At 37.0% G+C, this 53,896-nt stretch overlaps 1 protein-coding gene and 2 long non-coding RNA genes across 11 annotated transcripts; 2 read left to right on the plus strand and 1 right to left on the minus strand.

Annotated features, from left to right (window-relative positions):
* The first annotated feature begins 6,754 nt into the window (after positions 1 to 6,754).
* On the plus strand, positions 6,755 to 29,397 carry ZNF567 (zinc finger protein 567). Of its 8 annotated transcripts, XM_042968950.1 has the most exons (9): positions 6,755 to 7,238; positions 7,740 to 7,801; positions 8,784 to 8,884; positions 9,042 to 9,115; positions 10,916 to 10,989; positions 11,249 to 11,360; positions 20,634 to 20,760; positions 21,026 to 21,112; positions 24,984 to 29,397. In XM_042968950.1, the coding sequence occupies exons 6-9, from the start codon at positions 11,334 to 11,336 to the stop codon at positions 26,705 to 26,707; spliced, it is 1,965 nt and encodes a 654-aa protein (XP_042824884.1). In that variant the 5' UTR covers positions 6,755 to 7,238; positions 7,740 to 7,801; positions 8,784 to 8,884; positions 9,042 to 9,115; positions 10,916 to 10,989; positions 11,249 to 11,333; the 3' UTR covers positions 26,708 to 29,397. The 8 variants fall into 8 exon arrangements, with proteins under 8 accessions (XP_042824884.1, XP_042824885.1, XP_042824888.1 ...); XM_042968951.1 differs by lacking the exon at positions 9,042 to 9,115; XM_042968954.1 differs by lacking the exon at positions 11,249 to 11,360 and having other exon boundaries at positions 8,784 to 9,115.
* Positions 29,398 to 41,382: 11,985 nt separating this feature from the next.
* On the plus strand, positions 41,383 to 47,473 carry LOC122234077. Of its 2 annotated transcripts, XR_006211803.1 has the most exons (5): positions 41,383 to 41,417; positions 42,023 to 42,150; positions 46,027 to 46,078; positions 46,456 to 46,539; positions 47,118 to 47,473. It is a non-coding gene; the product is annotated as an uncharacterized LOC122234077 (long non-coding RNA). The 2 variants fall into 2 exon arrangements; XR_006211802.1 differs by having other exon boundaries at positions 46,456 to 47,473.
* On the minus strand, positions 43,426 to 51,898 carry LOC122234081. The gene is made up of 3 exons (XR_006211807.1): positions 51,826 to 51,898; positions 51,467 to 51,561; positions 43,426 to 44,728 (listed from the first exon to the last, which is right to left on the minus strand). It is a non-coding gene; the product is annotated as an uncharacterized LOC122234081 (long non-coding RNA).
* Positions 51,899 to 53,896: the final 1,998 nt, after the last annotated feature.

Raw genomic sequence — 53,896 nt, forward strand, 5'->3', positions numbered from 1 at the left:
TGGGTGGCTCAGTCAGTTAGGTGTCCGGCTCTTGATTTTCGGCTTAGGTAATGATCTTGCAGTTTGTGGGATCAAACCCTGAGTCGGTCTCTGAGCTGAGAGCACTGAGCCTGCTTGAGATTCTCTTTCTACCCCTCCCCTGCTCTCACACACACACACTCTCACTCTCTCTCTTTCTCTCTCAAAATAAGTAAATAAACTTAAAAAAAAAAAGATGGAAGTGTATCTTCAGGGTAAATTCCTAATATTGGATGTCAGGTAAATATATACTTGATCAGCATAGGTTTGAACTGTACAGGTCCACTTATAGGCAATAGCTATTTTATTAGTAAGGATTCTGGTTAACAGTAGGCTATACATTTTGGGGAAGTCAAAAGTTATACGTGGATTTTCAACTGCACAGACAATACACATCTGTAATCCCTGTGTTGTTCAGGGTCAAATGTAGATAGTTTTGTTTTATTTTTGTTTTTAATGTATTTTTCTCCTTTTTAAAATTTATTTTATTTATTTTTATTTTAGAGAGAAAAAGAGAGTGGGAGCCAGGGAGAGGGGCAGAGGGAGAGAGAAAAGAGAATCCTAAGCAGGCTCCATGCTCAGTGTGGAGCCCAACACAGGGCTCAATCCCATGACCCTGGGACCATGACATGAGCTGAAATCAAGAGTCAGATGCTCAATGGACTGAGCTACCCAGGTGCTCCTAATGTAGATAGTTTTTAAGCATACTATTATATGCCCCACTGTACCAGCAATATATGACACTGCCTAATCCCCTGTGTATTTGTTTTCTATGACTGCTGTAACAAATCATCACAAACTGGGTGGATTAAAACAATAGGTAATTATTCTCTTACAGTTCTGGGGCTGGAAATCCAAAATCAAGAAGTCATCCAAGCCAGACTTCATCTAAAGACTCTAGGGAAGAACCTATTTTTTGCTTCTTCCAGGTTCTAATGGCTATAGGTATTCCTTGACCTGTGGCCCCATCACTCCAATTTCCGCCTCCATGGTCACATTGCCACCTCTTCCTGTCAAATCTTTCTTTGCCTCACTCTTACAAGAGCACTTGTCATTGGATTTTGGGTTGACCTAGACAATCCAAGATAAACTCTTCATCTCAAGATCCTTAATTATAACTAATTTAATTATTAATTAATTTTCAAATAAAGTAACATTCATAAGTTTCAGAGATTCGGACATGGACATACCTTTTTTGGAAGTCACCATCCAGCCCATTATACCCTGTCTTACTAATAGAATATGTTGTTATCCTTTTAAATTTTGCCATTCTGATAAGGTGGAAAATGGTCCCAGTTTCATTTTAATTTGAATTTCTCTTTTCATACATTTAAGTTTTATTTCGCATTTTATTGTGTGTGAATTGTTTGTTCCTTTTAGCCATTTTTTTCTGTCAATATTTTTGGTATTTCCCTAAATTTTAAGAGTTTTTTTAAATTGAGGTATAATTGACATATAACATTAGTTTCAGATGTATAACATAATGATTCAATATTTGTATATATTTTGAAATGAAGAGGTTTTTTTAAATATTAGGAATTCTTATGAACTGAATTATGTCCCTCCCACACCCCAACTCATAATGTTGAGGCCCTAATCCCTTGCACCATACTTTAGAATGTGATTTTATTCGGAGATAGGGCCTTTAAAGAGTTAGTTAAGTTAAAATGAGGCTGTTAGGGTAGACCCTAATCCAATCTAACCGGTGTCCTTATTAGGAGATTAGGGTATAAAGAGAGACACACCAGGGATGCATACATACAAAGACCATCTAAGGACACAGAAGGCAGCCATCTGCAAGCCAAGGAGAAGAGATCTCAGGAGAAAGTCAACTTGCCAACACCTTGATCTCACACTTCCAGACCTGTGAGAAAATTAGTTGCTGTCGTTTAAACCATACCAATTGGTGGTCTTCTATTATGGTAGTCCTAGCAAACTAGTACAGGAATATTAGGCCTTTATTTGTGATGCTTTCTTCTAGGATGTTTACATTCCTACTCTGTTTGGAATTTATTCTTGTGGTATGATGTAAGGTATGGATAGAATTTTATTTTTTTCCAAATGGCAAACCAGGAAACTTGTCCGAGCTATGTGCTTATATTTTAATTTTTTATTTTGAGATCATTGTAGATTTACATGCAGTTGTAAGAATATAGAGATCCCATATAACCTTCACCCAGTTTCCCTCAGTGACAATTTCTTGTAGAACTATAGTGCAATATCATGACCAAGATCTCGATATTGATACAATCCACAGAACTTATTCACATTCTTTGCCAGTTTTACATGCACTGTGTATCTCTGTGTATATTTAGTTCTGTGTGATTTTATCATTTGTGTAGAGTCATGTGACAACCACTACCATCACTATTCAGAACAGTTCTATCCCAAGGATCCCTTGTGCTACCCTTTTATAGTCATAGCCACCTCCTCTCCACCCAATCCCTGCCATCCTCTAACCTGTTCTCCATCTCTATCTTTTTGCATTTTAAGAATGTTATATAAATGGATTCATACAGATTAGAACTTTATGAGATTGGTTCTTTTTCACTCTGCATGATTCCCTTGAGAACCATCCAAATTGTGTGTTTCAGTGGTTCATTCCTTTTTATTGCCAGTGTTTTGCCATGGTAGAGATATACCCTAGTTTGTTTAACCATTTACCTGTTAAAAGATATCTGGGTTATTTCCAGTTTTTGATTATTACAAATAAAGCTGCTATGAACATTCACATATAGGTGTTTGTATAAACGTATGTTTTCATTTCTCTGGGATAAATGGCCAAGAGTGCAGTTGCTGGGTTGTATGATAAGCTCTGCACTTACTTTTTATTGTGAAACTTCATTTATTTCAACTTTGTTCATTCCCAGCTCTGTGGATAATGAAATTATTCTATTATCCATTGGAATTTACGTTTGCAGCATCATTGGTCACAAGAGAAATGCAAATTAAATACAAATGTACCACTACACACCTATTAGAATTGCTAAAATTCAAAAGACACAATAATAATGCTGATTGGGTGGGGCAACTGGAATGCTCATACACTGCATGTGGGAGTATAAACTGGAACATTCACTTTCAAACACTATTTTGCAATATTTATTAAAGCTAAACATATGTGTGCTTTCTAACCTAGCAATTCTATTTTTTGAGTACATAATACAAACAGAGCTAATTTCATATGCACACCAAAAGACTGACACAAGAATGTTCATAGCAGCTTTACTCATAATAGCCCAAAACTAGAAACAAATACCCCATCAACAAGAGAATGGAGGTTGCCCCTGGATTGTTCAGTCAGTTGTGTCCGACTCTTGATTTCGGCCCAGGTCATGATCTCACAGTCGTGGGATCGAGCCCCACGACTCAGCACTGTGTGTGGAGCCTGCTTAGGATTCTCTCTCTCTCCATCTCTTTCTGCCCCTCCCCCATTTGTGTGCATGCGTGCACACACCCTCCCACACACACACACTCTCTCTCTCTCCCCCAAAATAAACATTTAAAATAAGGAAAATAAATCATACATGCTCAGTAAATGGCAGATCTATGTTTTGAATCCACATTTCTCTAACTACAAAACCAGTTCTCTTTCAATTCTGGTTTTTGCCCCAGAAGCCCAGATTTTATTATATTAAATGAAACCCTAGCACAAGTAATTCATTTAAACAAATACAACTTGTTCTAAATTGGTAGATTTAAAAGACTGATGATGCCTTATATTATAGTAAAAGAGACACTCTTATGGTATGTTGGTGAAAATTTAAGCAGGGCAATTGATGAAGATGATGTAAGTCAGTTTTAACTGTGAAAGCCTCATTCTCAACAATATTTAAGACTCTGTTCAAAAGATATAATTATATGTGTGCACAAAAAGGAGTGTGCAGTGAAACACTATGCAATATTGGGGAAAGCAGCTAAATATCCTTCAATAGGGAAATGGTTACATAGTATATCCAGACAATGTAGTCAAAACATTATGATAGATTGTAATTTGATGACATGAAAAACTGTTCACTGTATTTTGTCAGGTGAAGAAGGCAGATTACAAAACAGTATTATAGTATGATTCTGTTCTGAATGAACAAATCCTATGTGCCTATATCCATGTGTTAATTCACAGAGAAATATGAAATGATTTAGAATAAAATGTTCAAATAAGCTGTTTCTAAATGAGCATTATTTTGAGCTTTTCTGTATTTTCTAAATTTCTGACTAACAATCAGAAAAAATAATAGAGCTAATCCCTCCCTCTTTGAGAGCAGAAGAAATAATAGGAGATGTATATGAAACATGGAGTGTAGTGCAGTAGTGGTTTAAATTCTGGCTTAGGGTGGCCTGAAGTTTCTTCATAGATGTGAAGCCTTTCGGATGAATAACTCAACTACTACCTTAAAGATCCTAAACCTTGAAACTAAGATTTTATTACACATTGGATTCCTCTTCCTGGTTGCCCCTCACCTAGGCTCAGATCTACTATTGCCTGCCAGTCCCTCCACCAGTCATTGCTCCAACAAGGAAATGACATCTGCCTTGGAAATTAATTAATATTAAACCCTGCACATAGAAGAAATGGAACTTAGGCCTGATGTGGCTGTGTAGAAATTCAGACCATTCCCTTGATCATTAGGCAGAAAAGGAAGTTGAGAAAGTAATCTGAAGGATCAGGATGATGACAATTTAGAAAACACAGCAGAGATGCCCGTTTCTACTTCCAGGAATCTTAAATCAGTCCTTCAGAAAATTAGCTAAGTACCCTAAAGAGTCACAGTGAAGAAAGATGGCTCTAGGATGCAGACTTTGAATTGGAAAAGGGAAAAGAGATACCATAATCCAGGAGACCCAGTTGATTAAATAAATACATATAGATCCTTTATCACACCCTTGAACAAATTCTTCAGAGTGGGGTGAGTTATCTATACTCCACTCAGCAGAAGTCAATTCCACATTCCTGGGTCTACATACCCCTAAAATGACTGGAACTCATGTCCTGATAAGGTTCTAGAAGGGAATGCAAAGTTGGTGAAGACATGGGAGCTGGACAGTAAGAAGAAGCTGCTCAGCAAAGTTAATAGTTAAATAAATTACAAAATATCCATGTAAAAGAATATTAAGATAAATCCAAAGCTGTAGGAAGTAATTAAGGATATAGAAAAATTTCAAGATATAACATCAGTAGAGAAATCACTTTACAAAACAGATTAACAAATACAATTATACCAATATTGAGTGATACAAAAAAAAGTCAAAAAAGTTAAACAACTGTTTCAGTTATCTGTTGCTATGTAACCATTCCAAAAGTTTGTGGCTTAAAAAACATTCATTAGCTCATTATTCTGGGGTTGGCAATTTGGGCTTGGTTTGGCTGAGTGGGTCTACTGATTCCACTCATCTAATAGCAGCCAGTGGTTTGGTGGGGGCTGGATGGTCCAAGATGGTCTCTGAAATATCTGGTAGCTGTTGCTGTCAGCTGGGTCTCTGTCTCCAGGTGATCTTCTATCTTCAAGCAAGCTAGTCATAACCTTCAGTAAAAGCTGGCCTCAGGGCAGGAAGAGGAAAAGAGCGGACCTCCTAAGGTTTTGTCTCACAAATCTTACAATGTCACTTCCACCACAGGCTTTTTGTCAAAGTCCATCAAAAGGCCCTGCCTACTAGTAACCTAACCATTTCAGAACAATTACTCCCTTTTCTGAAAAACAAAGAGAACAAGGAGAACAAAATCCCTGACCTTAAGCTTGGTTTCAGATATGCCCAGTAATGTTTTCCTTTATTCAGAGCTCTTCTCTCAGTGAACAGCACTGTAGGGAAAGGGAAGGGGCATGGGAAGGGTAGGAATCATTAAGACACCAGACCTTTCTTGGAGCACTGACTAGCTAAATTGGAAGAAATTCTTCAACACCACACAATCTCTCACCATCTGTCACACACATACTGGACAGAAGTAAAAGGGAGATGGGGAGTACTGCTAATCCTTTTTAGTATCAAAGGGAAAAGCCAGGGTCACTGATACCAGGGCTGAAAACTTTCCAAGTTCACAGCAAGTTTCCTGGGGAGACAGCTTTGGGAATGATGTGGTTCTGAAACATGGAACTTGACCCCAGCTCTCAAGGGAGATCCTCTAAGGAAGGAATGGCACTCCTAGGCTCTCCAAACTCTGCCTAAAGGACTCTTCCAATTCTAAAATTTCATTCCAAAAACTGGTTTGTGCTTTTTTGCTTGCATGTAACTTTATACTACCACTCAAATATCGGACTCCCTTTGGTGACCATTTCTCTGCAGCTGGGGTCCATGGCTGTAAAGCAAGAGAAAAAAAAAAAAAAAAAAAGAAGCAGCAGGGAACCCAGGAATACAGATCCTAAAAAAGGTTAGAACCTAAAATTGGCCCCTAGATGGGCAACACTCACTTTACTGATACCCCACTGTGTTAAGCAGGAAGCTAGGCACTGGACGTTGGGGGAGGGGGGGAGGGAGGCGGTGCCCTGACGAAGGCAACTGAGACCATGCTTTAGTCCAAGGGCGACTCAGGTTAATACAGGCATCGCAGTCTTCACAAGCGCAGATATACTCTCAAAAAGGTCTTCAAAAGACCCCTCAGTCCCGACGTTAAACCCAGAACTGAAGAAATGAAGCTCTATGCCATTACACAACCGAACTCGTACCAGTCAGAGCATTAAAAGCTTCTTCCATCACATTAGGTAACAGCACTGTCTTATGATGGGCGGTCTCAAACCCCACAGTGTCACGTGCCTCACACAACAGCGGACCAGTCACCCCAAACGTTCCGCATCCGCGTTGGGACGTACACGCACAATCACACACCTGTCACGGCCTCAGCACCGCCCACACTCTCATTCGTCTTCGTCACCGCCACAAAAGCTCACACACAAACACCCATACACAGGCCTGAGCTCCAGGCTCAACGCGCCCTGTCTGCACTTTGGGGGCTCGGGGCTTCCTCACTGGGCGCGCCCGCCACGCCCAGACTCCGGCGGCCACTCGGAGCGCGAAGACTTGGAGGGATAACCAGAGAGGACCCAGGGCTCAAAGTTCTTTTCAAAAGCTGCACAGGGGCTTTGGGAAATGTAGTTCAAGGCTGGAAAAGCCCGGATGTCGAGCGCGCGCAAGGAGGCTGCGGCTTCAAAGACTGAGCCGCAGAGACACTTGGGAGGTACAGCTCGCGCGGGAGTACGCAGGCGCAGACCGCTGGCCAGTGGTCGAAGGTGAGGCTGGTGGGTCCTACGGAGGCGGTGGAGGCGGGTGATGGCGGGACCTGGGGGGAATGCAGAGGAGGGAGGCGGGAACCTGGCCAGGAAGGCCGGGGAAGAAGGCAAGAGTTTTGGGCCCTAGAGAGAACGGGAGGGAGGCGAGAACCTAAGCAGAAGGAGCCAGGGCCGGGAACGCCGAGAAGGGAATAGGGAGCCCGGGCCAGGGAGCGTCCTAGAGGGAACCGGTAGTCCAGGCTGGACAGCGCCGAAGAGGGAACTGGAAGCCCGAGTTGGTGTGAGCTTGGGGAGGGCAGGAATTTTGTCCCCCACCCCCGCCCCGCACCGTGAGGAAACCCCAGCTTTCGGAGTGCGGCCTGGCACACACGGGCATTCAGTTCGTGTAGCTTTTTGTGCCCGTTCTTGTGCAGCTTGGGCATGTGTTACTCCGTGTGACGTTGTGGAACCAGTTGTTTGGAAAGTGATAAAGTCTCTGTGTTTGTCTAATTTTTCAAATAGGATGCGAGTTGATGTGTTTTTGAGACTGCATGCGACTTTGGAGAGACGATAGTAAGGGGTTTGTGAGTAAAACTTTGCTATTTTGTGTAAAGTATGTTATGGGCTCTGTGAGATTATGCCTGTGATGTGCCTATGGGATTGTGATTGTGTCGTGGGCAATATAACTGTGTCTTTGTCTAATTTTTAAAGTATCTTGTGTGTACAATCCGCAGTAAATCGTGAATGTTTTCTGTGACTGAGATGGAGCGCTTGAGAAATTGGATGCATGACCAGTTAAATATGTATTGTTTCGATTATCTGAATACTGGCATTTTATATGCTTATAGATTTCACTCTATGGCAACTGGATAAGTGAAATAGAGATTTTTTTTTTGATGGAGAGGAGGAAGTAAAATAATAATTTTCAGATGGTAGGATTGTATATTGGGAAACCCCACACTGACTAATGATTGGTATGTTGAAATGAGTAGGACACCATAAAAAATTGGGCAAGACACAAAAAATTTCTCCCCTAACTGCCACTCAAAGTTTCTATTTGGCTGAATCCCTTTTTTTCCCTGCTACTACTGGATGCATTGCGAGACAGATTGAGTAATTTCTTTGCTCATTCTGAAGACTGAATCAGTTGAACATTTAAATACAAGACCAGTCTCATAATAACTATTTAACTAGTTAAATAAAATATTCACTATAGGGGCGCCTAGGTGGCTCAGTTGGTTGAGCATCCGATTCTTGGTTTCAGTGCAGTTCACCATCTCACAGTTTGTGGGTTCGAGCTCCACCTTGGGCTCTCTGCTGACAGTGCAGGTCCTGGTTAAGATTTCTCTCTCCCTCTCTCTCTGCCCCTTCCTGGCTTGCTCTCTCTTTCCTTCTCAAAAAAATAAACAAATGAATATTTTAAAAAACATTCACTATAGACACCAATACTTCAAACTTGTTTTAAATAAAAACCCTCCCTCCTACTGGAAGCCTGCCTGGGAAAAGGGTACATGATCAGCTTCTTCTCTAATTCTTCAACCTCTATTTTGTCTCTACTTCCTCTAGGTGGGTAGTCTCTGGCTGGAATGGATTGGGAGCTGGAAAGCAAGAGACAAGAAGTTAGGGACAAGAAGAGGCTAACATGATTGGTACCATTATAATTTATTGTAAGTCATCTCTTACCTTCTGAGAGAACCCACTGCTGGGAACTTCCAGATACACTTCCCTTCTTATGGGTACAGCCACTTCTCCAGCTGTCTTCTCAATGTTTCCTCTGGGCATGCAGTTGGCCACCTGCTCTGGTGGGTCTTGTTGTCTCTCCAGTGAGTCCTCTTGGACAAGAGAATCCAAGCCATTCCAGGCAGGCTCCATCCATGGGTTGCCCATCTAGAGCTCAGGTGAGAATTAGCCCCTTAGTCACTTTGCCCTCTCAAATCCTGAAATATGTACATTTTCCCCCAAAACTCTCTTTACCACTTTGTTTCCCAGTGACATCGGCATCTGAGGGGCCCCTTGTTTCTTATAAGAAAGCACCCACTTTTCTTCGCCTGGAAAACTATGTCCTAAAAAATAGTTTACTCTCTTAGACAAAGTAGGAGTTAAATTAATGGTAGCAAAACTTTATGTTTTTTATAAGACTTTATTTTAGAATGAGGGACACTTAGAAGCTTGCTTTCCTCACCATCTTTGGAACATCTGCTGAGACTGAGAGAAAAATTTATAAGTTACCATGCTGTTATAAACAGTGACAACAATTAGAAAATTCAGAGGTTTGTTGGAAAAATCATTGACAAATCAATAAGCTTCATTTATATATGTGTGCTTGTGTGTATATATGTGTATCAGAAAACTATGGAAAATGACCAATGGTCATCAAAAATATGAGATACAAAGAATTTCATAATGTGTAAGTAAAAGAATTCTTTTAATGTTTCTAAGGGACTCAAAAAATAAGACTTGAATAAAAGAACAGGAAGACATGTGACAAAGTGTCAAAACTCCCTAACATTTCATGCAATTCCATTAAATTTTCAGTAAAAATTTTGAATTTTCTACGAGAAATTTCTAAGAACGAAAGTTCTTATGAGAATATGAATAAGCCAAAAATTCTGAAAGAAAATAATGAAGGGGGAAGTAGCTCTAGCTGATACTAAAATATGTTTTAAAACTAATAACTGCCGAGTCATCTTTGCAATTAAATGAACAGATCAGTAAAACTAAATATAAAATCCAGGTCTACTCAGATATATAAAGGAAGTAAGGTATATGGTTATACTTGATCTTAGCCAAAAGACCAAGAAGCAATAAAGATGGCAGTTTTGATGAGTGGAGGAAACAGTAGATTATTGAACACCTGACAGTATTAAACCAATGGCCAATAATCTGTTGAAAGTTTTTGGGTTTTTTGGGGTTTTTTTTTGTATTTAAGTAGGCTTCATGCCCATTGCAGAGCTCAGTGCAGGGCTTGAACTCATGACCGTGAGATCAAGACCTGAGCTGAGATCAATAGTTGGACGCTTAGCCGACTGAGCCACCCAGGCACCCCTGCTATAAGTTATTTTTGCATGGCAAAAACAAAGTCAAATGAGAAACTCTAAATTATTTGAAGTGAATACAGTACTTCCTTCCTTTAAAAAAAGATCTAATAACCAATCTAGAAAATAAAAATATAATAGAAAAGTGAAAGAATTATAAGAGACCATTAACAGATGAGAAACTAAGGATGTTTTTTAAACTTATGAAAAGAAGCTTATTTTCTCTTATAATAGGAAAAATAAAACCTAGAACCACAATTTCTACCTATTAGATAGGCATGCATCAAGAAGTTGGTATCGGTAGCATTTATCAAGGTGTATCAGTATATTCTCATATATTGCTGGTGATAGTGTAAATGGTAGAGCCTTCTGGAGAGCAGCTTGAAGGTAGGCTGCTAAGAGAGAAAAATTAGTGCTAGAAAGGAGGGGAACTTGCCCAAAATCTAACTTCTTGCCCAAGAGCCTCTATCTCTGGATTTTGGGATAAAATAAGATTTGTCTAGCTTATTCTCCTTCCTGTAAATTATGTGGAATGTGCAGAGTGGTCAAAGGCCAAAGCAAGGGAAATGGAGGCGATTTCAATTGAGACTTAAGTCATAAGAGAGCTATAAGTCGTGTATAGTGTCATTTTGGCTTCTTTTCATCTTGGCTTTGCCTTCTTAGGAACTGCCTCTTTTCCAAAGAGGAACCCAAAGGAAGACTGGTCACCTCTTGCAAATCTCAAAACCATGGCTCAGGTGAGGTGATGGTTCCTCTCTCTTTCCCAAAATAATCTTTATTTTCTTTATTTTTTTTTATTTTTCTTAAGGATATTTGAGCATTTGCCTTTCTTGTACTAAATCCTCCTGCCTATCTTCCCCTTCAGGAAAGTGTCCCCATTTCTTTCCATATTGGCCAGATAAGCCTTTTCCTTCCACAAATGCTCCTTCTAATTTTAACTAATTTTCACACAGTAAGTGGGTTTATCATTAAACATCTTTCTTTGTCTTCTCCCAGAAGCAGAGCTGGGACAAAAATGCATTTCCTCAAATGAGAATATATTACTGCATGAACTTTGCTTGTTTAAATAAAAACAGTCAAGATGGAGATGGAATTGATGTTGCTTTTAGTAAGTAGCAAGGACTATTGTCTTGAGGCTTTAAGAAAAGAGTTATGCTTGGCAAATTGTACAAAGAACAGAGAATCTTGCTTTTCTCCTGTCTGATCCTCCAGTTTTGCCCATAGCTGCTAACAATTCCTAAAAATCCATGGCCTGCCAATAACACTCCCCCATTATGCTAATGATGTTCCTATTTTTAAACTTCTCTAATTTTATATTTGGATGCAGGGGAAGTAAATATATATGCTTGGATCACCATACTGAATTACAAGTATAACTCTTGAAATATCCTGCCCTTGGTTTCAAAGATGTTGTTATCTCTTGGTTCTTTCAGAAATGTCATCTTTATATCTGGACCTCTTAAATACTACTGTGCTCCAGATTCTTTTATTATTATAATATTTTATGTTTATTTATTTTTGAGAGAGAGAGTGCGAAGGGCAGAGAGAGAGAGACACACACACACAAAATCTGAAGTGGGCTCCAGGCTCTGAGCTGTCAGCACAGAGCCTGATGGGGCTCGAACCCACAAACAGTGAGATCATGACCTAAGCCGAAGTCGGACACTTAAACCAACTGAGCCACCCAGGCGCCCCTGAACTCCAGATTCTTTATTGGTTCTCTTCTTTTTTCATTTCCCTGTTCCTATTCACAGTCTACCACCGTTATTCTAATGCTCACATAATTGTAAACCTAAACCTCTGTTCTGAGTGTGAAAACCATATCCAATCTCCAACTAAAAATCACCACCTGCATATTCCACAGATACTTCAGGCACATGCCCAAGATTTATCTCATTATCTACTTCCCATCGTGTTCTTTTTTGTTTTGTTTTCTATCTGCTTTTGGCCCCAGTCCCATACCCACCTGCTAATATAGCTAGCTTGAGTTAAATAAAGGTCTCTCTTCCACTATGCAATTTAGTGGTGATTTTATTCCTTATACCACAGTTGCCTTCATCTCCCTTGATATCTTTATTTTGAGTGCCTCTCTCATATCCTGGTCACTTGTTTTCCCATATAACACCTTTGCTCCTTTTCCAGTCCTCCAAGTGCTCACCCCACTGCTCACTTATGGATCTTTGTGTTTCTTACGCTTTTCTGTTTAACTTTGTGTGTGTGTGTGTGTGTGTGTGTGTGTGTGTGTGTAGTAAAATATACGTAGTGTAAAATTTCACCATTTTAGCCATTGTTGAGTGTATAGTTTAGCCCCATGAAATACATTCAGCGTTGTGTAACAAGTACCACTATGTATTTCCAGAACTTTTTCATCATCCCAGACAGAAACTCTGTACTTATAACATTAATCGGTGACTGTTAACCTTATACTTTTTATAGCATCAGAACTAAAGCACATTAGAAGAATGTATAAAGATAGCCCTTTAGGGGAGTGGAAGATGTTAAAATATTAACAGCTTAAATTCAATAATAGTAATCAATGATAATGGTTTTCCAATTCACGAATATGATGTACATCTCCTTTTATTTAAGATCTTTAAATTCTCTCAGTAATGTTTTGTTGTTTTCAGTGTACAGTCTTACACGTTTTATTATATTAATCCCTGGGTATTTTTTTTATGCTATTGTAAATGTTGTTCATTTTTATTTCAAATTTTCACTGTTCACCGCTAATATATGAAAACACAATTGATTTTTGTATATTGACCTGCAATCTTTCTAAAGTCACTTATTAGTTCTAGTAATTTTTTGTATTCTTTAGGATTTTCTACATAGATAAGCATGTCATATGTAAATAATGACTTTGCCTTCTTGCTTTTCAAACTGTGCATCTACTGCAATGTCTAGAACCTTCAGTATAATGTTGAATAGAAATGGTGAGAACAGACATTTTTGCCTTGTTCCTGCCTTAGGGGAAAGGGATTCAGAGTTTCACTATTAAGTATGATATTAGCTATAGATTTTGCATTGATTTATCAGGTTAAAGAAGTTACAGTTTGCTGATAGTTTTTATCATGAGAGGGTGCTGAATTTTTTCAAAAGTTTTTCTTCATCTATTGGTTATTCCCCATTATTTGGCTTTTCTCTCTCTCTCTCTCTCTCTCTCTCTCTCTTAATGTTTATTTATTTTTGAGAGAGAGAGAGAGAGAGAGAGAGAGAGAGCATAGGAGCAGGGCGGGCAGAGAGAAATCTGAAGCAGGCTCCAGGCTCTGAGCTGACAGCACAGAGCCCAATGCGGGGTTTAAACTCACAAACCATGAGATTATGACCTGAGCCAAAGTTGGACGCTTAACCGACTGAACCACTCAGGTGCCCCTTCTCTTTTTTCTATTACCACCATGAATTATATTGATTTTGAAGTGTTCAGCCAACTTAGAAGCTCTAGCTCTAGGATAAATTCCACTTATGTAATGTTTGATGAATTTGCTAATATAGTACATTGTTAAGGAGTTGTTTGTGGTTCATAAAGAATTTGGTCTATATTTTTTCTTGTAACACCTTTGTTTAGTTTTCATATCAGGATAATTCTTTTAAAATAAGTTGGGAAGTATACGCTCTTATTTTCTAAAAGAATTTGTGTAAATTGGTACTATTTCTTCTTAAAGTGTTTGTTAGAAATCACCAGTGAATAAATCTTTAAAAATTAAAAAATAAAAACAGGGGCGCCCAGGTAGCTCAGTGGGTTAAGTGTCCAACTTTGGCTCATGTCATGATCTCGTGGTTTGTGAGTTTGAGTCCCATATCTGGCTCTGTGCTGACAGGCCAGAGCCTGGAGCCTATTTCAGATTCTGTCTCCCTCTCTCTCTGCCCCTCCCCTGCTCATGCTCTGTCTCTCTCTCTCTCAAAAATAAAACATTAAAAAAAATTTTTTTTAATAAATAAATAAAAACAGGGAGGGAAACCATAAAAGACTCTTAAATACAGAGAACAATCTGAGAGTTGCTGGAGGGGAGGTGGGTGGGGAAATGGATTAAATGGATGATGGGCATTAAGGAGAACACTTATTGAGATGAGCACTGGGTGTCATATAAGAGATGAATACCTGGGTTCTACTCCTGAAGCCACTACATAACTGCACTGTATGTTAACTAACTTGAAAATGAATAAGTAATAATAATAATATATTTTAAAAAAGAAGAATTCACCAGTGAAGCCATGTTAACTTGGAGATTTTTTTGTGGGAACGGGTTTAACTAGCAGCTCAATTTCCTTGGTAGAATTAGGGATATTCAGGTTATCAGGGTGTTTTCTTCAGTGAGCTTTTATAGTTTGTATCTTTCAAGGAATTTGTCAAATTTATTGACAAAGTTGTCAAAAATACACTCTTTTTATCCTTTTGATATTTGTGTGATCTGTAGCAATGCCCCTCTTTCATTTCTGCTGTTGATAATTTGTGTCTTATTCTTTTCCTTGGTCAGTTGCCTAGAGTTTAACCAATTTCATTTGTCATTTCGAAGTACCAGCTTTGGGTTTCATTGGTTTACTCCATTGTTTTTCTGTTTCCTCTTTCTTCACATCTTTTTTGTTTCCTTGTTTTTTTTCCTCAATACTTTGGGTTTAATTAAGTCATTTTCTAGTTTTGAGAGAGAGAGACAGCATGAGTAGAGGAGTAGCAGAGAGAAGGAGACACAGAATCGGATGCAGTCTCTAGGCGCTGAGCTGTCACCCAGAGCCCAATGTAGGGATTGAACCCACAAGCAGTGAGATCATGACCTGAGCTGAAGTCAGACTTTTAACTGACTGAACCACCCAGGTGCTCCAAAACTTCTGTATCCTTATTGATTTTCAGTCTATTTGTGTAGCAATCACTGAGAGAAGAAAGTTGAAATCTTCAGTTATAATTTTGGTTTTGTCTGTTTTTCCTTTTCTATCAGTTTTTACTTAATGTATTTTTAAGTTCTGTTTTTAGGTGTGTTCACATTTAGAATTGTTACATTCTCTCATGAATTGATCCCCTCTGTTATTTTGAAATGCCTTATTTAATCCCTGATAATATTCTTTGTGCTGAAATTTGTATTGTTTGATATTATAGCCAATTTAGCTTTCTTATGATTAGTATTTACACGGTATACATGTTTTCCATCCTTTTTAAAATTTTTTAAGTTTACTTATTTTGAGAGAGAGAGAGAGAGAGAGCAAGTGGGGTAGAGGCAGAGAGAGTGGAGGAGAGAATATCAAGCAGACTCTGCAGGGTCAGCATAGAGGCCGATGTAGGGCTCAAACTCACAAATTGTGAGATCATGACCTGAGCCCAAACCAAGAGTTGGGACGCTTAATTGACTAAGCCACCCAGGTGCCCCTCCATCCTTTTACTTTAACCTTCCTATGTTTTCACATTTATAGTGAGCCTCTTGTAGATAGTATATAGTTTGTCCTTTTTAAACATTTTTTACTTTTAAGTAACCTCTACACCCAATGTAGAGCTCCAACTAACAACCCCAAGATCAAGAATCACATGCTCCACTGACTGAGTGGTACTCCTGTAGAGCATCACTTTTTGTAATCTCACAACACATGTTTTTCCAGAGCAAATATGCTATACACTAAGACAGAATATATGCAAATCTCAATAAAAAGAAATCATATGGAGCATCTTCTCTAACCACAATTGAATTAAATTAGATGTCAATAAAAATAACATACCTAGACTAGGCCCAAATGTTTGGAAATTAAACAATATGCTAATTTTTTAAAAAATGTTTATTTATTTTTGAGAGAGTGTGAGTGGGGAAGGGGTAGGGAGAGAGGGAGACAGAATCTGAAGCAGGCTCCAGGCTCTGAGCTGTCAGCACAGAGCCCAACATAGGGCTCAAACCACAAGCCGCTAGCTCATGACCTGAGCCGAAGTTGGACGCCCCAACAATATACTACTTCTGAGTAATCAATTTTGGGTCAAAGAATAACCAAAAAGAATTTTCGTAAAATTAATGAAATTTATGGCTAACATCATACTTAATGGTGAACGACTGTTTTCCCTCCTAAGATCAGGAGCAAGACAAGGATGTCTACTTTAACGCTTCTATCAACACTGTAGATGATGCGTAAAGAATGAAAAAGAAATATGAGGCATATAGACTAGAAAGGGAGAAGGTAAACTGTATTTGCAGATAATATGACCAGGTTATGTAGGAAGTATTAAGGAATTTACAAAAAAAAAGTACTAGAAATAAAAAGTGAATTCAGCAAGGTCACTTATATCAAAATACAAAAATCAATTCTATTTTTATATACTAACAACAAAAATTTGAAAATGAGTTTAAAGAATAAAATTAACAAAACATTTACAAGACCTGTACACTGAAAACTACAAAACACTGCTGAGAGAAATTTAAGAAGACCTAAGTAAGCATCCATGGATTGGAAGACCTACTACTGTTAACATATCTGTTATCTCCAACCAATTTATAAAGTCTTTCAAAACTCAATCAAAATCTAAGTAAGTTGTTTTATAAAGATTGATAAGTTGATTCTAAAATTAACCTGGAAATGTAAAACACCTAACATGTCTAAACAGGTTCTAAATGACAGTGTTGGAAGATTATTAATGGTGCTCTACAGGGGCACCTGACTGACTCAGTCACTGGAGTATGTGATTCTTGATCTCAGGGTTGTAAATTGAAGCCCCATGTTGGGTATAAATCTGTCCAGATTTTCCTCCCCTTTTTACTGACAAACATTTACATCAGCTATGGTTTTGGACTTTTTTAAGTCTCATTTTACTTTTGTCAATTTTTGCTTTATGTTTTTTTGAAACTCTTGTTATTTAAATACGTATACATTTGTGGGGCGCCTGGGTGGCTCAGTCGGTTGGGCGTCCGACTTCGGCTCAGGTCACGATCTCGCGGTCCACGGGTTTGAGCCCCGCATCGGGCTCTGGGCTGATGGCTCGGAGCCTGGAGCCTGCTTCCGATTCTGTGTTTCCCTCTCTCTCTGCCCCTCCCCCGTTCATGCTGTGTCTCTCTCTGTCTCAAAAATAAATAAACGTTAAAAAAATTTAAAAAAATAAAATAAAATAAATACATATACATTTGTAATTGTTCTATTTTCCTGGTGTATTTACTTTTTCATCAATATAAAATGCCTCTCTTTGTCTGCAGTAGTAACATTGCTCAGCTTTCCCATGTGTAGTGTTTGTATGTCATTTTCCATCCTTTACTTTCAGCCTATTTGTGTCTATGGTATTTAAAATATGTCTCTTGTAGGGTTGCCTGAGTGGCTCAGTTGGTTAAGCTTCCTATTCTTGATTTCAGCTCAGGTCATGATCTCATGGTTCATAAGATTGAGCCCTGTGTCAGGCTCTGAGCTGGATGTGGAGCCTGCTTGGGTTTTTCTCACTTTCTCTCTGCCCCTTCCCCAGTTGTACAAGTGCATGTGCTTGCTCTCTCTCTCTCTCTCTCTCTGTCTCAAAATAAATAAATAAACTTTAAAAAATAAAATATGTCTCAGAATTATATTAAATCTTGCTTTTTCATGCATTCTAATATCTTGGTCATTTTATTGGAATGTTTGGTCCATTTATATTTAATACAATTAGAGGTAAATGGATTTAGGGCTGCCATTTTGCTGTTTTGTTTTCCAAATGCTTAACCTATGTTTTTAATCCTTTTAAATATACTTTATATTTCAAGGCAGTTTTAGGTTCATGACAAAATTGTAGAGTTTCCACTACCGTCTGCCCCCATACATGATTAATAGCCTCCCCATTATCAATATCTTGCACCAGAGTGTACATTCATTACAATGAACCTACATTGATACATAATTCCAAAGTCCAATAGATTTTGGCAAATATATGACATTCTGCCATTATAGTATTATACAGAATAGTTTTAGTGCCCTAAAACTTTTAGGGCTACACCTTTTTGTCCCTTCTTTTTTTACTGTCTCCAGAGTTTTGCCTTTCCAGAATGTCATATAGTTGGAATTATACGGACTTTTCTGATGGGCTTCTTGCACCTACTAATGTGCATTTAAGTTTCCTCCTAATCTGTTTTTATTCATCTCTTCGTATATACTGTTGTATTTTGTATCAATCAAATACATGGTAATGGTTCATTTTCATTCTTCTCTTGACTTTTTGTTTATTTATTTATTTATTTATTTATTTATTTATTTATTTATTTTAATGTTCTATTTATTTATTTTGAGAGAGACAGAGAATGCCAATGCAAGAGGGGCAGAGAGAGGAAGAGAGAGAAGCCCAAGCAGGGTGGACACTCATCATGACACAGGGCTTGATTCCATGACTGTGAGATCATGACCTGAGCTAAAAATCAAGAGTTGGACACTCACCAACTGAGCCACCCAGGCACCCCTCCTCTATTGACTTTTTAGTTGTATCTATTTCTATGCCCAGGTTTTCCATTGGTTCTTTGAAGACATTAAGAGCAGCTGCTTTGAAGCTTTTTTTGGTGGTTTTTTTTTTGGCAAAATCCAACATTGGGACCCACTAGGGATTAATTTCTGTGACTGGCTTTTGCTGAATATGAGTCACATTCTCCCTTGTTTTGTTTGCATATTTAGTAATTTTTACTAGAAATCTGGATATCATGAATAATATAGTAATCTGATACTTTAAACTCTGCACCAACCCCAAGTATGAAGCAGCTGATATGTCAGCTCAGTTCTTTAAGCTTCCAGCTGCTGCTTTTGACCCTGGCCCCCTTAGGTGAGGGGAGATAGGTTCTCCTTGTGTTCATATATATTAGCTCTCAGTTAAGGAATTGGTGAGAGTTTATACTTAGATTTTGGGACTTACTTTTGGTAGGCCTGTTTCTTCCAGTGTTCTACTCCTTATACTTCCTGCTGCTTTGTGAGCTGCAACTTCTGACACCTCAATCCAGTAAGACTTCAGTTTTCTTCTGCTTGTGCTATGATCAGGTTGTATAATACTGGTAATCAAAGATGGCAAAAATCTCAGGGGCGCCTGGGTGGCTCAGTCGGTTGAGCGTCCGACTTCGGCTCGGGTCACGATCTCACGGTTCATGAGTTCGAGCCCTGCTGTCGGGCTCTGGGCTGATGGCTCAGAGCCTGGAGCCTGCTTCCGATTCTGTGTCTCCCTCTCTCTCTGCCCCTCCCCCGTTCATGCTCTGTCTCTCTCTGTCCCAAAAATAAATAAAACGTTAAAAAAAATTTTTTTTGTAAAAAAAAAAATGGCAAAATCTCAGAATCTCACTAGATGCACTTCTATTTTTCAAAACTCTTTTTTGGTATCTTTCTGTCTGCTTTTTCCTAAGTCCTCTCTGATGTCTCCAACAATTGCTTAGTTTAATTATCAATGTGGTGTTCTGGCAGTGTTTATACTCAGATTTTGGTTCTCATCCTTTCTATAGTTCTCTCACTTCAAGAATTTATTTCTAAATCTTGAGCTCAGCTGCCTTAACAGCTATGGGGTTTCTGGTACCTTCATGCAAAAAAGCCATGGGTTGAACAATTCTTACCCATCACGGTTGCTGTCCTTTAAGGATAAGCTCTCCATTGGGGCACCTGGGTAGCTCAGTTGGTTGAGCATCCGACTTTTGATTTCACCTCAGGTCATGATTCCAGGGTTGTGGGATCAAGCCCTGCGTCGGGCTCCACACTGAACATTTAGCGTGCTTGGGATTCTCTTTCTGACTCTGCCCCTTTCCCCAGCTCATGTTCTCCCTCTCTCTCTCAAGTAAAAAAAAAAAAAAAAAAATTAATTCAATTTTTTTAAAAAAGGTTAAGCTCTCCTTCAATTTTTGCTTGCTTTAATTGCTTCCAGTTCCATCTATGAGTTGTTATATGTTGTGTTCAGACATATATATTATGTTAAGTATAAATGATTATTATCTGAGGGATCATTTTCTTGATCAATTGACTGTATTATTTTTGGATGCCAGAAGTTGCTCCCATGCATTTTTAAACCATATTTTTTCTGCATAATACATTAATCTTGACAGAGAAAAGTTTTACCTCCCCAATTGTGTTGCCCTTATAATATATCACATCTTGTGCATTCTTCTCTTGTAGTACCTGTAACACCTTCAAGCAGGTGTATGTTCAAACATACTTTCTTGAAGGCTTTGAGGCTATGCAGGGACAGTGTTTTATATGTCTTGGCACTCCAGTAAACTAATGCAGTTTAGGGTTACAAAGTGACTTTACATAAATATTTGTGTGATGAATTATTAAATAAATTCAGTGGCAGATACTTCTGTCTTTTGTTTACCTTACAATATAAATTACAAAACAAAAATGATTAGCTTTTTTTACATTGATATGAATGCCCCAAAGGAACAGATCAAAAGTAGTCCCCAATATCTAGTCAGCTTATTCTGATCACAGTTCCAATCCGTTGCAGGCATCAGTGTCATTCAAAGATGTGACTGTTGACTTCTCTCGGGAAGAGTGGCAGCACCTGGATCCTGCTCAGAAGACTCTCTACATGGATGTGATGTTGGAAAACTATTGCCACCTCATCTCTGTAGGTAAGAAAAATTCTCTTTGAAACTTTCAGTAGCATGCATTTCCTTTCAAAGTGCCTGAATTATGTGTGATCTTGTGTTTCAGGGATAAGATTGATGAATTCTTTTTTTGTTTGCAGAAAGGATTATTTTGTACTTGCCCAGAGCAAGGCGTTAAGTTTACTCTTACACAAAGAAGTATCTTAATTTGCAGTATTGAAAATGTACTTTACTAATTTTTCAAATGTATTGAAGCCTAAACAACTTAATCCAAATTTTTCTTTGTCAGGGTGTCACATGACCAAACCTGATGTGATCCTCAAGTTAGAACGAGGAGAAGAGCCATGGACATCATTTACAGGTCATACCTGCTTAGGTGAGTTTCTGACTCTTCAGGTGGATGAAATCTAATGGAGAATAAATTTTAAAATAGTCATGCGGTAGGTGGCACCTTCGAAATATGCCACCTGGTGTGGGAGTGTCTTTTTAAAGGCTCCTAACCTTTGAAATGATCGTTATTCCTGCAAAACTTAAATCAAACTTTTAAATACGACTCTCCCAATATAATATTCTTTTCTAGTTTGCTTGATGTTATCAAAGATAGTTGCCACTCTTAATCAAAATGTATTATAAACCTTCTTTTTAGATCTTTTTTCTTGTTTTGTGTCTTTTTCTAACTTCAGTCTCTTCTTGACATTGTATATTTTCTTTTGAACATTCTTAAATCTGTTTTTATAAGAGAGAAAATTCTTGTTTAATGTTTTTCTTCTCAGTTGCCTTCCATTTTTTTCTTTTTCTTTCTTTTAATTGTCTCAGGTTTGTTTTCTGTGCTAAGTCTAAGATCCCCTTCTCACCACAAATATAGCTGTTAATTTTAAAACTTACTTGCTTTGGCCCAGATTGATAATTCCACAGTTATCATTCTCTTCTATTAAACTTTTGTGGTTCACTTTATATGGCAGATCATCATTCCTGAAATCAACCCTTCATTTGGGTAAAGCATTAACTTATTCTTATCCTGGTTCTCTGAGTGATTATTTCCAAGTTGGTCTATTTTCTTCATCACTGGACATACTGCCTGATAATACCTGGTACATAATGGTCATTGATACATATATTTTTAAATGTATGTTGTTTCACTAGACTCTCAGTCTTATTTCTCTGATTTGACCTCAAAGGATCTGCCTTTAAATTATGGTAATCTCATCCATTCTGAGGACGGAAGGTCTTTGTTTTATGTAGAGGTCTGTAACACTGACATACTCAGTGCATTTCTCCCACCTTCACTATAGTACTTCAAGGGTTCTGCACTCTGATGTTTCACCTATTTTGTGACAACATGTTAGAAATGAAAATCACAAACTTTCCTACCCTTTAAATTCTTCCCCACTGTCTGTTTCCAAATATTTTATTTTTACCATGATACCAACTTTCTCTGTCTCTATCATCATCTCTTATGAATCTCTTCACAATTTGTGTTATGTTTATCAGCCTGTGAAATGTATTTACGTTTTCCCATATTTTCATTTTTCACTGACCTCATACAAAATAACAACTATCTTATTTCATGTCTTGACTACAATAATTACAGCTTGGCTTTGCTATAATTTTGTCCTAATTCTTTCAATTTATATTGTTACTTTTCTGACAAGAGATATCATTGCTTGTTCCCTATTATTATATGAAATTGAAATTCTTCATTCAAGGACTACTATAATAAGCCCTCATCTGGTCTTTTCAACTTTATTTCTCTCCATTATGGAAAACTTGTGGTAATTTCCACTTGATATAGTCTCCTCAATGTTCTCCACACATGTTCTCATAATGCTTGTACTGTTCATTGTGTTGTGTTCTCCCTTCCATATGCTATGTATCTTTTAAGTCTTGAGATTTCTTCTGCATAAACTATTCCTTAACCACTTCACATAGATTTTCTGAATTCCCATGCTACTTACCAACTCAGACACACACAACTCTTGAAAATAATTATGTAATTTGGTACCCAGTTATATGTGATTTATGCTTAAGGCTTTTTTAATTCAAAGATAAGATCCTCTGTATCTTTTTTGCTATAGTATATAATATTTTAAATATTCCATAGTTGCTCATTAACTTGAAGCTATACAGGCAAGTTACACTTTTGCTCCATTCACAAAGCGTGGTAAGCTCCTTCCAGATGTACCTGCTCAGGCCATGGCTGTATAGATTCTGATTGAAATTGTTGGATTCTGGGGCACCTGGGTGTCTCAGTCAGTTGAGCCGACTTCAGCTCAGGTCATGATCTCATGGTCTGTGAGTTCGAGCCCTGCGTTGGGCTCTGTGCTGACAGCTCAGAGCCTGGAGCCTGCTTTGGATTCTGTGTCTCCCTCTCTCTCTGCCCCTCCCCTGCTCATGCTCGCGCACGCTCTCTCTCTCTCTCTCTCTCTCTCTCTCTCTCTCTCTCTCTCTGTCAAAAATAAATAAACATTGAATTGGCTGGATTCTACCAAACACTACCTATCTAGGTAGGATATACAGTGTTAATGTAAACTCAGAAGAGTTCAAAGGAGATAATCAATAAAGTATTCCTTTCTATGGAAAAGGATTACTATCAAAATCTGCATCTTTCACAAAATATTTAAGACACGATTAAGCTTGTGAAAATATTTTGTTAAAATTACTTTCCTAGACCATAACCATTTTTAAGTTATAAAGAAATAGTGCTTAAAGTGGTAGGGGGAAATAAGTGAAGGATTTTTGGCATCATGGAACGTAGCATTTTCTTGAAGGTAATCTGAGTAGAAATAAGAATGGAAGACAAGGCACTTGATTAAAAAAACATAAGCAAAGTATGTGATTAGGAGTAAGTGAGGTATTTATAAGGCAAAAAAGATGAGGCCTCACTTTTATGTGTGAAAGTTGTCAGATAGGTGGACAACCCTGAAAACTTGTTTGAATATGAAAAGTGAATCTTAGTGATTCAAAGTTTTGTTTACAGGAGAAATTTCTTATATGTTGGTGTTGAGAGTAATGGACCGAAGGAAGAAATAGATTTTTTGAACCTAAATTTAACATTATTTCACTAGATGTGGATGATTGCAAAATAACAGAAGTCAAATATAGCTATAAAATATAAGAGAAATGAAGGTTAAAGTTAATCACTTAGAATGAGATGTAATCTTGTCCACCATGTGGAAAACTGGAGTTAAGAAAAGTTATGAGCGTCTGGGTGGCTCAGTCAGTTAAGCATCCAAATCTAGATTTCAGCTCAGGTCACGATCTCACAGGAGATAGAGCCCCACATTGGGCTCTGTGCTGGCATTGTGGAGCCTGCTTGGGATTCTCTCTCCCTCTTTCTCTTTGCTCTTCCCCTGCTCTCTGTCTCTGTCTCTCTCAAAAATAAATAAACCTTTAAAAAAAAAAAAAAAAAGAAAAGTTACTATATTGAGGAAAGACTTGTGGCAGTTTTTCCTTAAACCTGAAAAAGTAAGTCTGTGAAAAGAAATAGTTACAATTGATGGTCATGAGATTTTTGTTATTGAACCATTCTGAAAGGATTGGTAGTAATAGCAATAATGAATACACCAATAAATATACTCCTAGTCAGTTTTAAAGTTCCTGTTGGAAGTGTCTTCATAGCTCTTTTCTCACAGGAGAAAATGATAACCAATTATATGGAGGATTAGAGCCTAGGCTATACGGTTGTCTTTTAAACACTAGGAAATTACTTGATACTTGGAAAGATTAATGAGCCACTGATGGGTACATAGTAGGCGGTGGTGGAATAACTGGAAATGTTTTGCCTCACAGTCTAGAGCTGAATGTATAAAAATATAGGCTCTGATCTGTGTTCTCCAAAAGTAATCCTTCCTCTAATATTTTTCTTGAACAAGCTTTTCTACTAATTTTTCTTGTCCATCCTACTTAAAGTTTACTGCCCTTGAAAGGTTCACTTCATTGCTTCCAAATCCACCTGTCCAAACATCAGTCTCTCTTTCACCATTCTTTGTCTTCTCACTGCTTGGTGTATTCATTTAACTTTCTGTATGAAATTCTGATACAAAGTGCAAAAGTTACTAGCGTTCATTGCTTAATTTTTCATTCTTGTCCACACCGAGGCAGAGTTTTTCTTTAGGTTTTGTGTCTTTTCCCTGGCAAGGAATAATTTGTCCAGGGTCTTTTTTGATCTCATATACTAGACACCAGTACAATTTCTTTCCATAGCAAATATGTGAAGATTCACAAATTGTTATTATATTCTTTTGTAGAAGAAAATTGGAAAGATGAAGACTTTTTAGTGAAATTCAAGGAATACCAAGATAAGTTTTCTAGATCAGTTGTATTCATCAACCACAAAAAACTGATTAAAGAGAACAGTAATGCATATGAAAAGACATTTACTTTAAGCAAAAACCCTATTAATTCAAAAACTCTACCTCCTGAATATGATACTCATGGAAAGATTTTTAAAAATGTTTCAGAATTAATCATCAGTAATATAAGTCCTGCAAGAAAGAGACTTAGTGAGTATAATGGATATGGGAAATCACTTCTCAATACTAAACCAGAGACAGCTCAACCTGGAGTCAAATCCCATAATCAGCATGGCAGGGTTGTCAGTCATAATGACGTACTTATACAATATCATAAGGTGGAAACTCCAGCACAGCCATTTGGATATAATGACTGTGAGAAAGCCTTCCTTAAAAAAGGAGAATTAATTACACATAATAGAGCTTACATAAGGGAAAACCCATCTGAATATAATAAAAGGAGAAGAACAACCAATATTGAAAAAAAACATACATGCACTGAATGTGGGAAGTCCTTCTGCAGGAAGTCAGTATTGATTCTGCACCAGGGAATTCACACAGAGGAAAAACCCTATCAGTGCCATCAATGTGGAAATTCATTTAGAAGGAAGTCATATCTCATTGATCATCAAAGAACTCACACAGGAGAAAAACCCTTTGTTTGTAATGAATGTGGTAAGTCCTTCCGCCTAAAGACAGCCCTCACTGATCATCAGAGAACACATACAGGGGAAAAATCATACGAATGTCCACAGTGTAGGAATGCCTTCAGATTGAAGTCACACCTCATACGTCATCAGAGAACTCATACAGGAGAGAAACCATATGAGTGTAATGACTGTGGGAAGTCCTTCCGCCAGAAGACAACACTCTCTCTACATCAGAGAATTCATACAGGAGAGAAACCCTATATTTGTAAAGAATGTGGGAAGTCCTTTCACCAGAAGGCAAACCTTACTGTACATCAGAGAACTCATACGGGGGAAAAGCCCTATATTTGTAATGAATGTGGGAAATCGTTCTCCCAGAAGACAACCCTCGCTCTTCATGAGAAGACTCATAATGAGGAGAAACCCTATATTTGTAATGAATGTGGGAAGTCCTTTCGCCAAAAGACAACCCTTGTGGCCCATCAGAGAACACATACAGGGGAAAAATCCTATGAATGTCCTCACTGTGGGAAGGCCTTTAGAATGAAGTCATACCTCATTGATCATCACAGAACTCACACAGGAGAAAAACCATATGAATGTAATGAATGTGGGAAATCCTTCAGTCAGAAGACAAATCTGAATCTGCATCAGAGAATTCATACAGGAGAGAAACCCTATATTTGTAATGAATGTGGGAAGTCCTTTCGCCAGAAAGCAACTCTCACTGTACATCAAAAAATACATACAGGACAGAAATCCTACGAATGTCCTCAGTGTGGGAAAGCCTTTAGCAGGAAGTCATATCTCATTCATCATCAAAGAACTCATACAGGAGAGAAACCATATAAATGTAATGAATGTGGGAAGTGCTTCCGCCAGAAAACAAATCTCATTGTACATCAGAGAACTCACACAGGAGAGAAACCCTATATTTGTAATGAGTGTAGTAAGTCCTTCAGTTATAAGAGAAACCTCATTGTCCATCAGAGAACTCACAAGGGAGAAAACATAGAATTCAATAAATGATGTGATCTCTTTGTGAAGCCTTTCCAAGTTATTGTAAAACTTTAGTTTAAGGAAAAAAAGCATGCTAAAACATTTTAATAAGGTAATTTTAATCACAAATGTAATAATAGTTAAAGTACCAACCACAGAACTGTCTGCTGTTTACTAGCACATGTAATGGATATGATCATTGTTATCGAACTTTATCAGAAATGAAGCTAATTTTTTAAGTTTTCAAGTTCTGTTCACTTAGATTATTTTTTTAAAGTGCTTACATAATATATGCAGAGGCAAGATACAAAATGGTTATAATATCAGTCTCCATAAAAGAAAGAAAATATGAAATATATTTCTCCTTGTGCTCTGGAATAAAGAATAACTGTCATTTCCCCAAAGATTACCATGTCCCTGGCTTATAACATCATGAAGCAGTCTTTGCATGTCTAAATTTTATGTTTTATCATATATCATGAATTATTTTGTGTCTTGTCTCAACATTTTTAAGATTCATACATTATTGCATGTGGCAGTAATGTATTCATTTTCATTGTGCATACTCTTCCATTTTAAGAATATACCACTATTTATCCTCTTGATGGATGTTTGTATTTTTATAAATTTGTGTTGTAATAAAAATACTGCTCTAAATGCTGTAAATATTCTGTGTATGTGTGTATGTATATTTCTGTTGATCTTATAGTGAGATGAATTACTCAGTCCAAGGGTGTATGTAAGTTTTTTTCAGCTATGGTAGATACTGCCAAACATCTCAGACCTTTCTTAATATGAGGTGATTAACTTTGGAAAGTAACAGCTCTGATTGTAAGCAATGTGGAGAAAGGTCTTTAGCAGTCATTCAACTAGAGAATTTTACTTTAAAAAATCCATATAATATTGTAATTGTAAGAAGACTGTTAGTCATGAATATCTGAATGTAACAAATCTAGAAAGACTCGCTATGGCTTAAATTACACAAAGCTAGAGAATTCATATCGGAATGAATCCTATAGTTGCCATGATTATAGGAATACTTTTAGCCATAGCATACACCTTATTTAACACCATAGAATTCATACTAGAGAAAGGGAGGTTAAGAAATGACAAAGATGAGTAAAACTTGGGAATATAAGTCACATTAGACAGAATTGTGAAATACACACACACACACACACACACACACACACACACACACACACAACTAAGCCTTTTATATATTTATCTCAGGAAGTGTGGGTCTCAATTCCCAATGGAAAAATCACTGGAGAGATATTGATGTTTTAGAATTGGAAATCTGCTAAAACACTAACGTCTATAGCATCTTTTCTATGAAAATAGTAAGTTCAACAGCACCTTGAACAGTTTTACTGAAGGCCCTTGATTATTTGTAACATATGTTTACTACATATATTGTTACTGTGCATAATAAAATGCATTTAAAATTTAAATAAGCTTACCCCCCGCCCCCAATTTGGGCCCTCTGCCTTACAGAAAGGGACAGCAGTTGCCCCTGGATAGTAAATGGAAACCTGCTTGTCCAGGGCTTGTAGATAATTTGAGAGAGAAAAACAAAAAACGACAGTGGGTAATGAGGAAGTTCAGACATGACAAATATTTAGACTTCAAAGGGTCTAAAAATTATAGTGCCTTGTCTGACCAGACAGAACTTTGTGAAATTCAGCCTTTACTAGTAACTATTTACGTTTAGAGGATTTGTTTCGTTTTGTGGGGTTTTTTTGAGGGTAGGATGAACGTACTAAAAATAAGTAGGTAAGATTACAGGGTCCATATTCATAACCATGAGAACCTGGTAATAGTTTCATTTGAATAAATCTATATTTGTATATGAATTAATACTATTTATTATATGTTAACAATGGCAACTAACAAGAATTATACTCAAGACGGAGGATGCAAATCTACCCTTTTTCCTGGATATTTAATGATTAGGGAGGTGTGGTATAACTGAATCTGTTTTAACCTCAACCAACCAAAGATGTTGGGACCGTGAGTCACTTTTTCTTGGATATTCTACTCTCCTTTGTTTCGTCTCTCATATGTATTTCTGTGGCTGTCACAAAAATATAATTTATCTGGCATCCCTACATGTGCTATCCTGCCTCTTGATTTACTGCTTATATTATGAAATAGCCATGTTTTATTTGCCGTAGAGCATTGTATGCATATTCTTAGTTTATTTTTATACATAGTACATAATATTCATGTTTTATAGGTCTTGTGCATGATATACTAGAAATTCTGGTGTACTAACAGACAGTGTTTTAAATGGCTAAGCTTAAAAGTACAATTATGAACTCACAGATGATTAGGCTGTTTTCTTACCTAAAAGAACTTCCAGTATAGGAGGTTATATAAACAAGTCATAAAAGTATTTGGATAGTAATCCGTGAGAATCTCTACATATTTATGCTCTTAGCTATTTCCCAAGATCTCCCCAATTTCTACTCCTATCATAGTTACTATACCCACCAAAATATATGTCTCTTAATAGGGGGAGATGGAATGGGGTGTTATTAGAAGAGATACATTGCTACTGTATTCATTGTAATGAAATTTTTTAAAATGAATAGGCCAGTCCCAGACTCCTTTGGCATCCGAGGACAAACAGCAAATATCCTAAATCTATATGTCACATTTTAAACTTTCCTTATTCCCAATCCTATATTAATCCCTCCTCATGCAAATCTCTGGGATATAATATATCTCAGCTGAAGAGGGAAGGGGCAAAAAAGATATTATGCAAATGTTTGGCTGTAAAAAGTTACCCTACTTGAAGTGTCTCTGCAAAAATTCAAAGTAATGGCAGATGCCATTTTCTGTATGATTTTTCTGTTTTTAAATTTATAATTTTTAACTTCCATTTGAAATCATATCCACTAAATTTAATTTTATAAATGTGCCACTTTATAAATATATTGTATTTTTGTTGTTGTTTTAACCACCAGATTTATGGTGATTTTTATGGCAGCCACAGAAAACTAACAAATTTTGGTACCAGGGAATGGGGCTCTGCTAAAACAAACACCTAAAAATGTGGAAGTGGGTTTGGATAATGGGTAGAGGCTGGAAGAATTTTAAGCCATATGATAGAAAAGCCTAGATTACCTTAAACAGATTGTTAGGGATGGTAAGGTGCAGGCTCAGGAAATAGCAGGATTGAGAAAGCTATTTTGTTTGAGGATACATGTGTCATGAACAGAATATTATTAGAAATATTAACATATAATGGTACTTCTGGTAAGGGCTCAAAAGAAATGTTAATATTGGAAACTGGTGGAAAGATCATTCTTACATAGTGGCCAAAAACGTGACTGAATTGTGGTTTATAGTTGTGTGAAAAGCAAACTTGTAGGTGATGGATTTGAATACTTGGCTGAGGAAATTTCCAAGGGAAATGTTGAAGGTGGGGCCTGGTGTTTTCTTGCTGCTTATTATAAAATATAAAAGGAAAGAGAAATTTAGGAAGGAACTATTATGCAAAAAGGAATCAAAGTCTGATTATTTGGGGGAATTCTCAGCCTATGCAAACCGCAAAGGATGTTGAAATTAAGAGTTCACTGGAGAAAGCTTGCTCTGGAGAGAGTGCTTGGACAATTTTAGTTGAAGAGATTAAGTATGTGACTCATGGATCCAATCAATCATCTCAGTAGAAACAAATGGAAATGGTTGCCCAACAGTGATGCATGGAGGACCCTCTTGTCTAATTGTGTGGATCTCTATGACAAACAGAGGAGACCCACAAGGTCTTTACAAATGTGATATCAGCAGAAACACTGCTGGCTTGGACTGAAAACAACAGAGACAGAATGAAATAACAGAAGGCTATCAGATTTCCAAAATTCTACAGGGAGGAAATGGGCTGATAATCAACTGTAAACATGTGCTACCCTTCAAGTAAAAGGAAGAATGACTGTAGCCATAGACATAGAGGGCAGAGACACAACCTGGAGGGTAGAGTCTCAGGACACAGGAGATTACTCCTAGCCTTTGAAAACTAATGGAATTTGCTCCACTGGGTTTTGAACTTGCTTGGGACCACTGACTTCTTGTGTGTTTATTGACCATCCATATAATTACTTTAGTGGAATATCTGTTTACATCTTTAGTCTGTTTTCCAATTAGATTATGTGGAAGTTTTTACTATTGAATGCGTGTGTGTGTGTGTGTGTGTGTGTGTGTGTGTGTATTAATACTTAGTGAGATAAGTGACTTGCAAGGATTTTCTCCTGGTGGGTAGGTTGTCTTTTAATCTTCTTAACAAAGTCTTTTGCAGAGCAAGAGATTTTTACTTGATGAGGTCTAATTTATCAAATTTCTCTTATGAATCATACTTTGGTATCAACTCTAAGATCTCTTTGCCTAGCTCTAAATCCCCTAAATTTTTCATTTTTTTTTCTGAAAGTTTTATAGTTTTATGTTATGCAGTCCATTTTGAACTAATTTGTGTTATGTGATTGTGATCATATATGATTAAAATATTGAGTTATAAAGCATAAGCCTTAGGTAGTCGATTTTTTATTTTGTTTGACTGTAGTGCCCAATTGCTCCAGCACCATTTGTTGAAAAAGCTGTCTTTCCTCCACTGAATTTGTTTTGTACCTCAGAAATCAGCTGGACAGGTTTATGTGAATCTAGTTCTGTTTCTTTGCTTTGTTCCATTGATCCAAGGGTCAGTTTCTGCTAATACCACATTGTCTTTATTATTGTATCTATACTATAAGTCTTGATGTTGGGTAGAGTGATTCCTCCCACTTTCTTATTCTTTATCAAAATAACTTTACATATTCTAGCTCATATGTCTTCCATTTAAATTTTAGAGTAACATGGTCTTAAAAAAAAAAAAAAGAGTAATCTGGTCTGTATTTACTATGATAGCAAAGTAATGGCCCCACAAATATATTGACATTCTAATCCCTGGAACACGTGAATTTCCAGGTTACTGGGCAAGGGGATTTAAGATTGCAGATAGAATCAAGGTTGCTAACCACATATCTTTAAATAAATTAGTCTTTGTTAAAAACTGAGAACAAACTGAGGGTTAATGGGGGGTGGGAGGGAGGGCAGGGTGGGAGGGAGGGCAGGGTGGGTGATGGGTATTGAGGAGGGCACCTTTTGGGATGAGCACTGGGTGTTGTATGGAAACCAATTTGACAGTAAATTTCATATATTAAAAAATAAAAAAATAAAAAATAAAAAAATAAAAAAATAAAAAAAATAAAAAATAAAAAATAAATTAGTCTTGATTATTCACATGGGCACGATATAATCACAAAGATCTTAAAGATAGAAGAGAGAGACAGAAGATGTCAGAATGATGCATTTTGAGAAGGAATCTACCTATTGTTGCCTGCTTTGAAGATGGAGAAAGAGGACCATGAACCAAAGGCAGGCAGCCTCTAGAAATTAGAACTAGAAGAAGGAGAAGAGGGAGAAGTGAAGAAGGGGAAGAAGGAGGGGGAGGAAGGAGGATACAGGAAAAGATAGAAGAAGGTCCCATTTGAGCCTCCAAAAGGCCATAATTGAATGCAGCCTACCCACACCTCGCTTTTAGCCCAGTGAGACCCGTGTTGGACTTCTAACATACAAAACTATAAGATAATAAATTTGTGTTTAAAGCCATTTGTTACAGCAACAATAATACATTTACAAAAATTCTTGCTGGGATTTGGATAGGAATTGCATTTAAATCTGCATATCAATTTGGAGTAAATTGACATCTTTACTGTGTTTGACCTTCCAATCCATGAACACACTGAGTCTATATATTTTAGTCTTTTATTAATTACATGAGTATTGTTTAGTTTTCAGCATAGAAGTCCTATATATGTTTTGTTTTATACCATATATTTTTGAGTGATTATAAATATTGTGTACTTTTTAATTTCAATGTCTGCATGTCCATTCCCAATATATAGAAATACAACTGCTTTTCATATGTTTGTCTTCTTTGTGACTTTTCTGAACTCACTTATTGGTTCTAGAAATCTAATGACTTAAGGTTTTCTACATAGACAATCATGTTATCTATAAATAGGACAGTTTTTTCTCCCTATCTGTATACCTCTTATTGCCTTTCTTCGCCCTACTGCATGCACAAGAATTTAAGGATTATGTTAAGAATAGTGAAAGCAGAAATTCTTGCTTCCTGATTGTCAGGGGAAAAGACTTACTATTACACCATTAAGTATAATATTAGCTGTAAGTTATTCACAGACTTACTGTTTTTAATCAATTTGAAGAAGTTTCCCTCTATTCCTGTTTTTCTGAGTTTTTATCATGAGTCAGAGTTGAATTCAGTCAAATGTTTGTTCTATATCAGTTGATTTGATTGTGTTGATTTTTTTTCCTTAGTTTGTTGAAATGGTGAATTACCTTGATTGATTTTCAAATATTGAACCAGCATTGAACCCCACTTGCTCATGTAAAATTCTTTTTTTATTATTAAATTTTTTTAATGTTTTTTTAAATTTTTAAATTTTTTTATTTTTGAGAGCGAGTGAGCGAGAGACAGAGCACAAGTTGGGGAGGGGCAGAGAGAGAGGGAGATACAGAATCTGAAACAAGCTCGAGGCTCTGAGTTGTTAGCACAGAGGTGGGGCTCAAACCACGAACCATGAGATCATGACCTGAGCCAAAGTCGGACGCTTAACTGACTGAGCCACGCAGGTGCCCCAAAATTCTTTTTATATAATATTGAATTCTCTTTGCTAATTTTTAAAAGGATTTTTTTATGTCTATATTCATAATGTATAGTAGACTGTGTATTTCTTCTTTTATACTGTTTGTGTCTTTGGTGTCAAGTTAATACTAGTATTCTGTTTGCTGGAAGATTGTGTTCTTTAAATATTTGGTAAAATTCTCAAATGAAATTATCTGACCCTGGAGGTTTCTTTTTGGGGAATAGATCATAGATTAAATTTCCTTAATAGTATTTTGGCTGTTCACATTATCTCTTTTTTTTTACCCACATTATCTATTTTATATTGGCTTTGTTGTGGTAGTTTTGTGATTCAAGTAAGTTCTTTAGTTCATCTAAGGTGTCAAATTTATGTGTGTAGAATTGTTTGTATTTTCATTATCATCCTTTTGATGTCTTCAAAGTAGTGATATCTCTTATTTCATCTGGATATCAGTAATCTGTGTCCTCGAGGTTTTGTTGTTGGTGGTGGTGGTGGTCTTTCTATAGGTTTGTCAATTTTATTGATCTTCCCAAAGAACCAGCTCTTTATCTTGGGGATTTTTTTCGTATTGTTTTAATGTTTTCAATTTCATTGATTTCTGTTCTTGATTTTTTCTTTCAGCTGCTTGTTTTGCATTATTTTGGCTTTCTTTTCTAGGTCCTGTGGTGGGATGTTAGGTTAATAATTTGAGAATTTTCCTCTTTTCTAATATGTGCACTTAGTGCTATAAATTCTTCTTTCATCCCTGCTTTATTTGCCTTCTACAAATTTTGATTCACTGTTTTTTAAATTTTCATTCAGTTTTATTTTCATTCAGTTCAATGTCTTTTTTCTATGAATAATTTTGATTTTTTATTTACTTAGAAGAAAATTAAATAGCCAAAGCAGTATTTTTATTTTTTTATTTTTTTTTCAATATATGAAATTTATTGTCAAAATGGTTTCCATACAACACCCAGTGCTCATCCCAAAAGGTGCCCTCCTCAATACCCATCACCCACCCTCCCCTCCCTCCCACACCCCATCAACCCTCAGTTTGTTCTCAGTTTTTAAGAGTCTCTTATGCTTTGGCTCTCTCCCACTCAAACCTCTTTTTTTTTTTTTTCCTTCCCCTCCCCCATGGGTTTCTGTTAAGTTTCTCAGGATCCACATAAGAGTGAAGCCATATGGTATCTGTCTTTCTCTGTATGGCTTATTTCACTTAGCATCACACTTTCCAGTTCCATCCACATTGCTACAAAGGGCCATATTTCGTTCTTTCTCATTGCCCTGTAGTACTCCATTGTGTATATAAACCACAATTTCTTTATCCATTCATCAGTTGATGGACATTTAGGCTCTTTCCATAATTTGGCTATTGTTGAGAGTGCTGCTATAAACATTGAGGTACAAGTGCCCCTATGCATCAGTACTCCCCACAGCAGTATTTTTAAATTGCATATGGTTCAATTCAATTATTTATTAATAGAGAGTATTCTTTTTGACGAAAATGACGCTTTTTTGCGCCTGGGTGGCTTAGTCGGTTAAGCTTCTGATGTCAGCTCAGGCCATGATCTCACGGTCTGTGAGTTCGAGCCCCATGTCGGGCTGTGTGCTGACAGCTCAGAGCCTGGAGCCTGCTTGCGATTCTGTGTCTCCCTCTCTCTCTGACCTTCCCCCATTCATGCTCTGTCTCTCTCTGTCTCAAAAATAAATAAACATTAAAAAAAATAAAAAAAAAAAGAAAATGCCACTTTTCATTAACATCTCAATTTTGAAATTCAGATACACATCCTTGGTTATCATTCACTACAATAAAGTTTGGTTTTTATCATATACTAATTTATATGTGTAGTAATTATTTCCAGAATTAAGTTCCCCAAACCATAATCAGTTCAACGTATTTTTGAGACTTCCTCCTTGCCCCATGGATTATTTAGAAGTATGTTTAGTTTCCAAGTGTTTGTAGATTTTTCTGTTATCTTTCTGTACTGATTTCTACTTTGAATATATTGCATTCAAGTAACTCATTCTGTATGATTTTAATTCTTTTACATTTGTTGACATTTGCTTTAGGCCCAGGATAAAGCTGGTTTGGATATATGTTTTAGAAGTACTTGAAAAGAATGTGTTTTCTTATGTTTTGGGACTGAGTGGTCTATACCCGTCAATTATATATTCTTGGTTGCTGATATTGAGTTCTTTGGTGTCCTTGCTGATTTTCTGTCTAGTTCCAACAATTCTTGAGAGAGAGAGATGTTGAAGTATTCAACTACAATTGTAAATTTTTCTATTTTTCTTTTCATTTCTATATGTTTTTTCTTCACATGTTTTGCAACTCCCCTGATTGGTGCATAAATATTTATGAATTGTTGTATCTTCTTGGTGGGTTGTCCACTTTAACATTATATAATTTCCCTGTCTCTAATAATTTTCTTTGGTCTAAAGACCACTTTTTCTTATATTAATATAGCCATTCCTAGTTTTCTTTGATTAATATTTGCATGATATATCCTTTTCTATTACTTTCAACTTGCCTATATCTTTACATCTGAAGTGTGTTTCTTAGCATGTATTTAAAATGTTTTAATTGTGGTACAATATCTTACTATAAAATTTACCATTTTAACAATTTTTAAATGTACAATTCAACAGCATTAAGTACATTCACGCTGTTTTGCAACCATCTCCACTATCCATCTCCAATATTTCATCATCCCTAACTGAAATTCGGTACCCATTAAACATTAACTCCACATTACTACTTCCTCCCAGCCAGTGGTAACTTCTACTCTACTTTCTGTCTCTATAAACTTGACTGTTCCAGGTACCTCATATAGTAGAATCATATATTTGTCCTTTGTGCCTGGTTTGTTTCACCTAGCATAAAATCTTCGAGCTTCATCCATGTTGTAGCATATGTCAGAACTTAATTGCTACTAAAGGCCAAATAACATTCCATTGTATGTGTATACCACATTTTATTTTTCCATTCATCCAGCAATGGACATTTGGGTTACTTCTACCTTTTAGCTAGTGTGAATAATGCTGCCATGAATACTGTTATACAAATATCTGCTCCAGTCTCTACTTTCATTTGGAATTGTTGTATTATATGATAATTATATATTCATTTTTTGGAGGAACTGCCATAATGTTTTCTTTTGTTTTTTAAGTTTATTTATTTTTGAGAGAGACAGAGAGTAGGGGAGGGGCAGAGAGAGAGGGAGAGAGAGAGAGAATCCCAAGCAGACTCCATGCTGCCAGCGTAAAACCTGACATGGGGCTTGAGCTCCCCAAACTGTGAAATTATGACCTGAGCTGAAACCAAGAGTCAGGTGCCTAACCATAATGTTTTCTACAGCAGCTTCACCACAAGGATTTCTCCACATCTTTGCCATCAATTTTTTTTTTTTTTTTAATTATAGCCATCTCAGTTGTTTGTAAAGTGGTATCTCATTGTGGTTTTGATTTGCATTTTCCTAATGACTAATGATATTAGTTCCCTTTATTCTTGAATGATATTCCACCTGCCCCCGGTTGTAGGATTTGGAATTTGGAATTCTTCCTTTCAGTGATTAAAAATGTACCCTGGGGAGGCTTGGTGGCTCATTGGTTAAGCCTCTGACTCTTGATTTCAGCTTAAGGCATGATCTCACTGTTCATGAGATCAAGCCCCACATCAGGCTCTGTGCTGACAACATAGAGCCTGCCTGGGATTCTCTCTCTCCCTCTCTCTCTGCCCTTCCCCCTCAAAACAAATAAACATTATTTTTAAAAAGCCACTTTATTATAGACAACATATAGTTGGGGTTTTTTAAAATCCAATCTGATGATCTTTTAATGACTGATTTTAAACCTTTTAGATTTAATTTACATATTCACAGATTTGGTTTTATTTTTTTATTTTTTTTCCAGAGATTTGGTTTTAGATCCTTTTTTTGTTTCTTCCCTATTTTTACTTCCTCTTTCCCTTTCTTGCCTTCTTTAGTTTCATTTTATTATATTTTATTATTCCATCTTAATTTATCTATTTCGTTTTTTACTATTTCTCTGATTATTGTCTTTAGTAGTTGCCCTGGGAATTATAATATACATAATAAATGATCCACTGTATACTTTTTAAATTACTGTTTTACCACTTCATGTTGAATGTCGAAGTCTTATCACCATGTATGTCCTTTTAGTCTCTCTTTCAAGGGGAGTTTTAGTTTTCCCTTTGGCATCATTTGTCATCCACCTCAAGAACTTCATTTGCGTTTCTTTTAGAGCAAGTCTGCAGGTAGTGAATCATCTCAGTTTTCTTTATCTGAGAATATCTTTCTTTATCCTCCATTCCAAAAAGTTATTTTCACGGAGTAGAATTTGAGATTGACAGTGCTTTCCTTAAAGCACTTTAAAAATGTTGTTCTACTACCCATGGCATTCATACTTTCTGATGAGAAACTCAGTTATTAAAGGTATTCTCCTATATGTAATATGTCAATTTTCTTTGGACGCTTTCAAGATTTTTTTTTCCCCTTGGATTCTCAGCAGTTCGATTATGGTCTGTCTCAGCAAAGATTTCTTTTTAGTTTATACTTTTTGTGGGATTATAGGCATACCTCATTTTATTGCACTTTGCAGATCAGGCATTCATTTCTGGAGCAAGTCTATTGGTGCCAGTTTTCCAACAATATTTGCTCACTTTGTGTCTCTGTGTTATATTTTGGTAATTCTTGCAATACATCAAAATTTTCATTATTTGTTGTGGTGATGTGTGATCAGTGATTATGACTCACTGAAAGCTCAGATGATTAGCATTTTTTAGTGATAAAGTGTTCTTTAAGGTATGTATATTTTTTTACATAATGCTATATTGCACACAACATACCATAGTATAGTGTAAACATATTTATAAACATTTTATATGAACGGGGAAAACAAAAACTTCACTTGACTCTCTTTATTGTGATATACTTTATTGTCGTAGTCTGGAACCAAACCCACAGTATCCCAAGGCATGCCTGTACATTCTTTCTTGAATCTGTAAGTTTATATTTTTTGCCAAATTTGATAGGTTTTTGGCCATTATTCTTTAAATATTTTCTCTTCATGGAAATTTCTTCTCTCCTTCCACAATTCAAATGACACAGTGTTAAAACTTTTGGTATTGTCCCTTAGGTCCCAGAGTTTGTTAAATTTTTTAAATCTTTTATATTGGATAATTTTTATTGATCTATGTTCATATTCACTAAATCTTTTGTTTCCTCCATTTTGTTATTGAGCCCATCAAGTAAGTTTTCATTTTTATTATCATTTTTCAGTTCTAAAATTTCCTTTTGGTTCTTTTCTTCTAGATTCTATTTCTAGCTTCTAGCTTCTAAAGAATGCTTAGTCATTCTTTCCAGAGTGTTCACCTTCACTTCTTGGAATATGGTTTTCATAGCTGTTTAAAAGTCTTTGGTAACTTTGGTAATTTTGTTGGGGTCTTTTTTTCCCCATTGTGAGTTGGAATTTTCTCATTATTTGTATACAGAATACTTTGTTTCTTGGATGTTTTTTCTCTTTTTTTAATTTTTTAAAAATAATGTTTATTGTTCAGAGAGACAGAGCATGAATGGGGGAGGGGCAGAGGGAGAGGGAGACCCAGAGACCAAAGCAGGCTCTAGGCTGTGAGCTGTCAGCACAGAGCCTGACGTGGGCTCAAACTCACCTCCAGATGGTGACCTGAAGTTGGACACTTAACCGACTGAGCCACCCAGGTGCCCCAGACATTTTTTTTTTTAAGTAGGCTTCATGCCCAGTGTGGAGCCCCAATGTGGGGCTCGAACTCACAACCCCAAGATCAAGACCTGAACTGAGATCAATTGTCAGACACTTAACCAACTGAGCCACCCAGGCGCCCCTGTTTCTTACGCATTTTGAATAATTTGACTCTCTGGGTCTAGCTTAAATCCTATGGAATTTGATAGTTTTGGTTTGTTTTAGCTGGCAGTTTATTTACATTCAGCGTGCATGTTCCAAATCACTTTCTGTGCCCTGAGGCTCCAATGTCAGTTCAGTTTTTGATGCATTTGTAGTGTTGTTATGCTTTATCTTATGTGTGCTTCACTCAGTACCCATTTGGGGACCCAGATAATGATCTACCTTCTGATTCAGTTCTCAAGGCCTTTGGTATGCTGCCTAGGGTCAGATCTACACACGTACAGCTTGAGAGTGCTTCCCTCAAGCCCATATACCATATGGGACCCCTGACTTGAGTTGCCTCCTCTCCTCTATCTCCCCAGGACTCTTTAGTTCCCAGAGGCCCCATTCCTAATCTAGTTAGATCTAAAAGGCTTTAGTTTTTTCTTTTCTTTTCTTTTTTTAAGTAGGCTCCACAGCCAACCTGAGGCTTGAACTCATGACCCAAATATCGAGAGTTGCATTCTCTACTGACAGAGTCAGCCAGGTTCCCCTTTAGTTTTCCTATTCTGCTGTGCCCTTCCCACAACTAGGGTCTCCTCCAGTGCCAAACAGTAGGTGTATAAAGAGAAAAAAGTAATGAGATTTCCTCTACTCTATTCAAAACTAATAAGGTAGGATTCAAAACTAATAAGGTAGTATTTCCCTTTCTCAGGGTTTAAGTACTTGCTGGCAGCTGCTACAATCACCACCTATTCATGATTGCAGCTTTCAGGACTAGTGTTTGCCAGAGGTGAGATCTGAAAGAGAACAGCAACATTAATTTCTTACACATTATCTACCCCACAAAATCCTCTTCCTCCCACTTATCCAACCAGAGAGCCTCTCTCGAGCTCTTTCTATTTCAGCCTTGGTACACAGTTCTGGGATTCAAATTGTGTTTTAGTCCAGGCCAGAAAACTTAACCACCAGATTGGTCAAACTTCCAAATTCTTGTTTCCTTCTCTAGTTACTAAAATTTAGTTTCCGTTTTCTCTGATAGCTGTCCATCTATTCTGTCTAGAATTTTAATAGCATTCAGTGGATGAGACAGGGTGGAATATACTAATTTTATCTTAACTGATATTGGCTCTTTTTTAAACTTCTTGAGTTTGGATACATCTTGCTTAAGAAGCTGGGAATAGACTGCAATCATTGGCACAATTATATAAATTTCTAAATAGTGACTGATAAGCAAAACAAAGTTCTGCTCTCAAACCATGATTTCCTCCATGCCTGGTTTCTTTGCTAATGTTTTCCTTAGAGTATTTGTATTCATATTCATAAATTAGATTTTTTTTAGAAACTATCCTCATCCAGAATTGTTTCAGACTGTTAGTCTTATAGAATTAGTTTGTAAAATTCTTTTACAGATTATCTCTTCAGTTTTTACCTGGTGATTTATTTAAGTATTTTTTAAAAAGAGAGATCTTGGACCAAACTTTCCTTTTCCCACTACATTTATTAGATCAGGCCAATTTCTACTTTGAGCCAATTTTGAAAAAAATTATTTTAAATATATGGTATTACCATGTTATTTTAAAACTCTCCATAAGTATATGTATACCACCTTATTAATACCATTGTATTTCTCATCTTTATAGTGATCAGATTTATAAGTCTAGTTTAGATTGGTGTTCTTTCTTTTTTTTTTTTTTAATTTTTTAACGTTTTATTTATTTTTGAGACAGGGAGAGACAGAGCATGAACAGGGGAGGGTCAGAGAGAGGGAGACACAGAATCTGAAACAGGCTCCAGGCTCCAAGCTGTCAGCACAGAGCCCGACGCGGGGCTCGAACTCACGGACCGCGAGACCATGACCCGAGCTGAAGTCGGCTGCTTAACCGACTGAGCCACCCAGGCGCCCCTAGATTGGTGTTCTTTCCACAGGAAATAAATTAGGTATGTTTTACTCTTCCTTCATCAACTTCTAACTGTATAAGCAGTTTCCTTCTGCTGGATTCAGGTTAATTTGTTCTTTTTCTAGTTTCTTAGGTTTGGATTGCTTCAACAGTTTTATCAACTCTCCACTATGTGACAGACACTGTATTAGAACTAGGATTATAGGAGCGCCTGGGTGGCTCAGTCGGTTAAGCGTCCAACTTCAGCTCAGGTCATGATCTCTGTTTGTGAGTTCGAGCCTGCTTTGGATTCTGTCTCCTACTCTCTCTGCCCCTCCCCACTTGTGCTCTCTGTCTCTCAAAAATAAATAAATGAAAAAATTTAAAAAAAAAAGAACTAGGATTATAAGTGTAATCTTGTGGGACAATTATCAATTGTTAGATAGTGACTATTAAGCAAAGCAAAGTTCTGGCCCTAATTCTTCATTTCCTGCATTTATTAAAGAGTACTAATTTCCCACAAGATGACCTTCCAAAGATGACTTTGATCACCTCCTACAGGTTTTAATATATAGCAACTCATTATCGCTCATATCTGAATGAACTATTTCAACTCTGGTCTTCACTTTGAATCAAACAAATAAAATATAAATTTCCAAGGTGGGGTTTAGAATCACTTCACAGATTACTTCCTAATTGTAAGGATACAAAACAACCTTTAAAATGGAGAGATTTGACCGTCATCACCTTAACCATTTGACCAAATTTGGCCTCATGATATCAATATGTGCCTCTTGATGTATGACAATGCAAAATACATAATTTATTAAATATTCTTACAAAATTGTTTAACACAAATTCAATCTTCTCTCTACACTTAATTTCCAGTGTAGATGGCAGAATAAGTTAAATGACAACATTAGGAAACAAGCACAACAATCCAAAATATGGAACACCCTACAAGATAACTACACGGACTCTAAGAAGAAAAAGCCAACATCGTGGAAAAAAAGGAGTAAAGGTAGAGAACTAAACTAGACTAAAAGAGACATATCAACTAAATGTAACTTATGAACCTAGAATTGACTCTAGATAAAAAGAAAAATAAATAGCTATTGAAGTCAATCTTGGGACACCTAGGAAAATTTGAACATGGCATCACCTTATATATTTTAGAAGATGTGACTGTATTCTGGCTATATAGAAAATTATAGGAAGATAAAGCAAAAATGACAAACTGTTAGCTTTTAAACAGGGTGGGAGTGTGTAGGGTAGTAAACCTGCCTACAGGTAGGTTTTAAACAGGTGGGAGTGTGTAGGGTAGTAAAAGCACATTCATTGTACTTTTTTTTTTTTCATTGTACTTTTTCAACTTCCCTGTATGTTTGGAAGTTTTCATAATGACAAGATGGGGAAGTTTTGTGGACAGTTTTCTCCCTGTTATCCTTTTAATAATTTCTAATAAATTTTGAATTCTAAGAAAAGAGTGTAGATTATAGAACATCTGTTATTTGGACCTAACCACAAACTGCATCATATCCTTTTCTACTTCTTCAGCAAACTAGCTATATTCTCAATGTATATTGATAGCCACTAATTCCAGAGTATTTATTCCAGCATTAATTTCCTGATGCAACTTAGGAATGAAGTTGTCTCACATGTTCTTTTTTCTTTTTTAAGTCTATTTAGTAATCTGTACACCCAATGTGGGGCTCAAACCCATGACCCCAAGATCAAGAGTCACGTGTTCTTCTAACTGAGCCAGCCAGGCACCCCCAGCTTCTTTATATTCTACTGTACTTTATTCAGAATCAATGATCTCAAGTTCAATAGGAGATGGGTTGTGATTGGAGGCTTACTAAGTTCATTACCAATATGGTCTTTCAGAAGAATTCACTAATAGTTATGCTATTGATTATCACCAGAAGAACAGTAGCTAATCTTTATTTGCCAAATAATCTTACAAGGGTTAACAGCTACTAATCCTCACAAAAAAACACTATTAGATAGGTATTAACTTCACCATTTTATAACTGAGGCACAGAGCTAATAAGTATATTGTTACATATCTTGAAGATGATGATCAGTTAAGTATGTGCTGTGACTAAAGGCTTTCCTTCAGTTCCACAACTGACAGAATAAGAAATTCTTCTCTAGAGTGAATTTGCTGACATCCAACAGGAATTGAGTGATTCTAGGTCTTTTTTATATTCAATAAATTAAGATACCTGGTATGAAATCTTTTATGACAAATAAATTCTAAGAATGACCCCCCAGAAAAGGGTTTCCTAAACATTTTCCCCTAGTATTAATATTCTATGAAGAATGCAGTAAAGGAAAAAGTACTTTTATATAAACTCAATAAGGGTACAAATTCTCAGATTTGATAGTGGCATGAATATTGGGCCTTCATACATTCCTCACCTTTTTTAGAGTTTTTCACCATTATAAATTCTATGATGTTCATTCAATAAGGTATAAACAAAATCTGAAGGCATCCCACATTCTTTACATTCACAGTTTCTCCTTAGTATACATTCAATGATGCTCATTTTATCTAAAATGCCTTCCCACATCACTCCTCACTTCATAGGATTGTTTTTTCAGCATTGTGAAAGATCTGATAAGTAAGGATTCAATGAAGTTGAAAGGACTTTCCACATACCTTCAATTCAGAATTTCTCCTTAATATGCATTTTTTATGTTGATTAAATGTTGAACTCCATCTACAGACCTTCTCACATTCCTTATATTTGTAGGGTTTCTCTTTAGTGTGCATTCTCTGATAATGGTTAAGTTGAATTCTGTCTAAGGCCTTGCCAAACATTTCTTATATTCTTAGGGCTCCTCACTAGTATGAATACTCTGATGACCTTTCAGGTGTGAATGAAGGCTTTCCTACATTCCTTACATTCAAAGATTTCTCACCTTTGTGAATTTTTTATGTCGACTAAATTGTTGATGCAATATAAATGATTTTCATATTCCTTACATTCATAGAGTTTTCACTAGTATGAGTTTTCTGGTGTATTCTTACATACTTGCCCAAACTAAAAGTCTTTCCACATTCCTTACATTCATAGGGTTTCTCACCAGTATGAGTATTTTGGCATACTCAAAGACCTATGCCAAAACTAAAAGCCTTCCCACATTCTAGACATTTATAGGGTTTCACTCTATTATTTTTCAGATGTTGAGTGAGTTGTCACAAAGCGTAAAGGCCTTCTCACATTCTTTACATGCATACAGCTTCTCACTAGTATAAATTCTTCCATTATTGATTAGGTCTGAGCCATAATTAAAGATCTTCCCACATTCCTTACGTTAATAAATGTTTTCTCTATTAGGAATTCTGTGATGTAGGGTAAGGGATATATCTCTGTGAGTAGATACATATTCATGATGATTTTCATTTGGCTGAAATATTCTTCTTGACGTTCTTATTGTTCCTCAATGTTGACTTTGTTCTTCTGCTATTTTGGATAATGGAACTCTCAGAATGAAGCATTTTCTTTCCTTTGTCTTCCATTTGTACAAATTTATTTCAAAAATATATTCTTCTGGAGGTAATGTCTTTGTATCATACCGGGTCTCCAAACCTGAAAAGAAAAAGAACCAGAAAACAAACAAAATTTGTTTTCCCATACTGGGGGGAGATAAGTAATAAACTATAAAAAGAAAAACTGTAGATAAACAGTAGAGATAAGTGATAAGCTGAAAATAATGCACATTAGAAAGGAAGAAAACAGAGTTTAGAGAATAATCCACGTGTATGTTGTAAGGTCTGTGATAAAGAAAACACATTAAATCATTAAATCATTGGGTCTACAATTTAAGTGTTCAGTTAGAATCACCTAGAGAGGCTGTTGCATGTATCAATTTCAGAAACCAGCCCAGACCAAGTGAATCAGAATCTTTAAGAGTAGGCCTTGGGAATTTGTATTGTTAACCCCACCATCAGATACATCTGAGGCAGATCAATGTTTGACATTATCTACTTGCCTATGGTATTTTTTCCCAGTGGTTTCTAACTATACTAGAATAATATATGATCACTTAAAAATGGATAACTAGGCCCTTCTATTAAGAGCTCATCTCAAGCCAAGATCCTTTTAACCTATAAATCATGTCACATCATTTCCCATCTCTTAGAACTTCCCATATGGTGTTTCATCCCCATGATCCTCTGGTATAGCTCTTTGTAGGACTAGCTCCTTCTCATTCTTCAGGTCCCAGATTAAAAGTAATTTCTTCAGGGGTGGCTCAGTTGGTTAAGTGTCCAACTCTTGATTTCAGCTCACGTCATGATCTCACAGTTCATGAGTTGGAGCCCCCACGTCAGGCTCTGTGCTGACAGTGTGGAACTCGCTTAGGATCCTCTCTCTTCCTCTCTCTCTGATCCTCATCCAACATCCCTCTCAAAAATAAATACACTTAAAAAGAAAAAGAAAATAAAAGTAACTTCTTCAGGGGCACCTGGATGGCTCAGTCAGTTAAGCATCTGACTCTTGATTTAGGCTTAGGTCACAATCTCATGGTTCGTGGGACTGAGCCCTACATTGGGCTCTGCACGCTGACACTGCAGAGCCTACTTGGGATTCTCTCTCTCCCTCTCTCTCTGCCCCTCTCCTACTTGCGTACATGCACTGTCTCTCTCTCTCTCTCAAAATAAATAAACTTAAAAAAATGAAAAGTAAAATATGAATAAAGATAAATAATACAAAGACAAGTCACTGAGGAAGATACTTCGATGCTTATCAAAATACTCTTTACCATAATTATGCAATAGTTGCTATGTACGGCTCATTGCCTATAATCTCTCACATCTTCCATTATAACTGACCTATCTTTTTCCTACAGTGATTAAATACATTTTCCTGTATCATTTTCCTTTCAGATGGAAATGAAGTTGATCCAAACAAGCTCAGTTAAATGTACAAATAGAAAAGGTGACTGCATTTTTCTGTTGTATTTACTCTTAAATATAAAGGTATCTCCACCACAGCTGACCATCTGTCCTGTGGCTGCCCTTTGTCCCCCATTTCAATAAGGCAATAGGATGTTTAATTTCATATTCACTTTTAATATTACACATCTACCCAAAGATGACCAATCTTTTTGCTCAGTGAAACATTTTGTCAGGTGTTCCAATCTATTTCTTCATGGTCAAAGCTAACCAGTATCTTAATGATTATTCTGGTATTATAATAGATAATATAGTAGGTGTATCCAAAATAGGTTATGCTATGCTAAAAATCAAAATGTTGACAGGGCTGTGTTTCTTCTGGAAGCTCCAGGGGAGAATCTACTTCCTTCCCTTTTCTAGCTTCTTGTGGTTGCCTTCATTCCCTGACTCATGGGACATCTTGTGCTAGACTCATATGGAAGTAGATTGCCTATCCTTACATAGGTGAGTGATCTTTATTATAAAATTAATGCATTAATTTTCTTACTATTTTATAACACTGCTTTTAAATAATTAAGTCACTGCAAGTATGCCTCTCTCTCATAATTGGAGAAACTGGTTATCAGCCCATGATCACAGGTAAGTGGCTTTTTTAATGTAACAATGTTTCTAATGCTGTATTATGAATATGACTGTAATAATATATGCCATAAAAATTCTGTAATGATTCATTCATTAAAGTATAGGTTAGGTTACCATGAAGCAATCACATCTTTACACTAGGCTAACATGAGGCAGTCATATTGCTGCTTTTTCAGTATCAGTGCATGAATTGTTACACTTGTAAATATATATGAATTTCTTTTTCAAATTACCTTTTCATTTTTGATGTCCAGTGTTGGTAATATGTATAATATCTACAGTGTTTTGTATCATATAAGACAATTTTGATATAGGTGCTGACAGACAATTCATCTTGTAAACAGACAACATAAACTCAGGATATCAATAAATACAGTACAGTTCTATAAATGCATTTTCTCTTCTTTATGACTTTTTAAACAACGTATTCCTTTCTCTAGCTTACTTCATTGAGAGAATATAGTATGTGGATACATATAACATACAAAATATATCAATTGACTCTTCATGTTATTGGTAAGGCTTCTAGTCAACAGTAGGCTACTAGTAGGTAAGTTTTGGGGGGAGTCATAGGTTATACACAGATTTCAACTATGTGGGGTGGGGGATTGGCACCCCTAACCTCCTTCATGATCAAGGTTCAACTGTATACTATGAGTCTGGAGCAAAGAAGCCATCAAAGACTCCTAGTCACATCAAAAAGGAAACAATCTGAAGAGGTTCCCACTGATCACACACGGGGCAATTTGAATATAAATTTAAGACTAGTAACCATAATAATAATTGTAATAACTGCTGAAACATCAAAATTTTTAAACCTATGAATTCATAATGATAATTTTTAAATTATTTGGTAATTTTTAGAGGATGAAATCAAGAATGGCTGCTAACATCACAAAAAGAGAAACAACTAGACAGTATATGCTTCCTGATGAAACACACAATACTAATTTAGCTTGTTTATAGAAAATAAAGGCAATAAGTAAATAAAGGGAGGTACATGCTAAATAATAGATGATCCAGTTTATTCAACATAATAAATTACAAGGAGAAAAAGACAGAGAAAGGGATCAGCAACAACAACAAAACCATACTGAAACAGTTAAGTAGCTCATGAGAGAATCAGTGACTATATGACTGCTCTGAAGAAATTGGATAGCATGCAATAGAGGAAAGGAGACTGGAAATATGAAAGCAAGGCTCAGAGTCTAAAAGAAAAGACAAAGATCTTATTGGTCTTCCAGAAAATAACAGGATAAAACTATATTCAAAGATGTAATAGCCAAAATTTATTCAGAACTAACCAATTTTTTCTTTGTGTACATCATTTTTCATTTTTTCCAGAGTACATGCTTAGAAGATTCTGTTCATGATAAACTCTATCAATTCTGTTCATCTAAAAACATCTTTACCGGGGCGCCTGGGTGGCGCAGTCGGTTAAGCGTCCGACTTCAGCCAGGTCACGATCTCGCGGTCCGTGAGTTCGAGCCCCGCGTCAGGCTCTGGGCTGATGGCTCGGAGCCTGGAGCCTGTTTCCGATTCTGTGTCTCCCTCTCTCTCTGCCCCTCCCCCGTTCATGCTCTGTCTCTCTCTGTCCCAAAAATAAATAAAAAACGTTGAAAAAAAAATTAAAAAAAAAATAATAAATAAAAAAAAAATAAAAACATCTTTACCTTTGATCTGAAAAATGTCTTTTTTTAAAATGTCTTTATTTTACCTTTGATCATTTTCAGCCACTACAGAATATGGAGGTTCCTCAAAAAATAAAAAATGTAACTATCATATGAACCACAGTTCCACTCTGGGTATTTAGCTGAAAAAAATGAAAACACTAACTCAAAAAAAGATATTTGTACCCCCATATTCACTGCAGCATTATTTACAAAAGTCAAGATATAGAAAAAACCTAAGCATCCATAGACAGATGAATGGATAAAGAAAATGCAACACACACACACACACACACAGAGGAATATTATTCAGCCATAAAAAATAAATCTAGCCATTTGCAACAACATGTGTGGACCTTGAGAGCATTATGCTAAGAGAAATAAGATATGCTAAGTGAAATAAGTCAGACAGAGAAAGAAGAAAAACGCCAAGCTTGTGGATATACAGAAATAGATTGATGTTGCCAGAGGCAGGGAGTGAAAGGTGTGTGAAATGGGTGAAGGGGGTCAAAAGGTACAAATTTTCAGTTATAAAATAAGTAAGTAATAAGGTTGACATGTACAGCATGGCAACTATATTCAGTTGAAAGCTGCTAAGAGAATCTTAAAAACTCTCATTACAAGAAAAAAATTATGTAACTATGTAAGGTGACTTATGTTAACTAAATTTATTGTGGCAATAATTTTGCAATATATACAAATATCAAATCATATTGTATACCTGAAACCAATATAACTTTGTATTTCAATTATAGCTCAAAAAATAAAGACATATTTAAATGTATTGCCACGGAAAAGATCCAAAACATATTGCTAATTAAAAAAATATCCAGGGGCACCTAGGTGGCTCAGTTGGTTAAGTGTCAGACTCTTGATTTCAGTTCAGGTCATGATCTTATGGTAGTGAGATCAAGCCCTACATCAGGCTCTGCCTCTCCCTTTTCCTCTGCCTCTCTTTCACTCACACTCTCTCTTTCTCTCCCTCTGCCTCTGCTCCACTCACACTCTTTCTCTAAATAATTAACTAATTAATTAATTAATTAAGAATAAAAGTCCAGGCAAAGTTAGGATTTGAATCCAGGCAGTCTGGCTCCAGAGTCTGTGCTTTCAACTTCCAAACCAGTGAAGTAGAAATAAATACTGGAATAAATTTTATTTTTTAAATTCCAAATCTAAATCAATCCAAAACAATGCAAAATAAAACAAAATAAAAACAGAAAAAGTGAGACAAAGAGCACAAAATAAGATGGCTAAAAAGTTCAAATACATGAGTAATTATAATAAATAAAATGGTTAAAGGGAAGACAAACTCCAACCCCATTAATGTTGATTTATTTTTGACAGAGAGAGAGAGACAGAGACAGAGAGAGAGACAGAGCGTGAGTGGGGGACGGGCAGAGAGTGAGGGAGACACAGAATACGAAGCAGGCTCCAGGCTCTGAGCTGTCAGCACAGAGCCCGATGTGGGGCTCAAACCCACAAATGGTGAGATCATGACCTGAGCTGAAACCACGCAGGCGCCCCTATTAAAACTTAAAAAAAAAATTTTTTTTTAACGTTTATTTTTGAGACAGAGACAGAGCATGAACAGGGGAGGGGCAGAGAGAGAGGGAGACACAGAATCTGAAACAGGCTCCAGGCTCTGAGCTGTCAGCACAGAGCCCGACGCGGGGCTCAAACTCACGGACCGTGAGATCATGACCTGAGCCGAAGTCGGACGCTTAACCAACTAAGCCACCCAGGTGCCCCTATTAAAACTTTTTAAAAACGCATTTGTAAATTTCCATATTTTTCTGTGAAACAATCTAAAGTAAAATCAATATCCTATTTTAAAAAATCTATATCCGGGGCGCCTGGGTGGCGCAGTCGGTTAAGCGTCCGACTTCAGCCAGGTCACCATCTCACGGTCCGTGAGTTTGAGCCCCGCGTCAGGCTCTGGGCTGATGGCTCGGAGCCTGGAGCCTGTTTCCGATTCTGTGTCTCCTCTCTCTCTGACCCTCCCCCGTTCATGCTCTGTCTCTCTCTGTCCCAAAAATAAATTTAAAAAAAACGTTGAAAAAAAAAAAAATTAAAAAAAAAAAATAATAATAAAAAATAAAAAATCTATATCCAAGGTGCTTGGCTGGCTCAGTCAGTGGAGCATGCAACTCTTGATTTCGAGGTTGTGAGAGCCTCAGTGTTGGGCTTAGAGATTTTAAAAATTTTTTTAGTTTTCAAAAAAAATCTATATCCTATCATTAGAACACTTTTAAAAATGGATAGTGTTTCCATTACTTAAAAGCACATTTTTGGGACATCTGTGGCTCAGTTGGTTGAGCATCCAACTCTTGATTTTGGCTCAGGTCATGATCCCAGGGTCAAGGGATCAAGTCCCACATCAGGCTCCCTCTGAGCGTGGAGCCTGCTTAAGATTCTCTCTCTTCCTCTGCTTCTCTCCCCTGCTTGCACTCTCTCTCTTCTTCTTTTTTTTTTTTAACGTTTATTTATTTTTGGGACAGAGAGAGACAGCATGAATGGGGGAGGGGCAGAGAGAGGGAGACACAGAATCTGAAGCAGACTCCAGGCTCTGAGCCATCAGCCCAGAGCCCGACGCGGGGCTTGAACTCACAGACCGTGAGATCGTGACCTGAGCTGAATCAGTCCGACGCTCAACCGACTGAGCCACCCAGGCGCCCCAACTCTCTCTCTTCTTAAATAAAAAGAATGTATATTCATTAATGCATGGAATTGCTGCATCAAAGCCAAACTGGTTAGAGAGAAAAAAAGAAAGAAGTCAAAGATCAGTAGGAAAAATGAACAGAAGGACTTAAAATGTATTTTAAGACGCTTTGAAAAACACACATGAGTTTAAATTTAAAAGGCAAAGTGGATCCAAGTTACACGAAATAGATGGCTCCTGAAGAAAAAGCGCTTTAAAATGGGAGGGAATTATGTAACACAGAATACAGGTGCGAATATAAAAGGGAGAATCTTAACTTTTTTTTTATGTGTCTTAGGCCTTTTCTTCCCAGCGCGTGGATGGACTTTCAAGGGAGGGATTCCTGAATCAATCACTGCCTCTCTTACCAACTGGATTATTAACTGTAGTGCCTTTTCCCATCCGTTCACTCCTTACTCACCTGGGCACCATCCTCCTATCCTGTTCCTCGAAACTATCCAGGGCTCCTTCCCTTGTTCCAATAGAAAATCATATCAGGCTTAGGAATAGAGAGTCCTGTTTATATGAAAAAATAGTAAGACATAATCATACTATTCCTCAATTCAAACCCAGTCCTCAAGAAAACCAGCAACTACATGAAGGATAAGAGGAAGGTGTAAAGATCTAAAGCACAGAGAAGATAAAGATACCACAAAGAGCTACCCATCTCCTAATCCACAAAACAGTAATAATAACAATTCTCTAGGAAACAGAAATCCACCCAGACAATTGAAAGATACACCCAAAATTCACAAATTATTTGGGGATAGACATCCTTACCTAGTAAGACTACTATATTCTCCATCATTACATCTCTGTATAGATGTACAGAGCAGGGTCCAGGCATTCCCACTCCTCCTGAGAAAAGTCTATTGCCACAACCCTGAACATCACTAATCCCTGAAATGACAAAACCAAATGGTACTGTTAAAACTAAAGGAAGTGTTTTTAAGATGAAAGAAGAGATGAAAGAGGACACAGAGCGATGTCAGAAATACATCAAGCAAATGGGCTAGGCCAAACATGGGGCAGAGCATCAAATTAGCATCATTAGAACAAAGTACCTCCATCTTCTTGAATACTCCTATTGCTGCAGACAAACTTCCTTCATACAGAGAGATATTCCCATTATCCCATGGCTACAGCTAGGAGTGAATAAATGCATATTTATTTGTAGTTTCCAAAATAAATGAAATAGAGAAGAAAAACACACAGCGACCTGTAAGCATGGCAAACCTGAACTCTGAGGCTATGTCTTTCCAATTTACTCACATTTATTGCCTTTTTCCTCTGTATTTCCTTGGAGATATATACAATTTGATGCATAAATTGTTCAGTTGCCTCTCTCTGTTTATTAACTTCCACGATTTCTTCTAAAATGGAGTACAAAGAAGGGCCTCTGGCTAGCTCAGTCGGTAAAGCATGTGACTCTTGATCTTGGGATTGTGAGTTCAAGCCCCACATTGGGCATAGAGCTTACATAAATAAGATAAAATAGGGGTGCCTGGGTGGCTCAGTCAGCAAGCGTCTGACTTCAGCTCAGGTCATGATCTCACAGTTCGTGAGTTCAAGCCCCACATCGGGCTTTGTGCTGACAGCTCAGAGCCTGGAGCCTGCTTTAGGTTCAGTGTCTCCCTCTCTCTCTGCTCCTCCCCCACTCATGCTCTCTCTCTCAAAAGTAAATAAACATTTAAAAAAAGTTTTTAATAAAAAAATAAAATAATAAGAGTACAAAGAATAAGCATTAAAAACGAATATAGGAAAATTGCTTAAAACACTGCTTAGTATGAAGTATGCAAAACTATTATTTTTTTTTACATTTATTTATTTTTGAGAGACAGAGAGAGACAGAGCACAAGTAGGAGAGGGGCAGAGAGAGAAGGAGACACAGAATCCGAAGTAGGCTCCAGGCTCTGAGCTGTCAGCACAGAGCCCAACACAGGGCTTGAACCCACGAACTGTGAGATCATGACCTGGGCCAAAGTTGGACGCTTAACCAACTGAGCCACGCAGGCACCCCCCAACATTTTTTTAACATTTATTTTTGAGAGAGAGAGAGGGAGGGGCAGAGAGAGGGAGACAGAGATTCCAAAGGAGGCTCCATGCTGTGAGCCCAGAGCCTGATGCTGGACTCGAACTCATGAACCATGAGATCATGACCTGAGCTGAAATCAAGAGTCAGAGGCTTAACCAACTGAGCCACTCTGGTGCCCCTCAGTGGCCCCTAATTTTGAGAAGGAAACCCTTAGAAGAACTTTGGCTAGAACATGTGATTAGTATATATAATTTTCCTCAAGTATACCTCAAAACACACCAAAATTTCTTTTTTTAGTATTATACCTTAGAGAAACTCCAATACATGTACAGAAAGATCTGTACCATAATGTCCTTTGCAGTGTGATTTCTGGCAACCAGAAACTATTAGTATGATTTCTAGTAGCCAAATATTGGGGGGGGGGAGGGGGAAGGAATTGGAAATACCTATCATTAGGTAAACTATTGAATAAAATGTGTTATAATTATAGAACAGAATAATGTACAGCAATTCACTGCAAAAAACTGTATCTATATGTATTAATAGGGAAAAATCTAAAAAGCATTATCTTGATGGGGCGCCTGGGTGGCTCAGGTGGTTGAGTGTCCAACTTCAGCTCAGGTCATGATCTCACAGTTCGTGAGTTCGAGCCCTGCGTCAGGCTCTGTGCTGACAGCTCAGAGCCTGAAGCCTGCTTCAGATTCTGTGTCTCCCTCTCTCTCTGCTCCTCCCCTGCTCACACACTATCTCTCTCAAAAATAAATAAAGATTTAAAAAAAAAATTTAAAGCATTATCTTGAGTGAGAAAAATCAAAG

Source organism: Panthera tigris, chromosome E2 (assembly GCF_018350195.1).
Source record: "Panthera tigris isolate Pti1 chromosome E2, P.tigris_Pti1_mat1.1, whole genome shotgun sequence".
In the NCBI taxonomy this organism is placed as follows: Eukaryota; Metazoa; Chordata; class Mammalia; order Carnivora; family Felidae; genus Panthera; species Panthera tigris.

Excerpts from the sequence above, each read along its gene's own strand:
- ZNF567 (XM_042968949.1), top strand. The coding sequence starts at position 7,769 with ATGCGACTTTGGAGAGACGATAGTAAGGGGTTT. Across the intron at positions 7,802-20,633 it reads GAGACGATAGTAAGGGGTTT|GCATCAGTGTCATTCAAAGA; the intron begins GTGAGTAAAACT and ends AATCCGTTGCAG. Across the intron at positions 20,761-21,025 it reads TTGCCACCTCATCTCTGTAG|GGTGTCACATGACCAAACCT; the intron begins GTAAGAAAAATT and ends TTTCTTTGTCAG.